We start from the raw sequence: 71,683 nt of genomic DNA on the forward strand, positions 1-71,683 counted from the left end.
TAAAATCATTGAAGACAGAATGCTTCCTTCCTTCTGCTCTACCATTCTCAGTAGGTTGGGTTTTGCCCTTGGCTTATCCTCTCATAAACATCCCAAACAGTAAACTCATTTGTCTTTTCTTTGAAAAAAAAAAAAAAAATTAAAAAGCCACAAACCATTCTGTTAAATTTTTCTTCAAAATAAATTTAAAAGTACCTTATATTATTTGTGTTCCCAAGTGTGAGTCTTTGGCTTTTCATATGTTTCTTTCGCCTTCAACTCCAATTACCAAGTAGCTGTTTTTTTTTTAAATACCTTCACTTCTGTTTCACTTGATTTCACTGAGATTCATGTGTAGTCATAGTAATAGTTCATTTATGGTTTAACTGAAAACAGACAGTTGTTACATGGCTTAGCTACACAGTTGCTTCTGACTAATCATGGCCCACATGACTTAGGTCCCATTTCATTGATTTTTCATATTCTGCTAGAATGAATACTTAAATTAACAAACTGAGTTTTCCACCATCAGTTTTCTTTTCCAGGTAAGTGGAAACCCCAACAGAAGAGTGATGATAAAAGTCTACGTTCTGAAGTATTTCGTGTCTCCTGTTTTTAGACCATTCCTTCCTAAGAAATATTTGAAGGGCGAATATTTCCCTTTGGGGTGAGTAGAGAAGTAGCTCTACCACCTATGTCCCTTCCATTCAAGTCTCTGCTTCCAATTGTTCCTTCTCCCTTGAGTCTGTAAGATCTTAGCAGAATTAAAAAAAAAAAAAAAAAAAAAAAGCTAAAGGAGGAAAACAATGCCACAATTTGAGAGTAGGATTAAAAACCTGTTTCTACTGTTAACACATGGCAATAGCTGCCAAGTAACTTGAAAGATGGAAAAATCCATCGGGTTAGCAATGGCTAAAGTAAAATAACCATAGAAAACCTTTGTTAAGGGTTTCTCATGTATTCAGAAACCCACTGAATGATTTACATGAATTTGGGCTCATTTTAGTACTACAAACAATTCTAGATGTTAGGATTAGACATGTTAGACATGTTAGTCTTACGTGTCAACCTAGCTAGTTGTAGTACCTAGTTATTTCTCAAACACTAATCTAGATGTTGTTGTGAAGGTACTTTGTACTAGTTATTTCTCAAACACTAATGTAGATGTTGTTGTGAAGGTACTTTGTGGATGTGATTAACATCTACGATCAACTGATTTTAAATAAAGAGTATCCTTGATAGTATCGGTGGGCCTCATCCAATCAGTTAAAGGTGTTAAGAACAAAAAAATGAACCTTCCTAGAGAAGAAATTCTGCTTTAAGACTACAGCTTCAAAGCCTGCCTGCTGGCCCATCCTATAGATTTCATAAACGACAACACCAATACCCGAGTTTCCAGCCTGCCTGCCCTATACATTTCAGGCTTGTCAGTCCCTTCAATGGCCTAAGCCACCTCCTCCTCCAAATATTATCATCATCCCATTATTAGGGTTCCAGTGATCCCTCATACAGGTGGGCACTGCCATGTTCCCCATCTTAAAAATGGGGAAGCTGTGGTTTGAGAATAATTTGCTGGGTTAAACAGGGTTAAGCAGAACCTGAACTTCAACACAGAAGTTGACTTCGGAAACTTTGAAAGTGACCATCATACTATTTGTGACTAAGGAAAACTTTGCTGTCTGGATATACACTGGAAGGTTGTGCCTAATTTTCACTAATGTTTATTTTTTAAAGACTTTTATCTCTTTATTTTAGAAAGAGAACAGGAGTGGGGAGGGGGTAGAGACAGAGGGACAGAGAATCTCCAGCAGACTCCCTGCTGAGTGTGGAACCCACACGGGACTCAATCCCAGGACCCTGAGATCACAACCTGAGCCAAAATCAAGAGTTGGGTGCTTAACTGACTGAGTCACCCAGGCGCCCCATAATTTTCACTCGTGTTTAAAGAGTCACTCAAAGAGAATGCATCTGCCCGGAGAATCAGAGAGCCCAGCAGTGTAAATGAATCTAGACAGATGTACAGAATATACAACTATTCTTCTCAGCTATGGTACAGCCCGTCTCTCTCCCATACAGCTCCTCACACCTACTCCGCTGCCCCGCTCTTTGGCATGTCCTCATCTTAGCAACCTCAGAGTCCCACTAGTAGAATCCAGTCTTTATTTTTTAAGAGACCTGCTTTGGAAGACACAACAGGGAAGCAGCCTAGAGGGGATGCATTCAAAATTCCCTTAGAGGAGTTTTAATCTATATCTAGCTGCTGTGGGCAAATAGCCGGAGCTACTCTATAGACTGCCTGCTGAAAACCAGATGATGTTCTCCCGATCCTGAAGCCAGATACACCCATCCCTGCAGAGCCCAGAGACTGTTGGCAGTCTTTTCCTGCAGAACTAAAATCATACATTCTTCAAATTATAGGTGATTCCTAGTCATAGAGCCCCTAACTCAGGATTGATGGGCAGTTTTTATTTTTTTAAGATTTTTTTTTTTTTTTATTTGACAGGTAGAGATCACAAGTAGGCAGAGAGAGAGAGAGAGAGGGAAGCAGGCTCCCCACTGAGCAGAGAGCCCGATGTGGGGCTCGATCCCAGGACCCCGAGATCATGACCTGAGCCGAAGGCAGTGGCTTAACTCACTGAGCCACCCAGGTGCCCCTGATGGGCAGTTTTTAAAAGCAATCTTTGAAAGAGACTTCTTCTACAAAAGAATATAGAACTTTTGAACACAAGTGTTCAGCTAAACAAAAAAGTTCAGAATGGTCCAGATTGTAGGAAACCAAGAAATTAGAGTCGGTCCGAGGGAAATGAGAGAGGCCTCAAGTAAATTTAACCCAACGTCAATTTAACTGCCTCCGTACCAGGAGCATAGGAACCTTTACTTTTAGGGCAAGTCTGGATTGCACTGTATGAAAAGGGCCATGAATTCTTGGAGCAGAATGGTACAAGAAACAGAAATGAGAGAAAGGCCTGGGTAAGTGTGGGCAGCACAATCACCACTTTGGGGTGGGGCCTGATTTTCTAAAATGACACCATTTGTAAAAAGGGTTTCAAATACTATTTTGACTGGTGATTGCATGTCCGTAAAGAGTATTAATTATTTTGGGACTACCTCCAATGTTTAGATGCTCCGTCTTTGGAACACACTGATTGATTAGTTAATCTACAGCTGCTCCTGGTGCTTGGCAATTGTCCCCGTCTTGTTGCTAGGAGATCAAGACAGCTCCAAACCGGCCTGTGTGACAGGCATCGTGAAGAGGTGGTGGGTTCTGCCGACGAGCCACAGTGCCATCAAGTGGTCACTCTGCAAAACGGTTCGACGGAGTGGGTTTGTGTCCCCTGTTCTCTAATTAGACCACTCAGGTTGTCTCTGTTCCAGACAAATTAGCCGGTTAGCTGAACCTCAGGGAATGGTGTATTCTCTCCATCCTCTTCTCATACAGTGAGGGGTTTTTTCCTTCCATAAATGAATGATGCCACAAGCAAGCAGGAGGGTGAAGTTAAAAGAATGTTGGATGGGTTGGTAGACAGCATTTTAGTTCATCCTTACTCTGACCTCTCTTGGTTGTAATTTCTTCCCCTAAACAAGGAAGGGCATAGACAAGGTCTCTCAATGTCCTTTCTATCCCCAAATCCCTAATTCTTTGCTGCTTTTACATGCAGTTGTTCCAGAGCTTATCCTTGTGGCTGATCCTGGTCAAGGAGCTCCCACAGACCTTGGTGCTGTGGCTTCACGGTGAGTTTGAGCAGGTGGCAGCAAGGGTGGCGGGGGTGGCGGGGGCGGGAAGGGAAGGATCGTGCCCACCACCAGAAGCCAAAACCACAAACTTCTCTGGCAAATGACTCTGCTTGCACATGTTTGATGGGAGTCCCCCTGGGTAAGCCTGTCCTTCCTAAGCAAGGAATTCTGGCCCAGGGAAGCTGCTCCAGGAGTCTTGGGTAAAATCCTGTGATATAAGGTCAATGGGAAAGCCGTTCTGAGCGGGATGTGCTCACAGACTCAGAGCAGCAGGCTGGCTGGACTCGGAGTCTGGCTCAGAGTCATTCCACCTCAAAGGATTCACCCCCGTCCCCTCCTCTGACAGTCTCTGGGAGCCAGATAGGAGGACTGGCTCTATTCTGCACCCGCCCCCCACTACCTTTCTACAGCTGTTTGGAGGCCCCACGAATCCAGATTCATCGAGCTGGGAGACTGGGTCCTTTATCATTCTCTCCAACAACCTGCCTCCTTGTGGCTTTAACTCTTTCTTGCCAGGCAGGTATGAGTTATTGTGAATGTTGTGCTGTCCTGCTGGGACTTCTGCAGATCTTCATCAATCTGTACACAATATTCAGGTTCCTCTGATTTCAGAATCAAGTGAGACAACAGGAATCCTGAATATTAAGCCAGCCTGAACCAAAATACAGCGAATTACCAACATGCTAAAAGAGTACAGCTGAATATGATTTGGTTGACACTTTTGTCATTATTTGGGGGATTCTATTTTAAAAAAACCCTACTTTCTATAATAAGAGGTCTTATGAGACTGTGTCACTGAATTTCCACCTACTGGGGTAAACTCACAGAACATTCAAGACAGAATGGACCATAGTACTCATCTTTTAGTTTAACTTGAGACCTAAAAATATATATCAAAATAAAATTGAGATGAATTATATTTAACTTTTTACAATCTAACTTCAAAAAATATGCCATCTAAAGGGACCAAAATAAAAGTATGCACCCCCAAATGGACAAAAATACAAGGGTCTTCTTTTTTAACAGGTCTGAACCTCAGAATCCAAGAGCCAATGAAATAACTGTCTAGCTCAGTCATTTTAGAGTGCCATCTGCTGATGTGGTAAGTGAGAAGATGAGGAGGAAAAAGAGAAGGAAGAAAAATTTGAGATGTTCTTTTTATCTCTTGAATCTGTTGACTGAAGGAAGCACCTCCACTTAAAAACATCGGCTCTGCAGATGTTTTGTACATGAGCTCTTTCATGGAGGTTGGTCCTGGCCCTGAATACCAAATCCAGTCTTGTCTCATTTCTCTGTGATTGTATCTCTGACACTCAACACCACAAGTCCAAGAACCTATCAACTTATCCATGGCCAAAGAAAAGGTGAGGACCAGCTTGTCAAATTTTGCCTAGACTCTCCTTTTAAACTGGCCAGATTTTCTTAGACCTTCTTTAGATTTCCACCAAGGTGGCACCCAGAAGGCCTGGTGAGGCCTGGCTGGGGTTGGTCATTCACATGCTCCTTAGAGAGACTTCTGTAATGTCATGGGAAGAGTGACATACTGGCAGTTAGAGGACCCGAGTGTGTGTGTGTGACAACCAGCCCTGTCACACTCTAATGCGGGCAACTCACACAACATGGCATCCCAGGTTCCTCATCTGTGAAGCAGAGATGCCAAGTGTGTCACAGAATTCTTCTGAGAGGATTAAATGAGATAGTGTTGGTAAAATCATTGAACAGCTGGAATTATTATTTGCAGCTCTTAACTGGGATGTGAAAATGCATACGAGTCTTGTCTATAAGCCTCCTATTGTTTAAATAAGAACGTTTTAATAATGTGCTAGCCCTACATTTGAAATAACCAAAACCCGACAAACAGAGAAGAAAACCTCGAGATAACCACAGGCAAAGAAAAGTCTGGGCTTGGCAAGGGTGTGATGATGTAACCTGGAGAGAGATGTGGGGAAAGAGGTGATGGCTGGGGAAATGGCCTCATGTCTGAGTCTCTAGGACAGTGAATAAAGTGCTCCTTGTTCTTGCTGTCTTTAGTGTAGGGTAGAGCTGGGCACTCAAAGACCTCTGCCTGAACTGCAGAGCCCAGAGAAATACCACCTGTTGTTTCTCCTGTTGGCATTTTCTGGCTTGTCTAGCAAGGACACCTACTCATTGGCTTGAGTTTAACTCAAAGAAGAGAAGTAAACATCCCAGACACAGCCTAGATGGGATACAGATGTGAGAAAAATACATTATGACTTCAGAATTTTCAGGGCATCATTAGTTGCTTAGGTTAAGGGGGAATGGAAAAAAGAGAGAGAGAGAGAGAGAAAGAAAGAGAGAAATTAGGCAACTTGATTATCAATTTTCTTTCCCTAAGAATCCTGACTGAAATTCAATCACAAACTTCCCAGCAAGTTCCAACCTATTTCATCCTATGGAGTGCATTCTATAGGAGATCTGGACAGTGGTTTCTCGGAAGAAGGTAATGTAAAAACATATATAATATTAACACTACCTCAGTGTTACTTAGAGTAATGCAAGTCTCTGAAATGTGAGACACAGAAAATTGCATTCGGAACCAGAAGCCCACAGTTAAAAAATTTCAGAAGGGAGGAGAAAAAGCAGACAGAATAAAACTAAGTTGAGTCATGAATCAAAGACTGTGTGTATGGTTTATGCTTTTGGGACCTAATAAGGGTAAGTAAAAAGTAGGAAAGCATTACCTTTTTTTTTAATGAATGTAACTAATACAGTAAAGGGACTACTGACCATAGCTCAAGGTGAAAGCTTTCCCTAAAACAAAAAGCAGCCAAAATAAAACCACAGTTTACAAAATAAAACATTTCCCTCAGAAAGCTGATTGGGGGAAAAAAAAAACATATAAAAAGCTCCTGTTTTTAGAGTTAAAGCTTTTTAATCTCTGGCACATAACAATAATTGAAAGAATTCTGCGAAATTACACAAAAGTATTTGGCGGATTTGAATTAATGGGCCAAGCGAGCTTTTTTTCCTTGGCTTCTCTGTCAAATGAATCATATATCGAGTCTTTGGTTATAGTTTTGGCCGTGGGAGGAATTTCTGAAATGCCAACGTAGTTTTTTTTGGCCATCCTTGAACTGGTTGTGATAGTATAGGCATTGCTTCGGTAACATTTCATCGAAGACATGCAAAAAGTCTCTTTCATTCCTCTCCTAAAGTTGGCATTATAGATGGAATACAGCGTAGGTTTAGAGGCTGAAGAACTAAAGGATATCCACGTGATAGCTGTGAAAACAAGGGAACTTTTCTTCAAGTCTCGTTCGTGGGGGTGCCACAGCTGAGCCACATGGAAAGGCAACCAGGAGAGCAAAAACAACAGATTTAAAATGAGGAACATCTTGATCGTTTTCACTTTGGTCCTTGGGACAATGTTCATGGTCCTCCTCACTGTTCGGCCATCAGTGCCTATTCTCCAAATGTACTTCACAACTTTCTGGTAAAACAAGATGATGAGGACAGACGGGATCACAAAGCTCACCAAGAAATGGATGACGCTATAGGCAGTTCCTTCCCAGGAGGAAGGGAAGAAATAGTTGCAGTGATTGTCCCAGCTCGAGCCAAAGAAAAAGAACACGGGGGTCACAAAGGCAGCATCGAAGACCCACGAGGCCACGATCATTTTCTTGGCCTTCTCTCTGGACACCTTGAAGCTCAGGGGGTAGACAATGGTATAGAACCGGTCTATGCAGATGGAGAGGAGAACATAGATCTGGACGCCCGGGGTGAGGTACTGGAAATACCGCACGACCTTGCACATGACGCTGCCGAGCGTCCACCTGCCGGTGGCAAACTGCAGCAAGACGAAAGGCGTGCTGGCCACGCTGACGAGGAGGTCTGCGCATGCCATGGAGACCACAAAGTAGTTGGTGGTGGACTGAGTCCTCCTGCTCCGGTGGATGACCAGACAAACCAGGGAATTGCCGAAGACAGAAAACAACCACAGGGCCCCAAAGAAAATGCTGGCCGTGGCCACCTCGCCAGGTTTCAGCCCCGGCTCCACGTCTGTTCTGTTGCTCATCCAGCCACGCACCTCATGGAATTCCGTCAGGTCAGGGCGTGGCAGGGAGGAGGCGACCTCTGTGCAGCTGTGGTTTTGCAGGGGCACCAGCAGTGTGGGAATAACCAAGGGTGGCTTGCTGTTGTTCTCCATTCTGGGAGCAAAAACCATACTCACTTGCTTCCTCTCAGTTCTGGGTAAGAAAAGAAGAAGGAGGCCTCTTGTTAAAATGGTGTCATGCAGAGCAACCCCCAAGCCTACCGATCTTACTGACACTGGGTTGTCATTCGCCAGGGAGGAGGACTTGTGCCTTGGCAGGAAAAAGGGACTACTATCCAGAAACAGCTTGGGCTCCGTCTCTCTTTCGTTTCAGGAGCTGTTTTAGCAGATCCCAGCTCAGGCTCTCTCTGGACTCCCCCTCTTTTGACCCTTCGTCAAATGGGGTAGAACTCGTGCCAAGCCCCACCCCTGAACATACTCATGTCGCCCTCACTCACCAGGGACCACGAAGGGTGAAGGTGCTTGGATCTGGCTCATGGCGAGGGCACCACCCCCCAAAGGAAGAGCTGCTGGAATGGGGGGTCAGTAGATGAGAAGTTTTTAAAGGTTGTGACACTGAAGCAATGTGGCTGTGAGCAGAAAACATGAGGAGATGGAAACACACAGATGTCAGCTCTGGAAATGGCTTCCGGCAATCTGTGCATACAGACTGGCTGGCTCCTGGAAGGGGCCCCATTCTTCCTTCTGCAGAGCTTCTAGTACAGAAGCACGAGGCAAGTACATAGAGCCACCGTATGTAACCCTTACAGGAGCCAGAATAGCGCCTAATTTAATGACCTCTGAAAATGGCTCACTTTTTTCCCAAAGAGGATGTGCGTCATGTTCTAATAGCCTTGCCACTTATCCATGACATACCTTGAGGCCTGTCTGCTTGTTACTGTTTCATAAGAGGACATATTGACAGGAGAACATACAAGGTGTCCTCTAAAGAATGTAACCAGGTTACTGGGAAGCTTATGGTCTCTAGATGACTAAAAGCAACCAACTATTAACCGTTAGCTTTTCAAAAGCTTATGATCCTTAGATATAGAAGAATATTATAAAGCCTAGCCTTTATTTTAATTTTGGGGGGAGCTACTTGGTGAGGGAAAAAATTATCCTTTTACATAGGTAAAATGATTATATACTTGTGAGCTTTTCAGTTAAAATTGGGGTGACTTGGGTCACAGTTGGATTATTAAGGTCTAACGTGGTCTGAATCTCTTAAGCAGAAAAGAGAAAGCACAGCCCCTAAATCCAAAATAACCAGAGCAATTCCATGGGGGCTGTAGATAAGAGGACAGCATCCAGCATCAGGGCCCAGGGTCCCCCGCAGTGGGTTCCCGTGACTAGCCTCACAAAGAAACATTTCTGAAGTTTTAGAGGTGGGATTAAGGCACACGTTTTGGGTTTTTTTTTTTTTTTTTTAAGATTTCTTTTTTTTTTTAAGTAATCTCTACACCCAATGTGGGGCTCAAACTCACAACGCCAAGATCAAGAGTTGCATGCTCCACCCACTGACCAGCCAGGTACCCTGAGGACAGTTCTTCGGATCCATAGTCAGATGCGTTATCCATTGCGCCAATGGCCCTCCTTCTGAGGACAGTTCTTAATGAATGAACAGTTCTTACTGGCCTGCTTTTCCTCGAAGGACTTTTGCGCTTATTTGTAGCAGGGAGAGGAGTGTTAATATATACTGTCCTCACCAAGAAACCACATTCAACAAAAATCTGGAGCTCAGGGCAGTCCCATATTATCTTCAGGGTTTTGTTTGTTTGTATTGTCCATGAGGCAGCCCCACTTGATTTCTCAAAAGAAATGTAAGATAATTAGACATTTGACTATTAGAAGTCCTTTAAGCATGGCTGGCTGGTTGAGAGTCAGTTGTAAGAATAGCAACCATAGGGGCGCCTGGGTGGCTCAGTGGGTTAAGCCGCTGCCTTCGGCTCAGGTCATGATCTCAGAGTCCTGGGATCGAGTCCCACATCGGGCTCTCTGCTCAGCAGAGAGCCTGCTTCTCTCTCTCTCTGCCTGACTCTCCATCTACTTGTGATTTCTCTCTGTCAAATAAATAAATAAAATATTTAAAAGAATAGCAACCATACTTCCCTTATTAAAAAAATCAGGATATGCAGTCTGAACACAGAACATGAGATCTAAAATTAGCACTGTCCTAGAAAATCTGGAATGCATGACCCTTGTACTTATAAAATTGAAGTAATCTCTTCACCTTCATTTGTGTAAAGCCTACAAAATTTCCCCCAATTTTTTTTAAAGATTTAAAATTTAGGGGTACATGGCTGGCTCGATGCAACCTGATCTCAGGGTTATGAGTTCAAGCCCCACATTGGGTGTAGAGATTACTTACAAATTAAATCTTAAAATAAAATAAAGATTTAAAGTTTAAAGGAGACAAACAAGTCTCCCAGGCAAAAAGGGCTGTTGTAAGTATTTTGGATATCTGCGGCCTAAATAAAACAGGAGTTGGTGCCACAGGCACTCCTCTGTATTCAATACCCATTATTTTGAAACCTGTGAACTGACTTGTTTCTCTCTTCCTCCCATAGCAAAACCTTGAAGATGAAACTCCAGTTTACCACCACAACTTGGGCACCGTGAGGCCTCCCATCTGCCATCACTTCCTCCAGCTGCATGTCACCAGTGAGTGTGTCTGCCCACTCTTCTAGCCCCACCACTGGGAGCAGAGGGTCCCGCTCCTCAGAAACTGGACAAGGGAGCCTTGAGGAGCTCCTGAGTCCACATCTCCCCCTGATGATGGCACAGCTGTTCTGACTCTACGCAGAATCACTGCAGCTCTGTTTATTCATTCCAGAAATCAAGACACAATGCTAGGTACTAGGGAGACAAAGGGAAGTAAGGCCAAGAAGAAGGCAAATGTATACACAAGCTGTGTGATCATATTATAACTACATCCTAAAATAATTAAGACTGACACAACCAGACAAGGAGCTAAGTGGCAGAGGAAAACAAGGGCCCGATTTTGCACGGGATAGGAGAAGGAAAGATTTCACAAAGGAGGTGAGGTCCGAGTTGGGGACAAGGAGACCAGGTCTTCTTCAGGAAGACAAGGGAATGAAAAAAACATTCCACGGGAGAGAGAACGAACATGGAATGGTCTGGGTGTTGGAGGGGGTCATCTTTCTGGGTTGATCTTTTTGGGGCCCTTTTCCCTTTAGAGACCTCATTTTTCTGCCAATCATACCTTCCAGAGTTTATCGTTTTTAAATGCCTGATAATCAGACTGGCCTAACTTTCCCCCAAGGTTACAATGAGAGGTTATATTTTCTGTATTCATGGGCTGCGATGTGATCAGACAGTGGATGAGAATATTAACATATCCAGAACAGTTGTGGTATCCTTGTTCACACAGCACTTCAGTATTTTCCAAGTGTGTTTTGCTTTACAACAATGGTTCTCTAGCTCAGCAATGCAGTTGACCCTTTATCTTTTTTTTTTTTAAGATTTTATTTATTTATTTGACAGAGATCACAAGTAGGCAGAGAGGCAGGCAGAGAGAGAGAGAGAGGGAAGCAGGCTCCCTGATGAGCAGAGAGTCCAATGCAGGGCTCGATCCCAGGACCCTGGGATCATGACCTGAGCTAAATGAAGACAGAGGCTTAACCCACTGAGCCACCCAGATGCCCTGAGAGAGCTTTAAAAAAATACCCCTGCTCTAGTCCTACCCCCAGAGAGTGAACTGAACTGGTCCAGAGAGCAGCCTGGGCAGCAAGAAATTTTAGGGTTCCCCAGGTGACCGTCACGTGCAGCCAAGATAAGGAATTCCTGCTTTAGAACCATTCCCATGTTTCTGTCATTCCCCCACCAAGCTGGGGGCTCCCAGAGGAAGAATGTTATTCTTTTTCTTTACATTAATAATTTTTTATTAAGTATTTACTGAAAAAAATCCATGACATGTGTGACTCCTGCTCTACGGGGCTCTGCTAGGAGAATTAAACCAGAGATAGAGTGACTGCGTCTTCTCTGGAGCTGAAACACTGATGACCATGGAGACAGGGAAAACGAATCCTGAGCAGAGCAGGGCAGGCGAAACTGAAGTCCCCTTGGACAACTGTTACCTGCAGAAGAATTCCCATTGAAGGAGAGTGAAGGTAGCTGAGGGGGTCCTCAGACAGGTTTCTGCAATCCCCACTCCAGAAAAAAACAGTATGCCATATTATAAGTAAGTTCTAGGGTCCCAAAGTAAAATTTCAGAAAGGTTTCCCTGCTTCATTGACTTGGAAATAAATCCCTCTTCAGAGCAGTGTTTCTGAAATACAAGGGCTGCGTAACTGATTTTTATGTCTGAGTCGTCCATATGCAGGAATTTTAACAGCAACAGGCAAGACTTGTTTCCTGCTCAACCTATGTTTTCCTATCCAGTTCTGTGACTGCCACATGACACACCCCACTGACTGAAGGCCTTTATTAAAATATATCTCTATACAGGGGCACCTGGGTGGCTCAATTGGTTAAGTGTCCAACTCTTGGTTTTGGCTCAGGTCGTGATCTTAGTATCATGAGATTGAACCCCACAGCAGGCTCTGCACAGGCGTGGAACCTGCCTAAGATTCTCTCTCTCCCTTCCCCCAACCCCTTCCCCAACTTTTTCTCTTTCAAAAAAAATTTTTTTAAGTATCTAATACTTGAAAATAAGGCAAAGAGAGTATAGCAGATCTTCCTAATGTCATGCTAAGAGATTGTTAAATTGGCTTCCCCCAAGAATTATTTAATTCTCTGGGAGAAAGCATCCATGCTTGACTTTGCTATTTACTATATGACGAGAGCCCAGACATGTGAAGGTATGTGTTAACGTGCAGATTTCTGTCCAGCAGAAAAAATAACCCCCAAATTTATGAACTTATTGCTCTGTAGGACATTAACTGGCTCTGTGTCTTCCTAGCAATCTTATGTCCACCTTCTTTAATAATAATAATAAAAAAAAGACAATAACAAAACCCTATAAATACCTATTTATTTGAATGCTCTCAGAACCAGCCAATTGATGTCACCGATTCCTTCAGGAGTAAGTTGACAAATCTCTGGCATGCATTCATCCTCTATTTGTATAAGACCCATTATTTTATTATTCATTCATTCATTCATTTATTCATTCATTCACTCATTCCCTTATGGGGGGACAGGAGAGAGAGTGAATCTTAAGCAGACTCCATGCCCACTGCAGAGTTGATTCTATGACCCTGAAATTGTGAATGGAGCTGAAATCAAGAGTCAGATACTTAATCAGCTCAGCCATGCAAGCACCCCAGCAGTATGACCCTAGCTTTCGGAAAATCACCCTGAGAGGTGGATGAATGTATGAATGATGAGACACACATGAAAGGACCACAAGGAGGTACAGAGGGGCTCGGCTGACAGACTCCGTGTACATCACAGTTCTGCCTGAGGTGATTCTTGGCAAAGCATATCAACTGGTATTTAGGCTTATTCTTTTTTTTTTTTTTTTAATTTTATTTATTTATTTGTCAGAGAGAGAGAGTGAGCACAGGCAGGCAGAGTGATAGAGAGAGAAGCAGGCTCCCTGCGGAGCAAGGAGCCCGATGCGGGACTCGATCCCAGGATGCTGGGATCATGACCTGAGCCGAAGGTAGCTGCTTAACCAACTGAGCCACTTAGGCCTGTTCTTGAGTCCAAGAATCCTAACAACGAATGTGTTTTCCCTCATGAAATTATAAAGATTCACAGACATTCTCACAACATAGGAAGACCATTTTTATTTCTGACATTTGTTCAAAAATTTAATGTCAAACTAGAATTTTTATAATGTTGAATTTTTATATGATTTGGTTGGAAAAAAGAAAACCTGCAGCATTTTCTGTAGAATAGTAAGCATCTGCTGGACCAAAGCCAACACCTACTATAAGGCTGTTTACTAATGACCAATAAGATTAATTACAAGGACAGCAGTTTAACATTAATACTATGGAGAGTTGATAGATATTTTGTGCTTATCTTATGTCAGGTATCTTTAAGGTAGGTAATATTATTAGCTCTGTTTCACAGATGGAATAAACTAAGTTCCTCCCCAAGATCATGCAGTTATAAAGGAGTCACCCCAGACTGCCTCACTCCAAAGTCCATGCACTTAACCACCCCTGGGGCTTCATGCATGAGGAGGCCACAAAAGGCAGGATCTGAATTCAGAGGGTCAAACGGCTGTATGGGGATAGGTCTTTCTTGACTCCTCAATCAAACAGAGGAATGTAAAATTATTCTGCCACAGCCTTTTGCCTACCCACAGATACATCTGTTCAATATGCTAGCTCAGAAATATGTGACATAGTGAACATTTGGGGAAAAAAATCACTCCCACCACATACTGCACAGAGGCTTGGCATCAAAAGTGCAGTAGACATGTTGGTCTGGAAATACAGCCTTTCTTCAGAATAGCCCCTGAGACTACAGGAAATTCATTATGACAGATGAACTCTTGTAGCCTTTAAACGCAGGATGAAAGCCGAACTCTAAACCAGTGTGAACTGGAGGTAGGAGAAGTTTGATCAGTGGTACTGGCCCAGGTCAGAAACTGCCTCCTTTGAATTTTAATTGTTATAACTTAGAGAATACCACAGTGGTAGAGATTTACTCTTAAACATTTCATGATGATGGAGGCTCTCCCAGGTCAGAAACTGCCTCCTTTAAATTTTAATTGTTATAACTTAGAGAATACCACAGTGGTAGAGATTTACTCTTAAACATTTCATGACGATGGAGGCTCTGCGTATATGTGAAAAGAAGAAATGCCCAGAACAGGGGTGGGTGACTGGCTTGCCTGAGCTCCCCAGAACCAGCTGTGTGCATTTCTTCCCAACTCCAATGACATGATGTTGGCATAAATCAGCCACGGTTGGAACAGTCACACCATGGAAATGGACAAATACCACCAATGGGGTTTTTTGCCCCCTGTGCACCCAGCTATCCCACATTTACCAACCTACCACTTCCAGTAGGATACGATTTACAGGGCGACATCTCCCAGAGCCCTGAATTTACAAACATCAAAGGAGGCCACAGAAGGCATCAGAAGCTTCCCGAGTGGCTCTCTTGCTTTCTGGCCCTGAGCTGCGGCTCTAGGGTGCACATTGAGCCAAGTGCTTCATGACTTTGGTGGTGGCACAGGAAAACCAGGGAGGATAAGACACATTCTCACAATAGGCCGCCCAGGTACAGCTGCCAGATGAAATACAGGATGCCCGGTTCAAGGCAAATGCCAGATCAATGACATTTTCTTGGCATAGATATGGACCGCACAATATTCAACTGGTGTCTTTTATTTTTATTAGCTAAATCTAGCAAACTTATACCCAGAACGTAATCCTGTGCTAAAAAAAAACATCTATTCTTCATCTTACAACACAGGGATATTGTGAAGTGGATATGTACACAGGCTTTGAAGTCAGACAGCTGAAGTGTGACACACTAGGGTCACACACTAACTATTTGTGTCACCCAGGACACATTTTCTAACCCTCTTGAGCTACAGTTTTCTTATCTGTCAAACGAGGATGATTAGTCCCTATCTCACTTGATTTTTGTGAAGTTTACATGAGATAATATATGCACAGGAGTTAAATGAGTTAACACAAGTCAGTCTGTCTGGTACAAGGAAATACTCAAGAAGTGTTATCCCTGTACAGTTCTATAAATTACCTAACACAGTGTTAGATAAATTATAGATAATTATATCCCTGTATAGGGATAACACTTATTGTGTTAGATAACACAGTGTTAGATAATTTATAAGCACATAGCACGTGCTTAAACAATTAGCACTCTTGGGGCACCTGGGTGGCTTAGTTAGACAAGTCTGACTTTGGTTCAGGTCATGATCTTAGGGTCCTGGGATCCAGTCCCACATAGGTGTCCCTGCTCAGCAAGGAGTCTGCTTCTCCCTCTCCTCCCACCCCTGGCCCCGCTCGTGCTCGCGCATGCACACACGCACTCTCTAGCTTGCAAAATCTTTTTTAAAAAAAAATTAGCACTCTTATGGAGGGTCCTCAGAAAGTTAAAAATAGAACTACCTCATGATCCAGCAATTGCACTTCTAGGTATTTACCCAAAGAATAAAAAAATACTGAAAAAAATAAAAAATAAAAAAATACTGATTCAAAGGGAAACATGCATCCCAATATTTACAGCAGCATTATCAACAATGGCCAAATTATGGAAACAGCCCAAGTCGATCGACTGATGAATGGATAAAAAAGATGGGGGGGCGCCTGGGTGGCTCAGTGGGTTAAGCCACTGCCTTCGGCTCAGGTCATGATCTCAGAGTCCTGGGATCGAGTCCCGCATCGGGCTCTCTGCTCAGCAGAGAGCCTGCTTCCCTCTCTCTCTCTCTGGCTGCCTCTCCGTCTACTTGTGATTTCTCTCTGTCAAATTAATAAATAAAATCTTAAAAAAAAAAAAAAAGAAAAAGATGGGTGTGTGTGTGCATGTGTGTGTAATGGAACAGCAGCCATAAAAAAGAAGGGAATATTGCCATTTACAATGACATGGATGGAGCTAGAGAGTGTTATGTTAAGCAAAATAAGTCAGTCAGAGAAAGACAAATACCATATGATTTTACATATATGTAAAATTTAAGAAACATATAAGCACAGGAAAAAAAGAGAGAGACAAACCAAGAAAGAGACCCTTAACTATAGAGAACAAACTAATGGCTACCAGAGGGGAGGGGAGTAGGGGATGGGTGAAATGTGTGGTGGGGATTAGGGCATGCACTTGTGAGGAGCACGGGGTGATATATGGAAGTGCTGAATCACTGCACTGTACCTCTGAAACTAACATTATACTCTATGTTAACTAACTGGAATTTAAATTAAAACTTATTAAAAATATTTTAAACTTAGCCCTCTTACTATTGTTAGCCCATAAAAGTCTTAAAAGCCCTATGACAAGCAAATTTTAGTAACCACATCACACATCACGTACTATAGTGATAATACTAACACGAGTCACATAATTTAACTATATTAAGAGCCAGTGGCTTTGGGGGAGGAGCCTAGTACTTAATCATCATTCATATTGTTGGTTTTAAGGGGAAAATCACTAAGGTCCAAATAAATCAACACAACCTTTCCCCAAGTTGGACATGATTTCTTTTAGTGACATATTAGCCCATAAAACTTTTTTCTATACCCTAAACCAAAACATGTAATACAATGAGTTGAATATTTCTCAAAAGCATCTAAAATCTACTCTGCTAAATTACTTCCATTAGGTAATTTTGAATACTTGCCAAAAACCTCGTATTTCCAATGAAAAGAACTTCCCCTCCACCATTTGAGACTCTTAGTATCACAGGCTAATAAGCCTAGAATTTTCTTGAATGCCCTTTTCCCCTTTCCTATTATAGATTATGAAATATATACAAATATTCCTCCATAGTATTTCCAGCTCTGTGCCTTTCAATCTGTTTCCCAACTGGGATTAAGCTCAGTTTCCTGAGATCAGACTGGGTACACCATCTTTGTGTTTGGAGACTGGTTGTCTAAGGAACTACATTTACTCTTCTACCACATTTACCTTTCTTTGTCCTTCACGTGAATTTTAAAGTATCAGAAATAAAAAGTCAGCATCACAGGAGTGATTTCTGGAAACAAGGAAGGCTTCTATCCCAACTCCTCTTACCATTAGAATATCACTCTTTTAAGGTCAAGATCCCAATTAAAATGTAATATGTACATAATTCCTATGTAAAATGTAATGCTTGGGAGTCCAAGCTTTACTCCACAAGGTTTCTGCTGGCTGCCAGCTGCAGGCCTCTCCAAATTCTTTACAAACAGTGTTGCAGGAGAAAATGTTAGGTCCTACTGGCACCCAACATAGGTATGTATAAAGGACAGTGGCCAGTATTTCTTACCCTATTGCCACTTAGTAGAGTCGTGCATAGGAGGGATGCAGCTCCAGACCTAAAAATACTAAACTTGTCCCTCTCTCTACTGTTCCCACAAAATCTGTAAAGTCAAATAAGGTGGGGAAAAAAGAAATAAACATTAAGAAACTTCACCCTAAGAAATGACTATGTTGTTACGATGGTATATGTAAAATCATCTTCTATTTCACATTTACCCAATATTCTTTTTTTTTTTTTAAGATTTTATTTATTTATTTGACAGAGATCACAAGTAGGCAGAGAGGCAGGCAGAGAGAGAGGGAGAAGCAGGGTCCCCACCGAGCAGAGAGCCTGCTGTGGGGCTCGATCCCAGGACCCTGAGGATCATGACCCGAGATGAAGGCAGAGGCTTTAACCCACTGAGCCACCCAGGTGCCCCCCAATATTCTTTTCATACATAGTATGAACAGGATTATGCTAACTACTGGAAGTACAGAAGTTAACGAGATAGACAAGGTTCCTGCTTTTATGGAGCTTATCTCTGGGGAAGCGGGGGGGGGGGGGTGGTGAATAACAGCAAAACAAACAAATAAATGCATAGTAAAGAAATAGTTGGTGCTATGGAGGAAAATAAAGCAGGATGAGGTACCAGGGGTCCATGGGAAATGGAATGATAGGTGACTGGTTGGTCACCTAATGGCCATTCCCAACTTCTTCCTTACCTTCCTCTGTCAAGTGGCTGAAAAGGCAACATAACCACTTTCCACCATCCCTTGCAGCTAGGGATGGTCACGTCAACATCCTCTGCTTCTGGCAAGACAAGAGGAAATCTCTAGGAGGGTGTTGGGAAGCTCTTGGAAAAATGTCTCTTTCTTTGTAAGAGGAAAGAGGCATGCAGAGTGTTCTCTCTTGTGGGCCTGGCTGCCCCTTGCTTCTCACCTATGTAATCTTGCCATGTGATGATGTCAGGGCACTGGGTCATATCTTAGAAGGTCAAGGAAGTCCTGGGACTCACAAAGATACTACCCAGTGTCTTGACACTGTGGTGCATCCATCACTAGACTCATTAAATAAGCAATATGTTATGGTTTTAAGCCGCTCTGAGTTTTCTGTTATTTGCCTCTAAAATCATCCAGACTGATGCAGGGTCTTATTTCAGATGGAGTGGCCAGAGAAAGGTTCTCTGAAGAAGTGATACTAGAGCTGAAACCCCAGTGATGAGAAGTCAGCCATGTGAAAATTGGAAGAGCATTCTGTGCAGAGCAATGTGTGCGAAAACCCTGGGGCAGGAATAAGCTATAAGCTGGAGCAGATGAATATGGAAGGAAATGGTTCCTGATAATCATCAGCAAGGCGGGAAGGGAATCAGATCACACAGCATTGTCGGGCACAGGTATTCCTACTGCAGTGAAATCCATTGCAGGTTTTATGCAAAGGCGTGATAGGAGTATGACCTGATTTATGTTTTAAAAATACAACTTTAATTGCTGTGTAGGTGGCTAAGAGAAGTGGGGGGCATCAGTTAAGAGGCTATTACAATAACCTAAGTAAGTGATAATGATGGCTTAGACCTAGTAGTGATGTAGGTGGAGAAAAGTAGATCAATACTGAAAATATTTTGGGGACAGCCAACAAGATTTGCTGATGTGTGACAGGGTTTGGGGGCAGGGATGACTCCCTGGGCTTGAGGTTCTGAGATGGGGGGAAAGTTTGGGGAGCTGGAAATCAATAATTCTATTTTGGGTGAGTTGCATTCTTATTAGATACCCAAGTAGAGCTATCCAGTTGGCAGATGAATACCAAAGTTTGGAAAAATGTCTATTCAGATTATTTGCTCATTTTCATTAATTCATTCATCATTCCATAAAAACATTTTAAGATCCTACCCTGTGCCAGAATGTACTGTGCTAAGAACCATGTATACAAAGGCCAATAAAACTGTGCCCCTCCCTTCATGAAGATCACAGTCTAATTATTACTATTGTGGAGGGATGTGGAGAAGATTAATAAATAAGTATAAATAAAGACAGTAAGTTGTAATGAGCAGAAAAGAGCTAAAGAGCAGAGCATGGCAGGAGGGCCTGCTTTGGGGCTGGATGGTCAAGGAAGCAATGGAAGCAGTAGGAGCCAAAACAGAGAAGAACAGGGCCATCTATGGTAGACTCTCTAAGACTCCTCCTGCAGACAGATGACAGGACATGGAAACCAAGTCACCAAGCTGCCTTGGATCCCCAGCCAGTTTTCAGATCCTGAGCAAAGTTTCAGACTCCTTGAGGCCTGGCCTTAGGGCTTGTTATAGGCTGCTTCCCTTGAGGCAACTCAGACTTCTCTGCAGTCCAAAGAACCTTTCACATGGTGGGGGATGGGGTGGGGAAGAGAAAAAAAGGGGCAAGTGAGCCTTGGAGGGACAAAGCGCCTCTGGAAACTTCCTTGCACTCTTGTACAAGATGTGTTCCTCTATTCTCCCATCCCACTCCACACTGCATCATCATTGGGTCATTTAAGCAGGAAGCAAAGAATGCCTTGGTTTCTGCTTAGAGGAGGAAGGAAGTGGGCGGAGGGGGGGAAGGAGGAGGTCTGACTCACTCCCCTGCAGGTCACTGCTCCACGGAGTCAGGGCTGTCCAATAATAACTGCAACTGGATGACTCCCGCACATCGTACAGAGGCAAGATAAGTCACTGGGGGTATTGATCTGTGCTGTGCTTCTTGTTGAGATTCTTTCCTATTCCCTTCTGAGAATGAACCCAGACCCTAAATGCTGCCTTGTCTTGGAGGAGAGTCGTATCACTGGGCCCAAGACAACCGTGTCCTTGGCTTTCATTTTCTGGAGGCTGAGTTCTCTGAGAGGGATTTCTACAGAGTGTAGGAGGAAGAAACAAGGATGTAGGAACCAGGATGTGGCTGTGGCCCCTGGAGTCATGCAAAAGGCAGGCCTGGATGGTCACAAGAGATCTTTTTGGGGATGATGAAAAGGTTCTGAAATTCGATTATGGTTGTGCAACTCTGTAAATATAACAAAAATCACTGCCTTGCACTCTATTATGAGTGGGTGTTATGCTATACAAATAGAGTAGGCCTGGGACCCTTGCCTCACTTCCCCACTGCACTCCAGGTAAGTGACAAGTGGTAATGGAGGAGTGCAGCAGAGGGGCTGGATCCAAAGACTTCCTGGCAGAAAGTAGAGTCCACTGCCTCAAGGCGGGTACCAAAGCCGAGATCTCCCAGCTTTCAAGCATACACACCACCTCAGACCATAATTATACCTCTGCCATGATCAGAGGGGATCCAAGGTTAGAGGGACCACCCATATATTTTGCTGGGTTTGCAAGCCCCAGGACCTAGGAAGAGGAAGAGAATCCCAGAAATGCTTGTCACTGACTTTCCCATTAGCCTGAAAGGATAGAACCCTGCTGTTATTTAAAGGAAGTAATGTATGTAGTAGGCAGACTGGCCTCCTCAAGATGTCCATGCCACACAGCAAAAGGGACTCTGCATATATAATTAAGGTTATGAAACTTAAAATGGGAAGATTATCCTGGACTATCCAGGTAGCCACAAACTAACGAGCCCTTAAAAAAGAGGATCCTCTCTGGTTAGAAGCAGAGAGAGGAGGCAAAAGAAGTCAGAGAATGATTTCAAGCATGAGAAGGAGCAGACATGCTGGCTCTGAGATCCAGGAGCTCCAATGCGATAACCAGGGAGAGGCCACTAGTTGTTACAGAAAATGCGACCTTAGTCCTACAACCACAAGGCACTGGATTTTGCCAACCACTGCAAAGAGCCTACAGGAGTCATCATCCTCTAAGAAGGAACACAGTCCTGCGAACACCTTGATTTCAGCCTATGAGACTCAAAGCAGAGAAACCAGCCAACCCACCCAGACTTCTGACCTGCAGAACTGCAATATAAGAAATAACTGTTATTTTAAGCCATTAAATTTGTGCTACTTTGTTCTGAAGTAATAAAAACTAATTCAATATAGCCATTTCTTTGATAATTCAGTGTGAACATTAAAATTCATACCAGCCATCCTACCACTACCTTCCACTACCCCCCAGCATCTCGAATATCAGAAACCTTGAGAAGCTCAAACAGTATAGTGCTTTCTGGTTTACCTTAAACATGGGACTGGGGGCTAAGAAACCTGGGCTCTAATTCTGAATATAAGTACTGAACAGCAAGACAAGAGACACAGGTCTTACTTCTATATCACGGTAAGGACCTTAAGTAAATCAACCTCTCAGAATCTCCATGGCTATAACATATGTGAGTTGGTCGAGATGATTTCTGAAGTCCTTTTAGCGTTATGAACTAAAACTGATAGGTAGACATTGTGATGAGCAACACACATTTGTTTAATTTATAACTCACTACTTTCACCTGGCAGAGAGCTCACCCCAAGAGTGCATTTCGGTGGGAGGAGAGGGAAGTTAGTTAGGGCTGCTGGGGCTTCTGTGAGCTTCTGATATCCAAGATCTGATATCCTTTGGGTCTCCAAAGGAGGGATGAATTTTCCCTAGAGGCCAGCTAAGCAGCCCTCCCCAACAACTCCGGTAATTATTCTGGAAGTGCTAACAATCTCTGACTGAAGATTCCCTGCAAGAAGTGGTCTGGTCAAAGAGGACTTGCCAGCTGTGTCTGTCTGCCTTTCTATCTACTACCAAGCTTCTCAGAGGGGAGAGACACTTACTAGAACCCCTGGCTATCCTCTACCAATTTCCCACACCTCTCTTTCCAATATGGAGTCTTTCGAATTCAGAAGTAGACAGTTTGGCCAAGGCATATGCACCTCCCCAAATTCAATTTAATTCATTACCACAGACATTTTTTTTTAAATAGTAGCTGTGTGCTCACTGAGTCTAAAGTAGAGGAAAACAGCTGTTTTGGAGGTAAGCATTTAGTTTCATTTTTCAAGCTCAGATTTCAGTATCAACATCTCTAGTTGCGCAACTTAAATAAGAAAGAAGCAAGGAGGCAAAGACCAGACACATCACACTCAAAGCAAAGAACTACAGAGATGCAATTTACAGGAATTTGAAAAGAAGGTGAAGTTGTTGTTAAGCACGGAGTACAAACTCTACACAGAGAGTTACTAAGAATCCTGATTTTCAGAAGTATATTCTGTCTCACAGCAAATTCACAGCAACACACAGGGTAAATTTTGATCCACACCACTATCGTCAGTCAGGGTGTCCTGAGAAAGCAAACCTTTACGTTCATAGAGCAGAAGTTAGATTTGAATTTGCTTTCATGTGCATTTTTCATGGACAAATTATGCAACTGTATGTAGTCAGTTGTCACTGAAAATATGTTGAATGTGGGGTGCCTGGGTGGCTCAGTTGGTTAAGCCATTGCCTTAGGCTCAGGTCATGATTCCAGGGTTCCGGGATCAAGTCCTGCATCAGGCTCCCGGCTCTGCCGCAAGTCTGCTTCTCCCTTCTCATGCTCTCTCTCACTCTTTTTTTCTCTCTCAAATAAATAAATAAGAATCTTTTTAAAAAAATGTTGAATGTGTATTTGCATGTTTCACATGGTTAATATATATTTTAGTACTGTATATTTTTAGACATCTGTTCAGTTAAAATGATATTGCTCTCTTCTCTCAGTGCTTCTTACTTTAATCCCCTCTGCGCATCAGTCATGGTTGACCCAAATCATCAACACCAGGCATTTTTAGCCTTTCTTCCTCAGAGACAGATGTGACAAATGTGTTCATACATGCAACATACTCCTACAGAAATACCCAGGAATTATGTGCAACTCTAGGAGCTTGACCTGTACCTCTAACACCAGATCCTCAACCTAAGAAAGCATGTGGAAAAGAATATTACTATGTAAATATCCTTAATTTTGTCCTAATTAATTTAAAAAAATCACTAGCAAATCTTGGATTTGATTTATTAGCAAGCAATTATTTGCAACAGACATCCTTTGTTTGGGACATATTTTGACACCATGGTTGATAAGCACAGTCCACTATACCATAAGTGTACATTGTACATGTGAAGTCTGAATTCTTTTTTTTTAAAGATTTATTTATTTATTTGAGAGAAAGAACTTGAGAGAGAGCACAAGCTAGGGGAGGGGCAACGGAGAGGGAGAATCTTAAGCAGACTCCCCACTGTGTATGGAGGCTGAAGCAGGGCTCAATCTCAGAACCCTGAGATCATGACTTGAGCCGAAATAAAGAGTCAGACACTAAACTGACTGAACCACCCTAGGGTCCCTGAAATCTGAATTCTTGAAGGCTAAGGGTGCCTATCACAGAGAATGGAGGAAAAAGACTGTAAGAGACAGAAATATGGTTATTTTTCAAACTGGGCAATGATGGGATACTATGAACCTATTATAAAAGTCTATTAAGGAGCATTTTTCTGGAAGTAACTAATCTCCTACCTATGATCTATAAAGCCACTGATATTCCAGAAGGTTTCATAGGCTGCACCCAAACTTGGAAGGCATGCTTCCTTCTTTAGATGTGGAAGAAAATAACTTTTTGCAGATTTTTTTTTAAAGATTTTATTTATTTGACAGAGAGAGATCACAAGTAGGCAGAGAGGCAAGCAGAGAAAGAGAGAGGCTCCCCACCTAGCAGAGAGCCCGATGTGGGACTCGATTCCAGGACCCTGAGATCATGACCTGAGCTGAAGGCAGAGGTTGAACCCACTGAGCCACCCAGGCAGCCCAATTTTTGCAGATCTTAAATATGAAGAGGTTATATAATGCAGTGATTAGGAGTATGGGCTCTTAGAGCTGTGGTTCACAGGTCGTTCTGCCTCCCAGGGGACATCTGGCAATGTCTGAAGACATTCTCGATGTCACACCTGGGGAAGGAGGGTGTTACTGACATCCAGTAGGTAGAGGGCAGGGACGCTGCTAACCATTCTAGAGTGAAGTCAGATAGCCTCCCGTAACACAGATGTAAGCTGGCCCCAATACTAACAGTGCTGATGTTGAGAAACCCTCCTGTAAAGCAGCCTGCCTGGGTTTCAGGTCACTTAATACTTTGTAACCTCTACCAAGTTACTTAACATCTTTGTCCTTATTGTCTTTACCAATGAAATTAGGATAATAATGGTACCCACCTCATTGATTTGTTGTGAGAATAAAATAAATGATGCAAGAAAGAAGCTAAGAACAATGTCTGAAATAAAAGGAGTGCTCAACAAATGTTTACTTTCCTTATCACTGAATGCACTGAGAAAGACTGAGAAAGAAATATACAAAAATTTTAACAGTGGTGGTTTCTAGGTGGCAAGATCATGACTGATTTTTATTTCACTTCTTGTTTTTGTTTTGTTTTTTTTTAATATTTTATTTGTTTGTTTGACACAAAGAGAGAGAGAGAGAGACTGAGCACAAGCAGGGGGAGCAGCAGGCAGGGGAGAAGCAAACTCCCCACTGAGTAAGGAGCCTAACATGGGGCTCGATCCCAGGACCCTGGGATCATGACCTGAGCCGAAGCAGTCGCACAACTGACTGGGTCCTTGTGTGTGTGTGTGTTTAGGATTTTCATTTATTTGAGAGCGAGACAGAACTCGAATGGGGAAGGGCAGAAGAGGAAGGAAGAAAGAATCTGAAACAGATTCCACACTGAGCACAGAACCCGTGCAGCTCAATCCCACAACCATGACATCATGACCCGAGCTGAAAGCAGGCGCCTGACACTTAACTGACTGAGCCACCCAGGTGCCCCTATTTTCATTACACCTCTCCATTTCTCTTCATTTCCCAAATTTTCTACAACTATATTTATATTAACCTAATATCCAAAAACGTATATATTTTTAAAGAATGCAGAGGAAAGAACTTTACTTGTCACAGAGCGGAAAGAGCACAGAATTCAGATCCTGGCTCTATGTTGTGTGGGACTTCAGGCAGGTTGGTTAAATGTCTCTGAGCTTCAGTTTTCTGATCAGAAATTGGGGCTAATAACCTATATCGCAGAATCTCTACCAGGATTTCACATGCAGACATCCAGTGCCTAGGAAAGTATGCCAAATGAGAGGCTCCATGAGATGATGGCTTCAAAAGTTTAGCTGAGGGAATATGCCCCCATAAACAGGAAAATATATTTATCATGGTACCCCTATTTTACTTTTGAAACTGTCCTCTTGGAGAGACCACCTCTCAGCTCGTGCCATTTTTTTGCCTTGGTTCATAAAGGAGAAGTTGTATCCATACTCTGGTTCTTCTGTCTATCCCCTCCTCCTTCCCTATGTACACATATGCTAGGAAATGATCCAGTCAGTGGCTGGCAAGGCCTGACTCGGGTGGCAGGGTTTACTGGCAGTGGGCAAGAGACTGTGCCTGAAAGGCAGGACCCAGGCCTCACTTTCTCATATCTACTTCCCATGCTCACTGCCGCACCCTTTCTATCTCGTCTTTCATTCCAAGTCTCCAAGTGGAAAGCACATTTGGCAAGGCCTCTCCATAAAGGGACACCTCTCTACTTTCTCTCTCTGTTGGATCTTCTCCTGTTCGGCTGGTTGAGCAGAGCTGGGAGATTTGAGAGAGAAGAGTAGGAAACCCAGCAAGGCTTCCAGACCTCAGCCTGTAGAGGACACCGGGCCGGCTTCTTTGGGCAGCCCTGCAGGAGCGTGGTAGTCATGCAGCTTGTGCTCCTACTGGGTTGCCTGCAGAGCTGTTTCTTCTGCATAACTCACTCAGCAGGTAACACTGGAGGTAAGGAGGATGAGTGGATAGAATTTAAGGACCCATACCTTATCTACAAACCCTATTCTTCCTCTCCTTAGTGACTTAATTAGACAGGAATAATATAACAGGTATATTTGTGATTATCAAGAGAAGTGACTTTTTTTTTTTTTTCAAATATTTTTTAACATAATCTCTACACCCAGTGTGGGGCTCAGATTCATGAGCCCAAGATCAAGAGTTACACAGGAGCTCCAAGAGAGAGGACTATTCTAACCCCAGTTAGCCTGCTAACTTGAATTCAAATCCTAAGCAACATTTCCAGATACCTTGAGACAATCTTTAACACTTAAGTCCTAGCTGCCATGGTTTGGGAAAGGCAGCCTGGCTCCAATCTACTCTAATACTAAGGATCCTAGGATTCTCTGGGGAGGAGTCTAAAGTCCTGTGAGCTCTTGGTTCAGCATTCTGAGGACTGGGAGCCACAGCTGATTAGGAGAGGCCTGCCGGGGACAAGAATTGACTTCAACATGTTCAATCTCAACCCAAGGTGAACTATTTCAAGTGTTGGGAGATGGTGCCAGGCAAACGCCACAAGAAAATGAGATTGTTAGGGTGCCTCTATATCCAGATATAAATACAAATACCAGGAGAACTTCATTCTAAAGATAAATAAAATGTCAGGGGGATTCATAATCCCCAGGAAAGAATTTATGGATACTTCTTGAACTCTAGTGTGCTACTGCTTCAGAGTCAGTCAGACTAGCATATATAAATTTCAGACATAATTCTGGTTGTTGCCCCGGTCTCTCCTACTCCACTGTCCTCCCTATGAGCACATGCAGAACAAAACAGGCATGGGCACCTATACAGGCCGAATGCTTTACAGAACTTCCACAAATGGGTATTGAGAGCTTACCATAAACCAGGCCTAGTGCTAAGCGCTAGAAACCTGACGAGAGAAGCTATGGTCCCTTTGCTCAAGAAGCTCACTTCAGGAGACTATAATAGTGTAAATGTGGTACTTGTCCCAGGGAAACAGATTTCAGCAGGGATGCAGGGTTTAATATAAAGGACCAAAGTTCAGTATTGTAGGGGACCTAACCGCTCTTCAAAGTATTCTTCAATGAAACCCTGAGGGGAAATACCTCATTTAGTAAAGAATTTCACAAATTTTATATTTCTATCCCTTTTTTTTTCTCCTTATACCTTTAACCTAGTAACTTCCCTTAGTTTTCCTATAGCATATAAGAATGAGATCAGTCATCATTTATTGTCAAGAAGGGAAACTATACAGACCATGGAAGAAATATCTATATTTCAGAAATTTCTAGAAGTTAAGAAAAAAAAAACTTCCTTTTTCCCTTAAAACCTAAAATAATTTGCAAAGAGAGTAAATCTATTCCCTTGAAAAATGGTAATATTATTTTAAAGTAACAAATCCAGTCCATTCAATACCACAGTTTGTATTCATAATTTTTAGAAGTTGTTAATCTTTTTTATTTTATTGTGAAAACCAAGTAAGTGCTTTTTAAAGATAGTATGTTTAGGCTGGTATTGTTACTAGGTTCAGCGGATAAAAGAATGTTAAGTTCAATTAAAAAAAAAATCAACCATGATGTAATTCTAGATTTCTTTTTTGCCTTTGGACATCATCTGGTCACCATAGTAACACAGTATTTTACTACCAGATATCTATACAGCTCAAAGGGAAGAGAAGAACAGGCAATTACTTACTGGGGTATTTGGGGGTACAGAAGATGACTATTGGGATAATTTAATATATAAATATAGATTCCACTGGAGATCTGTCTCAGCCAGGCAAGCTGATTTGATCTTCTAGTAGCGTCAGCTGAACAAAATTTGTAGCCAAATCAACTGTTGACATCACTTGAAATAACACAAACAGGGAAGAAGCATAGGTTAGGTTAGGAGTTAAACTCATGAACTCTGAGGTCAAGTTTCTTGGGTCCAAATACTGTTTCTAGTATTTGCTAGCTGTGTGATCTTGGGAATATTCCCTAACTTCTCTGCGCCTTAGTTTTTTCATTACCAAAATGTGAGTACTAATACCTCCCCCAGAGGGTTACTATAAGGATTAAATGACAGATTATTTGTGCTTATAATGACGTCTCACACACAGCAAGAACTTTGTTAAGTATTTGTCAAAGATGAAATAAAATTTAAATTTGCTAGCTTCCCTCATTGTGCTAGGTAGAAATGGTCAAAGATACCAAGATTTGAGTACATGACAGATTATTTTAACCTGTAACTTTGGAAGATTCCTTTGAGAACTTCCTGGGAGCCTTCTTGAGAGCTACTCTGTAAGATTTGAAAGTTAGTGGTACTCTACTATCCCAAACCAGAGACGGAAAAAATCATAAGCTCTTCTGGTATCAGGAACATCAGAAAGCAGACAATTGCACAGCACAAAGAAACAGCATGCCTGCCCACTCAGGCTCCCTAAGCCACTGCCAATCACCTCTGGGAACACGGGCACAGAATAAGCAACTAAAAATGGAGAAAACAAGATTTTATGGCAGGGACAAAGAAATTTAGTTGATTTCAGTAATATTATTTGTTTCCTCTTCCCAGGACTCAAAGAAAAAAATCATTTTCATCAATTAGTGCTTTGTTTTATTAATTATCACTATACATAATTTCCATCAATTTTTCTTCAGGGGCACTTACTCTGGTGAATCAATTCATTTTACAGAACTACCTAAGCATCTTTTCTAGACCTGTAACAAATCTAAAGCCCCCTAACCAAATCTAAGCCAGGAAAAAAATCTCCGAATTGCCTGGAAAAAAGAAGGTATCATGTCCTGTAAGCCAAATTTCAGCCGCGATACCACGGGATCCCTGGCACATACCTTCATCTGGACTTGATTTCAGAGACGGTCTCCTTGGGTCTTCTCGGTCAGGAACAGCCCTCGCATAGGAGTTTGGAGAATGCCATACACCACCGGGAAAGCTTGGGAGCACATTCATTTCTGTCCTCTGCCTTCCCCTTGGCTCATAGCCTGCTTCCTGGTAGGAAGACAAGATGACGCTGTGCTGGGTTGACTGTTAAACCATCTTCCCGCCCCCAGCCCCACTCTCTTGGTGCCCCTCCCTTCTCCTTTCCAAGGCTCAGGAATGTGTCACATGGGAAATGGATCATGTGGCTCAAGGGGAGAATGTGGCCATCTTCTATCTCCCTTCCCCCACTTTTCCTTTCAGGAGCAAAAGCAGCAGAAATCTCTGACCTGATTGGCTCTGACCAAAAATCTCCATATGAAAAGGAGAAAATTCAACCAAACCTCAAGGCTTCTCCACTTTCTTTTTTGTTTTATTTTTCATCTGAACATTTTATTCTGGACATTCAGGGATGCTTGGTAGGGAGTGAAATGTTACTTTCCTCCCAGCCTCTTTCTTTCTTTCTTATCATCAACACCCTAACACGACAAGGTGTTCCCTCACTCCCTTCTGGAGCCCCCTTAGCACGTCTGAGACAACTGAGTGTTCAGCACCAAGGACAGCATTACACTCCTTTCAGCATTCATTAAAACCATTTGTCTATTTCATCCTCAGGTAAATAAAGATATTTTAAAAATATTTCTCTGAGGTCTTGTGTCCAACTATAAATCAGGCTGTATAATTAGGGCTCTGACTGCCCCTACTATCAACTTATTGCTACCTTATAAATACAATTTTTACATATCATTAAACCCCAAATCCCATGCCTATCTACCTCCCAGTCCCCCTTCTACCACCCATCCCCACCCCTTAGATACACTCCATGTTTTGGGGGAAGGAGAAATTCTCATAACACAGTTTACTATATGCCCATATATCTATGCTTACGTACAAAACAAAACACAGAAACACATAGGATTTTTTTTAAGTATATATGTCAAGACGTCCTTAGCCCCATTCCTAGGCCTCAGGCAGAGCTGAATTAGAGAGGCTGGGAGGGAGTCTGGTGGAAGCTGTTTTGTGCAGGGTCTATCCTGCTTTGCTGACGTCCCTGTTGCCATGGTGCTAGGTAACTGCTGAAGGGGATGATTTCTTTCAGAACCGGTCACCATGGGACCCTGCTGACTAAAGAAAGGGAGTGAGAAAAAGACTGAATTGCTGAGGAGGGCTTTCAATTAGCATTTTTCAGAGCCAAATTTACCTAAAATTCAGTAAGTCCTTTCCTTACTGAATTGCTGCTGACCCTAAATCTCAAAAGCATTCTGGAAATTAGTATGGACACTGTGATGGTCACTCCCCCATATTCCACTGCTTCTTTCCCCTAAAGGTCTATTTAGGTGCAACTGAATGAAAATGCCAGCTTCACAGAACGACTGTGGAGTGCCATCCCAGAGTAGGAGGAAAGGACATAGGAACCAATTTCCCCTCACGTTGGGGCTTCTGACTTTTATGACACCATTTACCGGAGTCCCAACAGCCTTAATTGGGAGATGCTTTAGAACCACACCTGACTGCTGACACAAGGAACAATTTGCGAATGCTTTACAATGTTATGGGAGAAACGACAAATATTTTTTAATGTGAGCTGCTGAATTATTTTGAATAAAAATAAACTTGATTAGTTCAAGGTCAATCCTTTGGATAGATTTTGGACTACCCCCAAATCAGGAATTTAAGCTAGCTTTACGTTTGTCTCATTAGGCTGGCATAAAACCGATTGTTTCTAACTCAGAGTCCTTAGCATGGCAATTCTAAATATTATTTTTGGCGGGCAAAAATACTTTCAATATGCAGGAATGAAAATTCTGTTAAAAAAAAAAAAAAGAAAGAGAGAGATTTCACAGGGAGCTGGAGTATAATTTCAAGATCGAAGTTCCTTCCTTGCTCAACATTCACATCTTAAGACATATTTATTTATTTTATTTTAGAAGAAAAGTCAGGTTAATTCCAGTTTTTCTATATAAGACTCATAGAAGATTTCACAACTCTGCTAATTCTGATGCTTGATGCTTTCAGAAAATTCATTTATCAGGAAAGATGGAGAGGTGTCTGAAGAAATTCTTAGAGAGCCAGCAGGATGGTGACTTCAATATCATCTCCCTTTTCTTTGCCAGTAGTAATGACAAGAACAACACAAACAGCTAATATGTAACATGTCCCAGGTGTTTAGCACATGTCAGTCAGTCCTCCTACCAAACTGTGAGACAGATACTATAAGGAGCTCTCCTGTTTTATAAATGAGACTGAAGCTTTCAGAGGATAAGGAATATACTCTGAACTGCACAGCTAGTTAGTGTGGAACAAGACTTTGGAACTATTTAACCTGACTGCAGAGCAGGCACACTATACAATACTATTCTGCATCGTTAATAATGGACTAGACTAATAATGGACTAGACTAGACTAAATGGACTAGACTAAAATAACCTGTCAGTGTAATGTGATGTGGTTCACTACTAAGGGCTTCTGATAGGAGAAATCAAAAAGATGGTTTCAAATTACTTGAGACCAAAAAAAAAAAAGACCAAATTATTCATTCCTTTTAGGATGACTGAATGTGTACATCACAGCTTAATGATAAATAATAATAATTTTTCAAAGAATCATAATCTAGAATATTATTAAGGATTTTTATAAAACATGTGGTATAATATACTAACTCTGCTTTAAAAATCTTAAATTTGTAATCACCAATCTTATTCCTGGCCATTTGGAAGAAAATAAAAAGACAGTGTCCTCCATCCAAACTCCTAAAACTCCACAATACCTGTAATTGGGGTAATATTTTGAAAATGATTTATGTGATTTTTTTTTTCTCCTTTGCCTGGGAATCAATTTGCCTTGGAAATAGGGAGTGTGGCACTATTTCAAGTTGCAAAAAGAATGGAAAGAAAGAAGGAATTAATATATTCAGCTTCTGAAATTCAAAACAGGAGTGTGCAGAAAAACAAAAGCCTTGAAATCCAGGCCGTTCTTTTGAAAGTCATTCTTGAAATTCCTTTATTTATGCCTTTACTTGTCATCAACCAAACATGAGAGAATTTGCTTAGAGTGTTCGGCACTCTAGAGAGGTCTTCAGACTGGGGCAGACAAAAACTTTCCAAGAGGTCCCAAAGCACACAGTTTAATGGGAACTAATTTCTAGATCCTCAACTTCCACAAGTATTATTATTTTTTTTAAGATCATTTTAAATTTAATTTGACAGAGAGAGAGAGGGATCACAAGTAGGGAGAGAGACAGGCAGAGAGTGAGGGGGAAGCAGGCTTCCTGCTGAGCAGAGACTGATGTGGGCTCAATCCCAGGGCCCGAGACCATGATCTGAGCTGAAGGCAGAGGCTTAACGCACCGAACCACCCAGGCACCCCACAAGTACGTTTTCTAAAGCTGATTTTCCTGAAAACCTGTGCAGTCAGGATGCCATACTGATTCTTGGTTCCCACCTACTAGTTTTCCTTCTGTTCTACCATAGAAGGTGAACTCTCACTCACCTTTATCCTACAGTGGTACACAGCCTGAATTTAAAAAGCTCCTGGAATCAAAGGAACACCTGGAAATACTGGGGATGCTCTTGAGATACCAGTGACCAGCCCCAATAACTGTGTGACAAACCCTATTAAAAATCGTGAGTTTTCTAATGGCTTTCAGCAAAACTGAAAACAAACCACTATCCAACCGGCCACCAAGAGATTCATTAAAATAGTTTTCTTAAAAGAAAGTTCTTTTCACAGAAGAATGCCAGCTAATGAATGTAGAGTATAATAGCTAGGGCAGCATTTTTGCAGCTCCCAGTGAAATAACTTATTCAGGCAAGGACTAAAATGGGTATTGAAACCATCAGATGAAAAGTTTTTGAGAACAGGTTGTAGATTATTTGCAAACTGCAAAGGGAAATGTATCTTTTTCCATGCTGAGACTGGAAGGTCACCATTTTAACCAGATGACCAAATTTTTAGTATCACTAATAGTGAGGCAACATGAAATTATGTGCCTAACAATGAAGCAATATGACCTACCCAACATTACTAATCAAGTATTCTTTCTAAAAAATGTTTAACCTGAGTCTAATCAAACCTCTGTTCACAATGTCTAGTTTTTTTTAAAGGCCAGGATTGAGAGAACAAGTTATAAAACATTATGAGGAGGGGCACCTGGGTGGCTCAGTGGGTTAAGCCGCTACCTTCGGCTCGGGTCATGATCTCAGGGTCCTGGGATCGAGCCCCACGTCGGGCTCTCTGCTCTGCGGGGAGCCTGCTTCCTCCTCTCTGCCTACTTGTAATCTCTGTCTGTCAAATAAATAAATAAATAATCTTAAAAAAAAAAAAAAGGAAGAAGAAAAAACATTATGAGGAAATAATTAGCCAAACAGAATAAAGAATATTCTACAAGGGGACTCGACTGGACTTATCAAAAAGTCAATGTCATGGGGCACCTGGGTGGCTCAGTTAGTTATGTGTCTGACTCTTGACTTTAGCTCAGGTCATGATCTCAGCGTTGTGAGATTGAGCCCTGTGTCAACATGGAGCCTGCTTAAGATTCTCTTTCCTTCTCCCTCTGTCCCCCTACCCCACCGCTCATATGCCCTCTTTAAAAAAAATAAAATAGGGGCACCTGGGTGGCTCAGTGGGTTAAGCCACCTTAGCCTTGGGCTCAGGTCATGATTTCAGGGTCCTGGGATTGAGTCCTCCTTCCCCCTCTCTCTCTGCCTGCCTCTCTGCCTACTTGTGATCTCTGTCTTTCAAATAAAGAAATAAAATATTTAAAATAAAATAAAATAAAAAATAATATTAAGTCAATGTCATGAAATAAGAATTAAAAAGTTGTGCTGTTAGAGATTCAGAGACTAAAGACCACAACAAAGGATTTGCTGAAATGCAGACTGGGAATGGAGAGAGAGTGGTTATAAAGTAGCTATAAAATATTTTGGGGATAATCTGGGAAATTTGCATTGTGAAATGAACATTAGGTGATATCATGGAATTGTTTTCTATATTAGGTGGGAGAAAGAAATTGTAGTTTATGAGAGAATTTTCTGATTCTTAGGAAATGCTGACATATTCAGAATAAAGTATCAAGACAAATACAAGTTACCCTCAAATCATTCAAAAATAAAATATATGTATATACATAAACAAAAGGGGCAAGTAAATATAGCAAAACATTAACAATTGGTGAATCTAGGTGAAGAGCATATGGGTGTTTACTCTACTTATCTTTAAACTTTGGCAGCTGAATGAAAAAATAAACACTGCCCTATGGTAGAACAAGTATGTGCCACATAGAGTCTGGCCCTTTCCAGCTCAGGTTTAGTGAGAAAGAAAGAGAGATCAAGGAAAATAAAGCTGTCAGGAAACCAGGCCTGAGTTCTTTCTAGGCCAAAGTTGGATTTGAGTGTATTCATTTTCTACTGCAGCTATAACAAATTACCACAAACTTAGTGGCTTAAAACAATACAAATGTATCATCTTACAGTTCTGTAGGTTAGAAATCCAACATGGGTTTTACTGGACTAAAATCATGGTTATGGCAGGGCTGCATTCCTTTCTGGAAGATACAGAGAGAATCTATTTCCTTGCTTTTCCAGCCACCCACATTCCTTGGCTCAAAGCCCTCTTGCTCTGTCTTTAAAACCAACAACTTTGTACCTTTCTAACCATTACACCATAGTCACATCTGCCTTTGACTCTGGTCTCAGACTGGAAAGTTTCTTTCAAGGACCCATGTCATTAGATTGGACCCACCCAGATAATCCAGTATAATTTTCCCTCTCAAGGCCCTTAATTTAATCATATCTACAAAGTCCCTCTTATCTTGTAAGGTAATATATTCATGTGTTCCAGGGATTGGGACATGCACATCACTACGAAGCCCTTATTCTGCATACCAGTGAGTTACCTCTGTGTTGAGAGGATCTCTGCCTCCAGGAGAGAGAGAGAGGAGTCAACTATCCTAAGCTGTCCTGTTCCACTGAAGCATGGAGTCTGAACTAACAGCCAGAGTGTCTGCCATGACTAGGTGAGGTGACTCCACAGCAGGGGCCAAGAGGAAGCTGAGTCCACAAGGGGAAGTAGCCAGTATTCCCTAAAGCCAAAGCCAGGTCATGAATTCACCAACTGCAGGCTTCATTCAGCATCACAGACCAGCAAGTTCCCCAGCAATCGGGCCAACACGGGGTATCTTGTCAAAAACTGCCAGTACATACTCTAGGTCCAAAATGAAGCCAGCGAGTACCATCACTCTCACCAATTCCACAAGGATGTGATGTTACTGCTCTCCACCCTACCACCCTGTATAAATGGATGTTACCATTAGAGAAGATGTAGGACATCCTTGGGAGGCATTATGAAACATGAAACATTTTTATCCAAAGGAGACTTAAACTACTTAAAGGAATTATTTAAATAATGAAATTGAACTATATTCGAAACTAATTAGATACTTAGGATTTTTTCCTCCTGTAACCTAATCATTGTGTGTGTGGGGGTGGGGGGGTATGTGTGTGTGGTTTTAAAACATCTCCACAAATTCTTTGATATTTCGCCCTTCAAACAGTGGTATCTAATACCACTCTCCTCAAATGTGGGCCTTCCTTAGTAGCCTATTTCCAGTGGAAAAAATGTGGCAGAAGGGGTTCTATGTAACTTCTGAAGCCAGACTGTAATAAGGATAGTTTCTGTCTGGCTCTCTAACAGCTCAGATTACTCATTCTGGGGGAAGTCAGCCACCATGTCAGGACATTCGAACATCTTGTGAAGGGGCCCACATATGGAAAACAGGCCTCTCACCGACCAGCACCAACAAGCAACCAGCTGAGTGAGTCGCCATGGCAGCAGATCCTTGTCAACATCAGGACTGCAGCTATGTTGCCAGACCCCAAGCCAGAACTGCCCAGCTAAGCTGCTCCCAAATTCCTGACCCACAAAATTAGGAGATAATGTTTATTATTGTTTTAATCTAGTAAGATTTAGGGTATTTAGGGGGTTTTTAAAATAGATTTTATTTATTTATCTGAGAGAGAGCAAGAGCAGGGGTGGGGCAAAGGGAAAGGAAGAAGCAGGCTCCCTGCTGAGCAGAGAGCGCACCGTGGTGCCCGATTCCAAGACCCCGGGATCGTGACCCAAGCCGATGGCAGACACTCAACAGACTGAGCCACCCAGGCACCCCAGAGCCACCCAGGCACCCCAGTTTGAGGTTATTTTGTTTAACAGTAATAAATAATACACAGGTGAAAACTCTGGAATAAAAAATAAGATACCCACTCTTTCTAGACATAGCTGAGCAGTAATAAGTGAAATAAGTATCCCTGCTACATATATGTGTTCCTTAAATGGAAGGTATGTGGTTTCATGATGCCAAGACATTAGGAAGAGGAGAACACAATTAGCTACTTACAGTGTTATTTGGGAGGAAAAAAGAAGATTATAAAGATTCAGAAGAGCTGTACAGAACTCTAGAACAGGAAGATGGACCTTCGATGGGACTGAAATAAGGGACCAGAAAGCTGTCAGAGCCAAGACAGCCACTGACTCTCCGTCTTTCTCTATGAGGCTACAATGCCTATTGTCTCCTATTACCTTTTCATTGGCTACATTCACCTGTTTCTCTTTTGATATCAGCTCACCCTGCATTACTGGCCCTCAAAGGCTGGTCCCAACAGGCCAAGATGTCTCTGAAACATGCATGACCTTACAAGCTCAATGCTCCTATCAAAGTAACCCAATCTCAATTAAAAACTGAACTACCATATGATCCAGCAATCCCATTTCTGGGAATATCTCAAAAGGAAATAAGATCAGTATTTTTTTTAATTTTTTTTTTTAAATAAACATGTATTTTTATCCCCAGGGGTACAGGTCTGTGAATCGCCAGGTTTACACACTTCACAGCACTCACCAAAGCACATACCCTCCCCAATGTCCATAACCCCACCCCCCATAAGATCAGTATCTTAAAGAGATATCTGCATCCCATATTCATCAAAGCATCATTTATAATAGCCAAGATACAGAAACAGTCTAAGTGTCTGTCAAAAGAGGAATGGATAAAGGAAATACAATACACAGAGAAGTATTTTTCAGCCTTTAAAAAGAAGGAACTCCTGGGGCACCTGGGTGGCTCAGTGGGTTGGGCCGTTGCCTTCGGCTCAGGTCATGATATCAGGGTCCTGGGATCGACCCCCCGCATCAGGCTCTCTGCTCAGCAGGGAGTCTACTTCTCTCTCTCTCTCTCTCTGTCTGCCTCTCTGCCTACTTGTGATCTCTCTCTGTCAAATAAATAAATTGAATCTTAAAAAAAAAAAAAAAAAAAAAAAAGAAGGAACTCCTGTCATTTGTGACAACATGGATGAACCTGGAGGACATCATACTAAGTGAAGTAAGCCAGACAGAAAGACAAATACTGCATGATCTCACTTATATGTCAAATCCAAAGAAGTCAAATTCCTAGTAACAGTGAATAAAACAGTGGTTACTGGGACTGGGAGCTGGGGAATATAGGGAGATTCTGGTCAAAGGGTACAAACTTTCAGTTATAAGATAAACTGCTATAAGTTATAAGATAAACTGGAGACCTAATATACAGCAGGGTGACTAGAGTTAACAATAATGTATCATATATTTGAAATTTGCTAAGATAGACTTCACATTTCCTTACCACACACATACAAATAGTAACTATGTGATACAGATAAACTAATTAGCTTGACTGGTAATAATCTCACAACATATATGCATATCAAAACATCACACTGTACATCTTAAATATATACAATTTTTGTCAGTAAATTTCAGTAATTTCAGTAAAGCTGGGATAAATACATGACCCAGTCTCTCAATGTTCTGATCTATATTCTTAGGAGGCAGAGTCTGTTGGACTCAGCCTAAGTCAGATACACAGCTAGATCCCATCAGTTGTAGGCAGCAGGATGGAGAGGAGTTCTCATACTACCGTCTCAGTACTCCATAATTGGCAAATTTTATAAAAGTGCAGGGCAAGGACAGGGAGGAAATGAATGACAGAGGAAATGACTGGCATCTCAGTATGCATGTATGTGTTTTTACAATCCCATTAACTCTCCATGGGTGAACCTGCCAACAGCCCAACTCTGAACTCACACCACCTGTGGCCTCCAGCTCCCCTCTATTGTAATCACCCACCTGGCTATGCACACCCTTCACTCTGCTTGTAGCTCTCCCACATACACACACTATGCTCTTTCCACAGCTGAGACTTGACACATGGTGTCCTCTGCCCTGTCCACCTTGGGAACATGTAGTCCTCTCTCAAATCCTGCTGGGTTTCATCCTGGGTGTGGTTTACCCCCACTCCCTCCAAAATAAGTTACTCGTATCTTCCTTTTTACTATAGTACTTCTTTAATCCTCACACATATTACTTCTGTCGTCATATATATTATATTGCACTGTGTTCATAAATTCTTATAGGGAGGAATGTCATCCGGTTCATCCTAATACCTCCAGAATTAAAAAAACAAAGAAGGTACTCAACAATAATGTTCCAGCGCATTGAACAAACTTAATTTGGGGGACTAACTGAAAGCAACTTAATTCTTATTTTCCACTGACCCTGTGAAAATACTCTGTAAGGGTTGTTTTTTTCTCCCATCCCTGAATAAAAACTTAGGCAGTCCCATTCCTTTTTCTGGTAACTTTTAGTTAAGAAAAGTTAGTAACTAAAATATCCAGTCCTGGGGGCGCCTGGGTGGCTCAGTGGGTTAAGCCGCTGCTTTCGGCTCAGGTCATGATCTCAGGGTCCTGGGATCGAGCCTCACGTGGGGCTCTCTGCTCAGCAGGGAGCCTGCTTCCCTCTCTCTCTCTCTCTGCCTGCCTCTCCGACTACTTGTGATTTCTCTCTGTCAAATAAATAAATAAAATCTTAAAAAAAAAAAAAATTAAAAAAAAAATATCCAGTCCTGGGCGCCTGGGTGGCTTAGTTGGTTAAGCATCTGCCTTCCGCTCAGGTTATGATTCCAGGATCCTGGGATCAGCCTACATCCGGCTCCCTGCTCAGCGGGGAGTCTGCTTCTCCCTCTCCCTGTGCCTGCCACTCCCCCTGATTATGTTCTCTCTCTGTCAAATGAACAAACAAAATCTTTAAAAGAGTTATATATATCCAGTCCTGTGTAATAATCAAACTTTGCCACCTGACTTCAAGGTTTTCTCCCTCCTCCCAGTTTGTGCCTGCTACAGAGGGAAGCTTACATTTAGGAAAAGAGTGTGGCCACTTCTCTCTCCCTGACTTGTCTAACAACACTCCAGTAACTCCATTCAAATATTCTCTTCGAAACCCCTTTATCAGTCTTCATCTTGACTTTTTATGCCCTTGATAGGGGTGAGAGTTCAAGAATAGCCTCGTCAGTTCCCACCCTCCTATAAATTACAAAAGACCTATAGAGCAGTCTGTGGTATTTCTTGTCAAAGAGCCTCGGCAGCACTCCTATTTTAACATATTTTTACAAAAGCTGGTCTAAACTGTCACTGCTTGAGATTTTCCTATTTTCCTATTTCTAACTTTCCCTCTTTACGCCAAGTCTCCTATCCTCCTACTCCATTCCACTCCTCACTTCGGCATCTTCTGCTATTCTGCCACTTTATAAGCTTTCACTACTGACCCCTGCAGTCTGAATCCCTTGTCTCCTTATCTAGACAATAATGTTTACTCATTTCCCCAGTGCTCTCACTAGGGTCTAGACAAACTAATGCACTTCTCAAAAAAAGGGACCCAATTAAAGACAGGCTACCCTGTGTGGCAGAAGAAATTCCTGGCCAGTACTGCTACAGTTGGGTCTAGGCACCCAAAGACTGAAGGAATATGTTGGTTTCAACTGCTGAACCACTTATATCCCTAGAAACTAAAGTCGTCCTACTAGAAAGTCACCTATCTCTTAGAAGCTCAAATCCCTGAACCAGACATGCCATTCCTTCTGTTTCAATAAATTCTTTATTCACTAAAAAGGCTACAAAAACTGGCTTGCATTTCCCCTTTCTTATTTGTTAGTACGAACAAAACTGTGTCGTGAGAACAGCCACAACAACCCTGATAGGTCTCATTGTCAATGGCCGGCTGCACATGCTTTCCGACAAGCACCTTTCCACCAGAGAACACCCACATATACACACTGCAGTGATGTCATGATGCCCCTGCAACAGGGTAGATCCAGCTATAAGAGGTCGCCTCACCCACTGTGGACATCAGTCCAACATTTACCACATGGTAAAGCAATAAAGACATCATCATCTGTGTTGCCTGTGCTAGCTCAAAGGATCAACTTGGGAAACTCAAAGTCCTCCATCTCTACAGCAAGGCCCATGTACTCCTGAGGTCTGTATTAATGACATCATCACCTGCCTTTCCCAAATCCAGATGTTTACCACATTCTTGTCATTCCCAAATCCAGATGTTTACCACATTCTTGTCATAGTGGCCTCTTTTCCTGAATATAGCCCACTATGCCCTAGTCATCTGCCCATCTTAAGCACTAGCCTTTATTCCTCTACAAATTTTTCAAATATATAGCCATACAGATAGATGGTCCTAAACCACAGGTCTAATTTTCTTCGCCTTCTTCTAGATGGAACTCCTCTTTTTTTTTTTTTTTTTTAAAGATTTTAGTTATTTATTTAAGAGAGAGAAAGATAGCTAGAGCAAGCATAAGCTGGGGTGGAGGGTGGGGAGAGGGAGAGGGAGAAACAAGCTCCCCACTGAGCAGGGAGCCCCATGCAGAGGTTGCTGCCAGGACCCCAGGAACATGACTTGAACAGAAGGCAGATACTTAATCGACTGAGCCATCCAGGCGCCCTAGAGGGAGCTCTTAAAGCAGTGGCTCTAACTTTAGTAGCAAATGAGCTTTAAAAAATTACTCATGTCCAAACTCCAGAGATTCTATTTAATTGATTGAGGGGGCAGCTTGGGCATTTTTTAAAACCTCCCCAGGTAATTCTAAGGTGAAGGCAAGGTAGAGAACCTGTCTTAAATACAGATGGCTTTATGCTACACAGAGCTTCCATATTTGAGGGGCAGATAGCATGCATAAATGTGGGAGGCTCAGGGGAAGACACTTTCATTTGTTGATCATAAATTATATATCAAGTTCTATGTAGTAACTCAGGCAGCCTTCTAAATAGTACCTCATTTCATCTTTACAATCATCCTATGAGGTAGGCACTGTTATCCTTATTTTACAAAGAAGAAAACTGAGGCACAGGCAAGTCACACAGAGTAACTGGCATAATCAACCAAGGCAACCCCCAGATCTGATTTCCAATTTTACACACTTTCTGTGACACCATACTGAAATGTCATGCCTCCTACAGCTAGATGATCCCGCTTCCTAAAACAAGACACCTAACCTTTATCCCAGAAATCCTATTCCACTGCATCCATGATTTTTTTCCTGGAACATTTCCCCACGAATGGCACACATAGAGCCCTGCTACCAGGCTGTACTTTAGGCTGCTAAAATGGAATGAAGTGCTCCAAGGGAAAACTTTTTAGGAAACTACCATGTAGCGTAGTTACTGAGTCTTTATTGAAGTACTTCCATTTTAAAATTCATACCTGGATCCTTTGTCCATCATTGCTGACTTAAATCCTGAAGCTTTCTCTATTACAGATGAAGTTATACTACCTACCTACACACCACTGCTTTGGTGGGCTAGTAAAATTAGGTACTCTGTCCCTCCTCTGCCCTGTACACCATACAGGACACAAAAAATCAACATAGAGTGGCTAAACTGCCTAACATTGCTGCCAGTATCAAAATGGACTCCAATACCTAGCGAATTGGAAAGCTGGAACTAGAAGTATGTATTTTTGTAATGCACCAGTGGTATGTCTAAGGGACGAAATTCCACCATTTCACAAAATTCACGTTTCATTCTGGCTGAGGTATAGGGGGGGTGGGAGGTGGTAGGAACCAGGGGAGTTACTGGGAGAGAGTACTTCAGGTATCTGGGTGGTACCTTTCCGACGATGCAGGACAAAATCCAACGTTTGTGTGCAGGTGTCCCGTGTATCCTGCAAAAGAGGTAACATTAGTCAGGCAGATAACTCAAGGCAGTTCCCAAATTCCCCGGTCCTGTGACCTTAAACTGTTCTTTCTAACCCTAACCTCAGCCCTTGTTCAGGACTATGGCTTTTAAGATCCCCTTGTTGTACTCACTCAGGGACTTCCTAATTTTCACCTTAAAAATCATGCCTAATCCTTTCTTCCTTTCTGTTTACGAACATGCATAGGGTCACACTACTTTAAGGAACGCTCTCTACTGACAACAGTGGTCTTTCCAGTCTCACCTCTCCCTTGTGCTGTATAGCTACTGCCTCCATTTATCATCTCCTTCCCACTGCATTACCTTAGTTCAGCCCAGTCTCCCTGAGTCTCCAGTAAGGGGGAACAAAAAAATCTTGGCACCCTCAGATTTATTCCTTTAAGTGGCTCCCCGAGTTATCTTTCCAAACACATCAAAGTCATCACCCTCATTTTAAGACTGGGATCCGCTCCTCGACCCCGACTCCTTTACTGCTGGCTTGGCTGAAACTGGCTCTGACACAGAATTCACGGCCAATATATAATAACGAAAAGAAGGGACGACCATGCAGTCGTGCAGAGTTGTGACGGCAAAGTCTCAAAAGAACGTAGTGTCGTGCGCCTGAACACCGCCTCCTCCCACCCCCGCCACACCTTTCTGGAGGGCCAGATTTAGTTTACTATTGACGTCGCGGAAAGTTTCAAAACTTTTTCGCGCTCCCAAGGATTACTCAGGGGGCATGCGCACACGTACCCGCGGACGTGCCTCTCTGCGCTCGGGCAGGTCTCGCGCGGTTTGAGGAAGCCCCGAGACTAGGAAGTGTTGTGTGGCGCGGTGCGCCCTTTCCCCATCTTCCCCCCATCCCCCACCCCCAAACTGGGTGGATTTGTGCCGTAAACAAATAAAGGAGAATGAGACTCGGCGGCAGGAGCAAGCGAGGCTGGTACAACCAGCCACCAGGCTAGCGGCAAGTGTTCGGGGACGAGGAATTCTGCAGACTTCTCTGCAAGGCCCCGAAAACCGCGCCTGTTCCTCGGTGGGTGGGGGTGGGGGGGCAGAAATTAGTAAAAATAGAAAAAGCCAAGCACTTTGTCACCCTAAGCGGGGTTTTGTTTTGCTTTTTCACGTTAAACTTGACGAAAAATGCTCCAGGGGTTGCCAAGCCGGCGGTTGACCCTCCTGCTGCCACTGCGCCTGCGCGGCGTTTGTTTACCAGCTCGGGCGCCCGCTGGTCCTGCTGCTCGGGCGCCGGCGCTTACTCGAGCGTCTTGCTGTGTATGTTAATTCACAGAGAAAGTCGTGCTTTTCTGGAAGTTGAGAACGGGACGTGTGAAGTCTTAAGTCCGAAGCTAGTGAAAATACGAACGGGAATGAAAACCCTGAATACTCAGAAATCCTTGCCTTGTCAGACCTGCCATGGGAGGGCTTTATAATGTACGTGACGAAGGAGGGGGCACCACTGTAACCATTAGTAAGAAGTGGCAAGCAGCGACGGTAAACCTAAGAGCGCAGGTAGTACTTAGGTACCTGTTATGGAAAAGATGCAAAAAAGCCTAGCCGGAAAGCCATCTGGGTCGAGCAAATCCCTAGCAGTACCTGCATGATTAAGACTGACTCTTGAAACAAACTCAAAAAGGCAGCCATGCAAATTTTGAAACTAAAAAGGGAGGTAACTCTAGAAGCAATCGCCATTAAAAGCACAAGCAAATTTTAAGAGATGGTTTTAAGATGCCTTCCGAATCCGTTTCTGATGGTTTAGAAGTCCATGATACTTGGAAAAAGAGAATATCTGGTAGAACTTAGTGGTGTAGATTTATGAATCTGAAAACACAAAGGAAGGTTGATTTTTAAGTGTCTTTATGGAGGCATTTCTATTGATGTACTTTAATGTGCTCAGAAATAAACACGAAACTGGTAAATTCAGCCAAACCTGAATCTTTATCTTAAAATTGGATAAAAGCATAGAGGTTAGCAATTTGGCAATTTTATTGCACTCTATTTGTTAAATTTTAAGCGAAGACTTGGACTTGGGATAGAAGAAAATTTCTACAGAAGAAGGTGAGATTTTTTTTTTTAGGTAGCATGAAATTCGGTAGAAAAAAATGTATGGACGTATGCAGGTGGGGCCAAATTTTGAAGGCTTTGGACATCTGCAGTATGGTTCACATGGAGCCTTCACCTTAAAAAATTAGCCCCAGGGACACCTGGATGCTTCAGTTGGCTGAGCCTGACTGGGGTGGTGATCTTGGGATCATGGGGTCTGGCAGGGTAGGTCTGCGCACTGGGCACTGGAGTCTGCTTGGGATTCTCTCTCTCCTTCTCCTTCTGCCCCCCCCCCCCCAATAGGCCCTGCTCACATAGGTGCATGTGATCTCAGACTCTCTCTCAAATAAATAAATTAGGTGCTGGAATGTTTTTTATTGTGTTCAATATGATAGTAAAATTTAGTAAATCTGATAGTTTGGATACTTACTTACCTTTTAAGACATAGTTGTGCCAAAGTCAGAATTAACTTTAAAATCCTGCTCTGCTATCTAGAAGTACAGTCATTTGGTTGAGGAAGGTGATAACTAGTTTTCTAAGCCAGGATTGCATTGACATTTTCTTCATGAAGGAAAAGAAATGTAGATAAGGTGAATTGATTCTTTGTTCACCTTAATGATTAAGACTGACTCATAAAGACGGCTGGCTTACTTTGTCAACACAATCAACAACTGTAAAACAAACTGAATACTTTTATTGCATTGGAAGAGATGACTCTAATGAAAATTAAGTATGGGAATCGGATGAAGAGTTGATAAAGAACTGTGAATCCTTTGAGACGCCTAGTTTGTTTACATGTGATAAAAATGTTAGTGTAAGACTGGTAAGTGGTCAAATAAAACTTCATCTTTGTTCACTGAAAAGAAATCCTTTGATGAATAAAAGAAATTCCTAAATGGATTGGTTACCCATTTAGTCTGTCATATGACTCAGCAGGAAATATACTTACCAAAATTTCCACAATCAGTAGCTGAAAATGTGACCCATACCATTTTTTTTAGCAGCATTCTGGGCACACTGTCCTGTTATTACCCTGACACTAAAAAGAAGTAAAAAAAAAAAAAAAAAAAAAAAAAGCAAAAACTGCTGCCATTGTTATCCACATATTTATGTGAATCTGGGTTCTTGAATTACTGTGACCTCTAGACAAGAAATTGCTGAACAATGAATCTAATATGCATTACCAATTATTCAAAATTGGTTGAATCAACACAATATAATCTTATTAACTGAGTCGTGGAAATATTTTTCAGGATAGATAACTTTAAACATTTTTTCAAGTATTAAATACATATATAACAGCCAATGTGCATGTTTGTGCATGGAACCTTAATGATAAGGGACTTCAAGGAAATTTTGCTGCTGCTTCTAATTCTGCAGTCTTTTAAGTGTTGGGAGTAATTCCAGCACTCCTGTCATACTTAAAGAATGTTGTCATCGGTTAGCAAGGGGGAGGAGGAGGGGAGAGAAAAGGGTGAACCTCATTTGTGAATATTATGCAAAGCCCATTGAGGACATCTTCTCTGCTGAAGCACCCTTCCTTGTGCTAGAGAACTCTGCCTCAGCCTCCCTCCCACCACCATATTTGCATGGCTAGCTGCCTCATTGCATTTTCATCTCTGATCAGCAAAGATGCCTTTCTATTCTGCCATCCTCAACATATTAATGAATCTTCTATCCTAGTCACAAGATGGCTGCCATAACTTCAAACAGTATGTTCTCTTTTTTTCATGTTTTAATTATTCATTTGAGAGAATGAGAGAGAGAACGAGCATGAGTGGGGACAGGGAGGAGCACAGGGAGAGGGAAAAGCAGACTCCTCACCGAGCAGGGAGCCTGATGTGGGACTTGATCCCAGGACCCTGAGATCACGACCTGAGCTGAAGACAGATGCTTAACTGACTGCGTCACCCGCACACCCCTAAACATCATGTTCTCATATCAAATGTTTCAAACAGAAAGAAAGAGATGTGGTAGGGGGAGGGTAGTGGCTCAGCTCTCTCTTTGTGGCCTTTCTCTTCTTATCAGGGTGAAAAATTTTCCCATATGACTTCACAGACTTCCTTTACATTGCTCATAACCATATCATATGACTACCCATGGCTGAGAGGAAGGCCAGGAATGCATGTACAGGAAAAAACAAGTATTCTTTAAAATTGTGCACTATAAATAACAGGACTTACAGAAAACGTATAGGCTTAGGAGCAGACACTCAAAACCTATGCAACATTGTTACTTGAGGACAATAAAAATTACTATGCTAATAAAAAATAATACCAATTAAATCTCCACTGGCATTTGTGTTCAACTTCTCGGTTATCCTTTAGATCTATGCCGCTCAATATGGTATCCATTAGCCATGTGTGCCTCTTGGGCATTTAAATATGCTAATCCAAATTGATTGAGATGTGCTATAAATGTAAAATATACAACAGATTTCTAAGATTTAGTAAGAAAAAAAGAATGTAAAATAGCTCATTAATAGTTTTTATATTGGTTACATGTTGAAATATTTCACTTGTTTCTTTTTACTCTTTAAAAATGTGGCTACTAGGGGCACCTGGATACTTCAGTCCTTAACCGGTTGCCTTTGGCTCAGGTCGTGATCCCAGAGTCCTGAGATGGAGCCCTGTATAAGGCTCCCTGCTCCTCCAGAAGCCTACTTATCCCTCCCCCTCTTCCCCTGCTTGTGTTCCTGCTCTCACTCTCTCCCTCAAATAAATAAATAAAATCTTTTTTTTTTAATGTGACTACTCAAAAACTTAAAATTGTATTACATGTCTCATATTTCTATTGAATAGCACTGCTTTAGAACATTTAACCCTGGAACACAGGCTTCCTTCTTACACACATAGGTCCTGGAGGGCATTTGCTTCCAATTAGAAGCTGTTTCATCAAAATTAAAAATATGATCCAAAATTTAGCCTTCTCTATCTGTGGCCACCCCCCCCCACACACACACAGGAGAAACTCATTTACACTGTGCAGCTTCACCATATAAACTATTGTTGTGAAAATCTTAAAAGTTCTTAAAGATCCAAACAAGCCTCTACTTGCCCTGAAGAAAGGTGTTCCTGAGGAATTGTCTGCTTTTTTTCTTAAAGTTTTTATATTGCTAAGGTTTTTTACTTAATCGTGAAAAGGCTTGTTCCCTGATCACTTCAAAATGCAAGTATGCCAGGAAAAATAATGAACAAACAAATGTAATTTCTGCATTATGTTGACGTTATTTCCCCCATTTACCAATTGCATATGTGCTAATAATGACTATATCTGGCATAAAGCTTTTATGGTGGGAAATAGAACTGCCAGTAGGCAAAGGGAGAGAGAATTTCAATCCTGTATTTTTAAAGGATTGGTATATGATTATGGGCTATCTTTTTTTTTTTTAATTTTTTTTTTAAGATTTTATTTATTTATTTGACAGACAGATATCACATTAGGCAGAAAGGCAGTCAGAGAGAGGAGGAAGCAGGCTCCCTGCTGAGCAGAGAGCCCAATGTGGGGCTAGATCCCAGGACCCTGGGATCATGACCTGAGCCAAAGGCAGAGGCTTTAACCCACTGAGCCACCCAGGTGCCCTGATTATGGGCTATCTTGAACAGTGCCAGTGAACAATAATAACAGGGGAATAAATGACTTTTTTTTTAAAGTTTTTATTTATTTATCCAACAGACAGAGGAAGCACAAGCAGGGGGAATGACAGAGGGAGAAGCATACTCTCTGCTGATCAGGGAGCCCTACTCCTGGCTTAGTCCTGAGACCCAGAGATCAGATCATGACCTGAGACAAAGGCAGACGCCTAACCAACTAAGTCACCCATGTGCTCCCAAGATGACTCTTCTGGTTACAAAGTTAACATTTAGTTATTTGTCCCATTCGATTAACTCAATTACCACTTCCCCCAACCAGTAAAAATCCCTTGAGTATTTAAGGCCCATTTCATTTTGTTTAAGAGATTTTTATTTATTTATTTATTGGACAGACAGAGACCACAAGTAGACAGAGAGGCAGGCAGAGAAGGAGGAGGAAGCAGGCTCCCCACTGAGCAGAGAGCCCCACGTGAGGCTCGATCCCAGGACCCTGAGATCATGACCTGAGCTGAAGGCAGAGGCTTTAACCCACTGAGCCACCTAGGTACCCCAAGGCCCATTTTATTTTTTAAAAAGTTTTTATTTATTCATTTGACACACAGAGAGCACAAATAGGCAGAAGGAGAGGGAGAAGAAGTCTCCCTGCTGAGCAGTAAGCCTGATGATGAGCAAGGAGCCTGATGTGGGACTCCATCCCAGGACCCTGGGATCACAATCTGAGCCAAAAGCAGTGGCTTAACGCATGGAGTCACCCAGGCATCCCTTAAGACCCATTTCAAAAACAACCTCTGAAGCCCTCCCTGATCTCCCCTCTAAAAACTGCGTAACACTTTGTGCTATATTTTTAAAGCATACATATTTGGCCTTGCATTAATATTATTGTCTCTTTGTTGAATTTTTAGATATAGAATAAAACTCTCCCTTGAAGACAGTGATTGTATTTTATTCACTTTTTGAAATTCCTCTAGTGACTGGCCTTATGATTCATACAAATTGTGCACACTTAAGTATTTGTTGAATTTCATTATGTCGTATCCTCTGGTTATTTAAATAATAGAATATTTTAAAAACTTAAAGTATGAATTGGTATTTGACTCACATCTCTAGTGCTAAGAAAAAGTACAACAGAACCCTCTGTATAGAATGGTATATATTTTAGATAGGGATAATAGCATTTTTTTTTTTTTAGAAAATCCAACTAAACATGTTGAAGTATGTACTGATGGGTTTTTAAATTATTTTAAATAATTGTATGACTAAACCAAAGTAAATATAGACCTATGATAAATCTGGAAGCATCCATAGAGTGATGACTCATGTTTTAAAAGATTCTCCTTTTCTCATCTCCCTTCTTCTCTTTCCTCAGTGCCTTTCCCCCTTCCTCCTGTTTAAACTCCCTGTGTTTTCTTTACTTATCTAATTTGATAATCACTCAAAATAAGAAACCAGCAAGGGTTGTCTAACTCTTAAATCTAAAATACCATAACCACATTTAAAATTCTGAGAAGACAGCATTCATATTAAATAATAGTCCTGATGAAATGAGTAATTACTGGGGCACTGGGTGGCTCAGTAGGTTAAAGCCTCTGCCATCAGCTCAGGTCATGATCTTGGGGTCCTGGGATCGAGCCCCACATGGGGCTCTCTGCTCATTGGGGAGCCTGCTTCCTCCTCTTTCTCTGCCTGCCTCTCTGCCTACTTGTGATCTCTCTGTCAAATGAAATCTTAAAAAAAAAAAAAAAAAAGAAAGAAAGAAATTAGTAATTATTAACCCTGTCCATCTAATTACAGCATTCTACCTCCCAGTGATCAAGGCACTCAAGAATGATGATTTAATTTTGCTCTCATCTTTCCACTTTGGTTATATAGTATGTTGACACAAATCTCATGTTGACTAGAACTCTATCAGAATGACTTACAAGCAAAAGAGAATCTACCATTTGCCAACCAGTATACAGTTTTCCTAAATTTTGTACAATTTGTTTCTTGTATAATGTTCCTCATGCCTTTCCTGCTGAGCTGGGAGCCCCTCAAGTACAGAGAGCTTGTCTTATTCACCACTGTTGCTCATTTGTCTCTGTAACCCCAGCACCCATGTAATGCTTGACATATGATAAGTAATTAATAAATACTGAGTAAAAGAACTACAGCTTTGAACATAGAAGCATATGGTTCTGTGTGAGCTTGGTTGGGTTTAAATGTGTGTTTATACTGGTTTTGTGTGTTTATACTGGTGATGATTGCTAAGGAACAGTCTCATTTGTTACCTTGAGTAATGTGTGGGGTAGGTGTGCACATGTGTTCATGTGTATGATAGGAATCTTAGACATACTGCCAAATCCTTAGAAAATAGTAAGCCAATCGGGACGCCTGGGTGGCTCAGTTGGTTAAGCAGCTGCCTTCGGCTCGGGTCGTGATCCCAGCGTCCTGGGATCGAGTCCCACATCGGGTTCCTTGCTCTGCAGGGAGCCTGCTTCTCCCTCTGACTCTGCCTTCCACTCTGTCTGCCTGTGCTTGCTCTCACTCTCTCTCTCTCTTACAAATAAATAAATAAAATCTTAAAAAAAAAAAAAAAGAAAAAAAAAAAAGAAAATAGTAAGCCAAGCCATGGGGCCTTGAAAGGGTCCCAGGTAAGCAGGAATCAAAAGTTCATAATAGAGTTCTAGATGCTTTGCCATGGAAATCCATGGCTTCTCATTCCAACACATAGTGACTACAGGGTCCCTGCGTGTCTTCTCTCTGTATCTGTCTCTTTTTACCACGACCTTCTGATTCTTACTATGCTTCCCAGTTCTAAATCTTTAGTCAGAGGGTAAGATTGAATTGCTAATTATCATCACATATCAGGCCCCATCATAAACCACAGCTCCTGGTCAGGAGCCCATGCCATAGACTGTAGGTCGGGCACTTTCTCTGGAGAGGAGCCATAGACTTGATGAGTTCTATGACTGCCATTTCTAAGACCCCCTAATAGAATACAGTGGGAGAGAGATGCCTGGGTGGCTCAGTTGGTTAAGTGGTTAAGCATCTGCCTTTGTCTCAGGTCATGGTCCTGGGATCTAGACCCATGTCAGGCTCCTTGCTGGGTAGGGGGTAGGGAGTCTGCTTCTCCCTCTGCCCCTCCCCCTGATCATGCTTTCTCTTACTATTTCTCTCTCAAATAAATAAATGAATAAATAAAATCTTAAAAAAAAAAGACTGCAATGGGAGTTATCTCTTTGAGCTATAAAGAACGTGTGTTATTGGCCACTATTAGGTGCTACATACTTTGCATTTATTACGTTTAGAGGATTGGAAGTGGCCTCGTTGGAGATACAAAAAAGATTAAATTTTGTAGATTTATATCTGAAGTCAAGGCAAATATGTCACGGAGGGTATATGTGTTTGTGTATGTTAAGGGGCTGCCTTTCTGAAAAAGCTACGTTTAGTAGAGAAGGATCAGGTTTAAGTTGTTACCTCGACCTTACACCTAATTGTGTGTGACCATAGACAAGTGACCTTTTATCTTTATTTCTACTTCCTCGTTTGTTAAGGGTTATAATACTTACCTTGACTGACTACACAGTTACTAAAACACTACGCTATGATCAAATAAATGTTAAATTCAGATCAGTAGATGAGTAAGGTACGTATCATTAATGTATAAGACAATCTGAAAATGTTTAACAGGAGGAATCTATGCAAATTCAGCGTTCAGTTAAATTTGGTGGGGATTAAAATTGTGCATGCTTTTTAAAAAGTAGATTACAAATACGGTTGTCGTTTGCCATAGCCGCGGGATTAGGGCTGATGGCTCTGGCCTTGTGCTGCCCTCCTGTGCTTGTTAAACAGTGCAGCAGGTCAGCAGCATTCCTGCCTGATGAATACTCTTGGGGGGGGGAGTTCTATCTTATTACTTACCCTCTTCTGTCCTCCTGTGGCCACCGAGGGCCTAACTGTTCTGGATGTTCCTGTTTTCTTCAGTAAAGGGAGAGATGGAAAACTACTCTGAAACATTCTACGCCAGAAAATCTAATCCCGGGTTAAGGAAAAAGGCAATAGATTGCATTTGACAATGGAGATCTAATTGGTCCACTGATATAGGAAAATACTAAGCAGATTTTTGAGATTTATAGAAGAATACCATTATGACAGAGTAAGGAAGGGCTTTTTGTCAAGAATAAATAAAAATGCAACTCATTGTCCTTTTAATACGCTAAGACCCTTACACTGTTTCTTTGGTAAATAAGACAGTGTATTATAGTGGGAACAGAAGATGCTGTTCTACAATGAATTTCTAAGCAGAACATTAGCCAGTTGAAATATGAGACTCACAAGCAAGGCTAATTCCGTGCTAATTCTCTTAGCACATTCTCCCAAAGTGATTCCTTTCAAAGAGGTTTAAGGAAGTTTGTCAACATGACAACTTTTTGGAAGGTTCAGAAAAGATATTGAAAGAAGCATCATGAAACCATACAAAGAAGCAAGTAGAGAGGATAATCAATGGGAGACACCTTTATAATATGTTTACTCCCCATCTGCCAATGCTCAGACCTCACCCCTGGCCTGCTTCCAGACTAGTTAACTAATATTAGAACCTAGCTACCCTCTGCCTACATGAGGTATACATGTGTGCATATTTTATTCTTGTGGGTATATAGCAGTCAAGATTTCACATCTTCCAGTCTACCAAAACTACTCTTATCAAGATCACCAGTGACAGGGCACCTGGGTAGCTCAGTGGGTTAAAGCCTCTGCCTTAGGCTCAGGTCCTGGGATCAAGAATTGGGCTCTCTGCTCAGCAGGGAGCCTGCTTCTCCCCCCGCCCACCCCTCTGCCTACTTGTGATCCCTGTCTGTCAAATAAATAAATAAAATCTTGCGGGGGGGAGATCAGCAGTGACCTCCATGGCAGAATCCAATGGTGGGTCTTCAGTCTTCGTATTTCTTATCAGCAGCACATGAACCATTTGATTTTTCTCTCCCTGAAACACATTCTTTAATTTGGTCTCTGGGTCACCTCACTCTAGGCGCTCTTCCACTCCAGTCTGTGGCTCCTTTCCAGTCTTCTTTGCCTAGATCCTTCTCACCTTCTTGATCTCAAAAGGTTGTAATACAGTGAGGCATACTGCTCAGGCCTCTTTTCTTCTCAATCTAAATTTACCTCCTTGGTGACCTCATCTGGTCCCATGGCTTTTTAGTCCCATCACCTAAATGCTGAAAATTTCCAAATCTGTATCTCCAACACAAACTTCTCTCCCCTGAATTGCAGACTCACATATACATCTGCTTTTACTCACCATCTCAATTTGGATGTTTATGGAGATCTCAAGCTTAACGCATTCACAGTGAAATTTGTCCCTCTCTCAGCCAACCTCATTTCAGCAAATGACCAAACTTTCCTTCAGCTGCTTAGGCCAAAAAGCTTTGGAGTCATTGTGGACTCCTCTCCCTGATACACACATTTCCAAACCTTCAGGTAATCCATAAGCTATGGCTTTAGAAACACTTCTATCAATTCTATCCTTTTTCAACTTACACTGCTACCATCCTGGTCTGAGGCCACATGACCTCCTTTTGGATTATTGCAGTGGTCTGCTACCTGGTCTTTCTGCTTCTCTCTTGCTTCTTTGAAGTATTTCCCACTCAGCAAAGTGATCAAAGTTAGCCAAAGTCCCATCAAAACTCTCTGCTCAAAGACGGCTTATCTTAAATGGAATAAAACCCAAAGTCTTTAGCATGGCTTATAAAGTATACCTCATCTGGGCCCCTACCCACTGTCTGATTTCATTTCCTACCTCCCCATCCCTACTTTATTTCTGGCTTACTAGTTCCCTTACTGTTCTTCAGCCATTCAAGGCACATTCCTACCTCAGGGCGCTGGGATTTGCTATTTCCTCTGCCTAGAACATAGAAAATTACATAGTCAATGCCCTCATTTCATTGAGGTCTCTATTCAAATGTCACTTTATCAATGAATTCTTTCCTTTTAATATAGCATCTGCCGTCATTACTCTTTTACCCTGGAGTAGTTTATTTTTCTTTCTAGCACTTGTAACAACATGACACACTATGCTTGTTTGTTTGTATATTGTCTGCCTTCCACACTTGAGTATAAGCTCCATTGCATGAAAGCAGGACTTTGGCTATCTTTGTTTTCTACTGTGTCCCCAGAAAGCCTGGCATCTGGTAAGGGCTCATTAAAAATTTAATGAATGAAGGAATGAACAAATATTCATGTGAACAGTTATTCAGAGAGTGGTCAGGAGTAGAAAATGAGCACTTTCTCTTCTCTCTCTCTCTCTTTTTGAGTGTAACTGCATAAACTGAAGACTGAGATCATAATCAATGGAGGTTTTCTCCTTCATGTTTTCTCAGTTTAAAGAACAGAATGTGGCTGAAAACAGTGAATTGGTAGTGAACATGTTTATTATCTCAAATTCCATGTTCTAGTCCAGAAGTTGTCCACTTACGTTTCAGTCTTGGAAACTGAATAAATTAGGTAAATAAATCACATAAATCAGGTATGCAGTCACAATTCCAGTTCTTTCTATTTATTTCCCATGCTTATGAAACAAGCAATACTAGCAAATCCGCATTTGCTTACTATATTTTACTTGGAAATGACAATTTGCCTCTAAGTTGAGATGCTTGAGTTATTTCTTTTCTTTAAAGCATGACCCCACTTATCAATTTGAATCCAGTTCCTTTCAAAGTTGCTACTTTTCTTTGCAGGAATTTAACTGTCATTTCCCCCAGAAACTTCTTTTTTTTTTTTTAAGATTTATTTATTTGAGAGAATGAGTGCATGCGTGTGGTGAGGGAGGGGCAAAAGGAGAGCATTTCAAGCAGACCGCCCCCCTCAATCCCTCGCTGAGTCCCTGAACACACAGGGACCAGCCTGGGGCTGGATTCCAAGACTCACATGATCATGACCTGAGCTGAAACTAAGTTGTGGACTTGGTTTGACTGAGCCACCCAGGTGCCCCCTTCACCTAAACTCTTTTTATGAATAGTGCATTGTAGGTCAGTTTAGGCAATGATTCCTCAGTCATAAAATTTACAAACCCACCATGTCATTGCATCTTCTACAAGTGTCATCACCTTGGACTCTGGACTGCTTCACAAAAGCAGGCATGCTAGTCTTTGTGCCTTTTTTGCTCTCTTGCGTGGCTTTGGAACACTCAGCCTTCTGTCTCAGGCCTTCATCTGTGAGGAGCATAATAGCATTTGTCTCATAACTGTGCTCTTATGAGGGCCAAATGTGATGACACCAGAAAAAACTGCTTTCACATATGTAAACTGTTGTGTTCATCAGGAACAGCTTAGGTTCTGCTAATAGAAACCCATTAACAAACTAGCTTGGAAAAAAAGGGGGGTGGGGACTGTTTTATAAATACAGGGCTGTCCACAAAACTTAAGTCCAGGGAGTGGGGCCTCATGAGCTTCAGGATCCAGAAACTGGGGAGTCTTTGGTGGCTAGGGGTTGTCTTTCTAAAACCCATGGTCTCTCTTCTCTACCCCTCTTTACATGTCTCTTTCTTCTGACACTCTACAGGTGATCTTCATCTGCATATCCATCATATATGGGTCAAAGATACCTTTCTTAAAACAGCTCTTTCATTTTTAAAACAAAATTTTAAAGATTTTATTTATTTATTTGACACAGAGAGAGAGCACAAGCAGGAGGAGGCAGAGGGAGAGGGAGAAGCAGGTTCTCCGCTGAGCAGGGTCTCAATCCCAGGATCCTGGGATCATTACCTGAGCCGAAGGCAGACGCTTAACGGTCTGAGCCACCCAGGTGCCCTTAAAACAGCTCTTGCAATTCCAAATCTTCATTACTTTAATAATCCCTAACTTACAATTTATTAACTGAAATTTCTGAGACTTTTCAGGAGAGCGAATTTGGTTGGCCACGTTTAGGTCAGATAAGATGCCTCCTTTTTCCTCATCTGGTCAGGTTCAGGAACGTAATGGGAACAGTGTCTTGTAATCAGCTGGCCCTCAGCAGAAGAGGCTAAGGGAACAGACTCTCTGAGAAAAGAGCATGGGACAGTAAAGAAACAATGAATGTTGCATACCTCCAGTGTGCTACAAACATAAACAGATAGAGAACACCTAGTACATCCTCATTCCCATGCTTCTGTAACTTTTAATCTACTAAGTATCTGATGTAGCCATATGACTAATGGCACATTTGTAAATATGGACAGGTCTCACAGAGCCCCACCAACCAAGACAACCTTTCACATTATGTTTCAGATTCATGTTTCTAATATTATCTCTGTAGCCCTCTTAACAAACATAGCCTCTCTTTTTTTTTTTCCCTGAGGATCGAGTTTCAATGTATATGCTGACTGTATCAAATTCTTAATCTTCCCTATTCCTTATCTCCCCAACTTCCCTCTCTATACTAATTAGAATTGACTGCAGGATGCTAGAGCAAATAGACCCCAAATGTAATGGTTCAGTGAAATAGAAGTTTTTATGTTTTCTTTCAAGTCAGGGACCCAGGTTGATCACCTTCAACATGTGGCTTCAAGGACACCTGTCTGGCTCCATCAGTAGAGCATGCGACTCTTGGTCTTGGGGTTGTGAGTTCAAGCCCCATGTTGGGTGTAAAGCTTACTTAAAACAAAAGCAAAATGAAAAACATGTGGCTTCCAAAGTTGCAGGAGTATTCACCCTTATAGCCCATGGGAAGGGGGAAAGAGAGAGGCAGAAGCAGGAAGCTGATGTGACAGGTTTTATGCGCTGGACTTGGGAGACCACATACCACTTTTCCTTACATTCTGTGGAAAATACCCGATCATAAGTCCATATCTATCTGCGCACTGGGAAATTTAGTGTGGCTGGGCAACTGTAAGCCCAGGTATAATTCTGAGACAAAGGGACAAAGCAAGAATGGATCTGGGGGGACAGCTAGCAATCTGCTAACTCCTCCCTCCGTGTGACTGCTCTTCGTTAATGCATGACTCTGAAATACCTAAGTGTGAGGCCTTCAAGTCAGCCTTCATATCTCTGTCTTTCCCCAATCCCCTTTGCTCTTCAAATTACCTAAGCAATCCTACGTTTGTTCTGAGCTTTTCATTCCCTCCTCCCCAGCACTGCTTCATGCTCTTGTAGCCCTTGCTTGAGCCTCTGAAGTTACCTGAATGGCCTCCCTGAGTCAGCCTCTTCAGGCTCATACCCATCTATTGTCAGATGCCACTTCCTACCACAAAGATCTGGTTGTCCAAGACAGTTTGGGCTGCTTAGCAGTTAGCCTCTCCTACGGTGAGGCCATAATCACCACATACAAAGCATCTGAGCTATGCCTTTGTCGCTCAGGTGATCGTGCCAGATGGCCTCCAAACCTCTGTTCCCAATCCTCTCATCCTGGTCTCGTGACCCATGCTTCTACCCTCTTGCCTCGTAACCCTCAGCTTCCTTTGGATTAACACCGTGATGGGACTGTCTACCTAGCTTTCCACTTAGCTCTGTCCCTGGACACTGTCTCTCAAAGCCCAGGCTTCCCCTTGTTCAAGAGGCAAACCTGGACAGCGATCATGTTATTCACGTCACCAAAAGCTCCATGAGTTCCCATTGCTTACTGAGTAAAGATGGGGTTTTTGTTTGTTCGTTCGTTTTTTAGTATACAATCCATGGACTGCCAACTGTCTGATCCCATCCCCCAATGACCACTCCTACCAATACATCCTGAGAATCTTGATATTTTTCTCCTTCTTCAAGATCGAAGACATACTCATATATCACTTCCTTGAAGGCTTCTTCCTCCTCCCTCCTTTGGAGTTCATCTTTGTAACCTGTTCTTGCAGGTGCCGCTTTCGACCTCTGCAATTTTTTGTGCACATGGTGGCCTCCCACACACCCGATGTATACTTCCTAAAGGCAGGGATCGTGACTTAAGTCATCCTTTTAAGCCCCATGCTGCTGAAAACAGCTCTGTGGGGGAATACCTCACATATGGTAAGAGCACATCATTCAGCTGCTTAAAACCTCCTAATGTCCCAGTGGCTTCTCATATCACTCAGTCTGCGATAAAAACTCCAGAGAGGCAGGGCACCTGGGTGGCTCCGTTGGTTAAGCCTCTGTCTTCCGCTCAGGTCATGGTCCCAGAGTCCTGGGATAGAGCCCCACCTCCCGCTCTCTGCTCAGCAGGAAGCCTGCTTCTCCCTCATCTTGCTGTTCCCCCAGCTTTTACCCGTACCCCCCCACCCGTGTCAAAAAAATAAAAAACAGGGACACCTGGGTGGCTCCATTGTTAAGTGGATGCCTTTGGCTCAGGTCATGATCCCAGGGTTATGGGATCCAGCCCCACATTAGGCTCCCTGCTCAGAGGGAAGCCTGCTTCTCCCTCTCACACTCACCCTGTTTGTGCTCCCTCTCTCGCTGTGTCTCTCTCTGTAAATTAAACAAATAAAATCTTTAAAAAAATAAAAAAAAATTAAAAAACAAAAACCATACAAAAACAAACAACAACAACAACAACAAAAACCACACACACACACACACACACACACACAAAACTCCACAGAGGCCTAGATGGTCTTGTGTGGTCTGAGTTCCTGCTACCACTCCTCTGGCTATTCCTGGAACACATCATACAAGATCTCACTTCAGAGGGTTTGCATTTGCTGTTCCCTTTATTGGGACCCCTTTCCCCAGCTATCCACACAGCTTGATTTCTCAAGTCCTCAGGGTTTCTCCCCAGGGCCACTTCCTCAGTGAGGCCTTTCCCGGCCACTCTGGTCCCTTTAGGACCTCACGGCCCTCTCTTCCTTGCCCCTGCTCATTCTTTCTCTAGAGCACGTATCACTTCCTTACATAGTCTATCCTTCCCTCCTGTATTTTTGTGTTTATTTGGTCTCCCCTCCTCCTAGAACGTAAGTTTCATCCTCCTCTAAATCTGTTTACTGCTCTATCCGCAGCGCCTAAGATAATGCCTGATATATCCAAGGCGGGCAGTAAATATTTGTCGAAAGAGAAAAAGGATAAGCAAATTAGTAGAAGGTGCCTAATAAATATTTGTTCCACTGAATGAAAATGTCAGAAACAGTGGACTGTGAAATTTTCTCAAACTCTGAAAGTATGTGGGTTTCGGAGAACAGCGAAATTGAGCAAAAGCTGCCTCATTATAAACATCCTCGAGGAAGGATTAAAATTGGGTTACTTGTGGTGGGAGGGGCTGCTGGGCCAGGAAACTAGTACCTTCTCAGAAACACCGGGGATGGGGAGGGGGGGCGGGCTGCAGGCCTTCCCCTCACTGAGAGTACCGCATCTGGGAGGCGGGCTCGCCCTACCACCGCATTTGGACACTTGACCACCACACAGGTGTCAGAAGTTATTTTGGGGTCTGCCTCTCTCGGTGTGTGAAGGACACGGAAATCTGGGCTGGCTTACACGACACTGCTCCGTTCTAAGGAGAAAACTATCCGGAGTGAAAACGACTTGCAAAAACACCGCTCAGGACGAGATTCTAGGTCCTGGGGAAGCAGAGCCCATTTTAGAGCAGTGCGAGTGGAACTTTTTGCATTCTACCCAAGCTCCGCCTTCGTGCTGTTTTTCTGAGCGTTTCGCGGTGGCTTACTCATTCGCAGCCGAACGCTTTCCGCAAGAGGATGGCGCTCGGATGTGCACATTCCCTCTTCCCCTGCGGACTCTGTAGTATTTTTTTTTTTTTTCCACGCTTCGTCGCTACTACAGCAGACGCCTGCCTTCTCATTATTTACCCGCACCGATCTCCGGTGCCTGGACTGTAAACAAAACACTTTAGATCATAGCCCGGTCTGTGTAAGCACAGGCTTTCTGCAGGCGGCCCGTTGTCTTAAGGTGGCGTGACTGTGACTCGTTTACTTTTCAGGATTAACAAAGCAACAAAATGGTGCTTCTACATATTACTGGAAGAAAGATTCAGGGGGCGTAGGGGGTGGAAAGACTGATTTTTTACTCTTATGGAAGATACTAATTCCATTAATAAAATCCAACTCTTGCCGTATGTTGGAATGGAATGGAATACCTCCTTTTACATATATGTGGTACTTTATTCCTACATGTGAATTTATGTTATATAAATTATAGAATTCCTGTGTAGGCTAGCAATTAGGTAAAAATGTCAACAATGACCTACTTTCAGCAATAGGGTATAAATTATGGTATGGAGGCCTATCCTAATTTTCTCATCCTTTTCCCCCCTTTTCCAGCCGAGTAAATTAAGTAGTGCATTCGACGTGGAAAAATAGAGGCAAGACCTCTCACTCAGGCTCTCACAGGATCAGACAAATATTTTGTTAAGCAGGTAGGAAGTCCTGACTTTGAAACAAGTTTGGGACACTGCCTCTCTTCTCTCACTGCTTTCTGGGTATCACCCTTGTCCTTTTGGAATCTGCATTTTAGTTGAACTAGTGCATAGTGATGGGAAAAGCCAGTGACAGCTGCATATAAATATCAGTGACCACAGGCCACATCAAGGAAACATCTGCAGGCAGCCCAGGGAATGAGCGAGAGCCATTTTGAATCACTTGTAAGAGAGGAGGACCTGCAGGCTACATACAGCCCAGGCGAATGCAGACAAAACCTGAACCTTTAGGGAGGAAAGAAAGAGAAAATGAACCAGCCTGAGAGGAGACCTGCCTCTAGCCCCCGGTCTGCTATCAACTGGCTAGGCATCCCTGGACAGGAAACCTCTCCTGCTGTCAGTTTCCTCAGTGGTATAAAAGAGAGGGTTGAGCCCCAGTGCTGCCTGCTCTGACATTCTGGAGTGCTGAGATGAGCGAGGCAGGGCCCCACACAAGTGGAACACACAAACAATATGTGGTTAAGAAAACAAGTTAAAAATCAAACTCACCTGTGGCATAGATGCATTAAGAAAACATTGGTGCTGTGTACGATTACAACTGAGGGAGATTAGTTTCCAGTAAAATGTACTATGTCCCAAACCAAGATTGTATGTATGGGGATGCCGTGGGGTGGAGGGAGACAGCAGAAGAGCCTTTGAGCTCGGCCTCGGATAGGACAGCCCCTCCGCCTACCGTTTTAAGTCCCACCACCCTGCGCAGGATCATCCTGGTAGGTAATTTCTAGCTGCAAAGGGGAGCCGAGAAACGCCCAAGTAATAATATCAGACGTGAGGATATGGTTGTGGTGGGTTTTATGAATCATTTCATAATCTGGACTTTCAGATTACTTTCACCCTTCAACGATTTGTAGCCGTAGGTCTAAAGGCATTCCCTTGCATCTAAATTCTGTTCTGGGAGGGCAAGAGCAGTCAATCTAGTGGGAGAAAAAGGTGGAGGAAGGAAGGGGCTGTTGTATTTGGCGTCGGACTCAGGTAGTGGAAACTGCTACAGCCCCAGGAAAGAATCGAAAAATGAAGAGGAGACGGAGTTCCCACACGCAGCTCCTGTCAATGGCTTTAACTGTGCTCGGGAAGCCAGAACCTGTGTCAGGGGTGTAACCTCGCTTTTGAAACCCAAGTGTATCTGAGACCGCTACCAAGTTCATTAGGGACTTGGGAGACCAGCGGACTTCTTGATCTTGAAACGCTTACTTTTACTGAGGGAGACCTAGGGTTCAGAATACATTGAAAGTGCTGCGTCCAGGTTCGCCTCGGCTTCTTCCCAAAACCCCCCGTTTCCCTAGAAGAGCAGAGACTTCTAGATTCAGAGTGAGCTAACCGGGGCTCACCCCCAGCTGAGGCACCCAGGCGGGGGGGGCTTCTAGCCCCTCGGAGCAGGCTCCCCTGCCTCCTTGCAGTGCCAGAAGTTAGGGCCCAGGGGCGAGAGCCCAGCTGGGGGGGGGGGGGCAGAGCTTCCACAGCCTGCCTCGGCCGTCAGCGGCCCGCACCCCCCAGGCTCGGCGACCGCGGGGAAAACAGGATCGCCACCAAGGCGTAAACCGACCGCCAACCACCTTGGAGATCACGGGATCCTGCCCCTCCGTCCCCCACACCCCCCGGCGAGCAGCGGGCGCGCCAGGCAGCGCCGCGCGGGGACCTGAACCCGAGGCCCCGCCGCCCCCGCCCCTCCTGCCCCTCCCCGGCTTCCCGGCCGTTTGGCGAGTTTGTTTGTCTCGTTTGTAATTTCTCCGAGGCCAGCCGGAGCAGGTTTGCTGGCAGCGGCACACCTCCGGCAGTCACGCGACCAGCCAATCTCCGGGCGGCGCTGTCGGCGGCTGCGCGCGCGGGCGGGCGGGGAGGCGGCGCGGCCGCGCGGGGCCACCTTAAGGCCTCGCTCGCCAGCCTCGGCGGGGCGGCTCCCGGCGCCGCAACCAATGGATCTCCTCCTCTGTTTAAATAGACTTGCGGTGTCAATCATTTTCTTCTTCGTCAGCCTCCCTTCCACCGCCATATTGGGCAACTAAAAAAAGGGGGCTCGTCTTTTCGGGGTGTTTTTCTCCCCCTCCCCTGTCCCCACTGCCTCGCCGCTCCGCGACTCCGACGCCGGCAAGGTTTGGAGAGCCGCTCGGTTGGCGGGACCCGCGGGCTCGCCGCCGCCCGGGCTTGGACGGGCTTTGCCACCCCCTCCTCTCTCCACTCCCCTCCCCTCCCCGCCCTCGAGCTCGCCGGTACACTTGATCGGCGGCGGCTCTCGGCTGCCTGGCCGGGGCTTCCCCTCCCCCTCCCGCAGAGCCAGCGCGCCCCTGACGCTCGGGCAGTTACTTGTCCGTGTTTGTTTCTCTTGGCTCCGAGCGCGGTCGCAAGGCTTATAAGAGGGGTGCGGGCTGGGTCGGGGCGTTTTGTTTTGTTCAGTTTTGTTCTGCGAGCGCGCGCGCGAGGCGGTCGTGAAGACCCGGGAGGAAGATGTCAAACGTGCGGGTGTCTAACGGGAGCCCGAGCCTGGAGCGGATGGACGCCAGACAGGCGGAGTACCCCAAGCCCTCCGCCTGCAGAAACCTCTTCGGCCCGGTCAACCACGAAGAGCTGACCCGGGACTTGGAGAAGCACCGCAGAGACATGGAAGAGGCAAGCCAGCGCAAGTGGAATTTTGATTTCCAGAATCACAAGCCCCTGGAGGGCAAATACGAGTGGCAGGAGGTGGAGAAGGGCAGCTTGCCCGAGTTCTACTACAGACCCCCGCGGCCACCCAAAGGCGCCTGCAAGGTGCCGGCGCCGCAGGAGAGCCAGGACGTCAGCGGGACCCGCCAGGCGGTACCTTTAATGGGGTCTCAGGCAAACTCAGAGGACACACACTTGGTAGACCAAAAGACTGACACGGCGGACAACCAGGCCGGCTTAGCTGAGCAGTGCACTGGGATAAGGAAGCGACCGGCCACAGACGGTAATGACCCTTCCCCAAACCGAACATGTCCGTCTGTCTGTCCGGCCGGGGCATCAGTTTGACCTGCTTGAGGGTCTTCACCTCCGCTTTTTTTCCCCCAGAGCATTCCGATTTAGCTTTCGGGGAGCGAACTGCCCTAATCTTAGGTTTTTATTAAATGCTGTCCGGCTGACCGCTTGTCTGGTGATGGTTTTTAAGTCAGGAGCCCCGGGGGGTAGTATCTGACCATTTCTCCAACCGAAAACATCGCAGTGCCTCCCCGCTAGCCAGCGGTAGGTCTGTGACTACGCAGGGATGTTTATCAGCGGCCTCCCTCTTGGCAATGGAGAGAGAGCTTTGGGGCGTAGAATACACTTTCTGTTATGTGAAAACAACCTCATTTTGTGCCCTTAAAGGCCACTGGGCATGACGGATCCAGGATTGTGGGTGGAGGTGTGGGTTTTTCATCCTCTAACTATTGTGCCAACTTCTGTCAGCCATTGTTTTCCTAATAAAGGTTGTGTGTGTTCTTTTTTAAAACTCCCTCTTGCCCTTAGATTCCTCTCCTCAAAACAAAAGAGCCAACAGAACAGAAGAAAATGTCTCAGACGGTTCCCCGAACGGGGGTTCAGTGGAGCAGACGCCCAAGAAGCCGGGCCTCAGAAGACGTCAAACGTAAACTGTTCGGTGGGTTGTTTGCTAGGAGCTTGTAACTGACACCCCGAATTGGGTTTTCATACCCTGACATACCCGATCTTAGTGGTTGCTGGCACACTAGAGCTTGTGGGTTTTTGTATTGTTTATATTTTGGGAAGTCAAAAAGTAGGAATGGGGAAGGTTGGGAATCACTGGTGGGGATACTGTTAATTTTTGCAGTTTCTACATCCCGAGATCATTTTTCCTTGAAACACTGAATAACCAGAGCAGGTGTCCTAGCCAATTACTTGTGACCAAAGACCGATGAGTAGGAAGGTCCAGTCCCTCTGAATCCCACCAAAACTTGTTGGGAACAATAGGTTCTTTCCCCCATCTGAACAAGAACTGGGATATGCCTCAGTCCCACTTCATGAGAATTCATTTCCCAAAGGTTCAAGTTGACTCAGTAACAGATTTTGAGGTATATGTGGGAAAATGGCAAGTGATTAAATTTTAAAATTTGAGGGAAAAGTTAGGTACAAATGGCTCATACCTGGTGAATTCCGTTAACAGTGTGAATAGAGAGGTATATTACATTCTTTTATCATTTTTACAAACTGCTACTTTCTGTTTGCTTACAAATTTGGAGAACAGGAAATGAGCCCTGTGTATTAAAAAAAAAAAAAAAGGGGGGGGGGGAGGGGCGGCGGGGGGGAACAAAATAAAATGGAAAAATGCTTAGGTCCCTATAGAATTTTCTGATAACATTGAAGTTGCAAAGCAGAAGTTAACTTTGTTGGATTAAGCAGTCCAGGCACAAGTCAGAATATGTATACTAATTGTCTCATTGTGCTAAAACAGGATGATTGGGATATTTGTAGGGAAAACGGGTAATAGATAACAAGGGCCGCAAGGGTAGATCTACCTTAGGCAAGAGAAGTGGAGATTTTTTTCCAATCTACTAAAGTCTGATCAATATGAATAGTTAATTTGAATATTTGAGCCCTCAACTTTCCACAGATTGGTTATCCATAATGATCAAAGTGTATATGTTAATAGTTTGAAAACTTCATACCTTTGAGGACCATGACCTCTTCCCCAACCCCAAACACAGTCATAGCTTCGCACATAAAGAAATTTCAGTAGATGTTACTAATTTTTAAAATTCTCATTTATAAAAAGGTAAGAATAAAGAACATAGAGATTAAGGTGAGATTCTAGTTTGTTGTGTTTTTAGCTCATAATATAATATATATGATTTCTTCACACCTATCTGACATTTTTCAAAGCTTATACAAAACATCCCTGTAGAATCTCTATTTTATAGCTATATATGAAGTGGGAAAATTGGATTAAAAAATTTCCTGAAGCAGCCTTCAGCTTGGGACTTGTGGTTTGTGACCTGTAGCCTAGCTCATCAGATGAGCCACAGTGAATCACACCTACTGAATTTTGATCTGACCCCCCTCTGACATACAGAGAGGCATTTGTTAGTAAATACTGCCAGTTCAGAGAATACTAGAAATAGTAATAAGAACTTGTTCAAAAGCATTCATGTGTGTATTTTGCATATGACCAAGAAACTAGAATGTTTAGAATTTTTCTTTGGCAAGCATTTATAAGTTATAGGCCCAGGTGTTTTTTAAATTTAGAAGATCTGATACTGTTAAGTATTACAGTTTCTTAGTTTTCCTCTCCTTACCGTCTTTGACCCCAATTCTCTAGACCAGGGTTTCTCAACCTCTGCACTGTTGGCATTTTGGGCTGAATAATTCTTTGTTGTGGGACGCTGTCCTGTGCATTAGTAGAATGTTTGGCAGCAACCCTGGCCTTTCCCAACGGATGCCAGTAGCACCCTCCCCACCCCCAGTGTTAACAACCAAAAATGCCTCCAAACATTGCCAAATGTCTCTTGGGGGGCAAAAATGCCCACTAGTGAGACCCACCGCTCTATAAACAAGAATACATGACACAGAGGAGAGTAAAAAGCTAATGAAAGAAACATTGGATGGAGAGGACTATAGTCATGAACATTTAGTACACACTTTTCTGTTCTGTCACTTAGGTATTTCACAATTAAGACAGTGACAAAATGATTCATGTACTTCATTGGTAATGCTGTTCTAGTGCTGTTCTCCTAATTCTTTTTTTTTCTTTTGCAGAATTAAGAGCACGTTTCCTTGTTTATCAGATACATCACTGCTTGATGAAGCAAGGAAGATATATAAATTAAAATTTTTTAATACATATCGCTGACTCCATGGAATGGACATCCTGTATAAGCACTGAAAAGCAACAACACAATAACACTAAAATTTTTAGGCACTCTTAAATGATCTGCCTCTAAAAGCATTGGATGTAGCATTGTGCAATTAGGTTTTTCCTTATTTGCTTCATTGTACTACCTGTGTATATAGTTTTTACCTTTTATGTAGCACATAAACTTTGGGGGAAGGGAGGGTGGGGTGGGGCTGCGGAATTGGCATGGGGGGACCTTATGAAGAGCTTGCTTCCATTTAGAGCAAGGAGTAAAATATTTGACTTGCATGGAGAGAAGCAGTTTTGGGAAGGGTTTGAATTGTTTAAAGATGTAATGTCTCTTTCAGTGAAAATTGATACTTCATTTAAAAAAAGCATCTGAATTTGAGCACCGGTTGCAAATAATGGCCAATTATTTTTACATGAAGCTTTTTCTCATTTGGGAGCTCTGATGATTCCATATATACTGGCAAATGGCTTTTTTTTTTTTTTTTTTTTTAACAACAGAAAAAAAAAAAAACCAAAATGAAACCTATTCTCAGTCATCCCTGCCCTTCCCCCCAGTTCCTCTTAAAATTGGAATTTACCAGTTAATTATTCAGCAGTTAGGTAATCATTCCAGGTAATTCTGGGCAAAAATCTGGGGTATATGAGGGAGTTCTGAATGCTCAGAATTGACCGTCTAATTTTTATCAGGTTTGTTGAGAAATTTTCTTAATTTTTTTGGACTTTGGGCTATGTAGACATGGTCAAAATAATTCCAAATCCTTGGATATTTTTTAAAGATCTGCAACTTCACATAAGAAAAATAATGAAATAATTTTTAATTTAAAGCTTCTCATTCTATTTGTTAAAATGTCCAAAGGAAATGGTATTTTTAAAGAAAAGTGTGTAGAGAGAAAAGCACACGTGGAATTACTGAAATGGATACTACATCTTTAAACAGTATTTTTACATTGCCTGTGTAGGTATATGAAACAAACCATCTGAAGTGTACCTGTGTACATAACTCTGTAAAGACACTGAAAAATTATACTAACTTATTTATGTTAAAAAGAGATTTTTTTTTTTAATCTAGACCATATACAAGCCAAAGTGGCATGTTTTGTGCATTTGTAAATGCTGTATTGAGTAGAATAGGTTTTTTCCCTTCTTATGTTAAATAATATGGCTATGCTTAAAAGGTTGCATACTGAGCCAAGTATAATTTTTTGTAATGTGTGAAAAAGATGCCAATTATTGTTAAACATGAAGCAATCAATAAATAAACCTTCCATAGCTATTCATTGAGTTTAACTGTAATGTGCTTTATTAAGCTTGAGGTATTTGACCTGGCATTCTAGTCTTACACAAATATAATGTGAAGTGGCAAATATCTTGATAATTTAGGCCCATGTCTGTGATGATGTTTATGTGGCTCTGAATGTGGTAGTCACTATTTTCCACTACGTTCTGTACGAGTGAGCAAAGCTTTAGACATGTGAAGTGGAAAAGCCACATTTTCATATAAGTAAGATTGTCAAATCTCTCATTAGTTCAAATATTTAGGTCTTAGAGGATATGTATCAGAACCAAAAATTTTTACGTAAGTGTAGGCTGGCTGATCACACATTTGCAGGACTGAAAATGAAAGTAACATGGTGACTTCTCTAAATTGTGTATTTACACATGGAATGTTGTGAGAAATAAGAGCAGTTGCTTAGACCATGTAGTACACACCTCTTGTCCAAAGTATTAAGATACATATAGGTCTTCTAGAAATCGGCATGCATTCCACACTAATTTAAAACAGTTATTCTTCAAATTAAACTGGTCATGAAAAACTCCTCAAAGTTGAACTTTCCTGGTGATAATCCACACAACCTAAAACTGGTTCATCTGAATACCACATCTGAAGGTTTGGGGCCCATATCCACATGGCAGAGATAGATATTTTTTTAAAATTTAAACAAGGCCTTTTAAAGTCAAATTTACTAAAAACTGATTTCCTGTTATTTCACATTCTCTTAAAAATGGAGCTAAGGTGTAAAAGTAAGTTATTTTTTCTAGGCATCTGCAGATGGTTAAATTGCAAAAATCTGAATTTGGGTTAAACTGTTACCCTCAAATACTTGCGTTTACATTTTCGCACCCCAAAAGGGACTCTAAACAAGATAGTTTGAGCTTATTTTGACCTGAAGTTGCTTAAAAAAAAAAAAAAAAAAGGCGTGTGTGGGGGGGTAGGTCGTCTCTCTGCTGCTGCCGGGAAGGGGAAAGAAGGTCCTTTGGTGGCTGGGCTACATCTTCCAAGTAGGTATTATTTTAATTATAGGCTAAAGGTGTTTTTATGATTCAATTCAAAACACGCAGATGGGGTGTTTTTTCAGGAAGACACTGAGAAAGCAAGAAAACAATTCAAAATGGGGAGGAAGGAATGGAGAGTCAGGAAATAATGAAATAAAATTACTTTCTGAGCCAAAAAGCGTACTTCAAAAAGTCTCTGACAAAAGACTCTTAATTGCTGCCTGTACCCCATTTTCCTTTCCTCAAAAGGCATCTTTAATGTGGATTTTTAGAGACTGCGTTTTAGGAGTTCTGGGCCAGGAAGAAGTGGATGCTTGCCGCGCCAGGCACGTTCACAGGAACGCAGCCCCCGAGTCACCGGGTCAGTCTTTTCCACGTCTGTGTCAACTCTCCAAGTGCGTCCCCGATATTCGAAGCGTCCTCTCCCCGGCCCCTGACGGCGGGGCTCGCCGCGGGCGTCCCTATGAGGGGATGCGGCCGCGGGCGCCAGCCACCCACCACCCTGCTGCCCAGGCCCGTGCGTCGTCCTCTCTCCAAACTGCCCCGAAGCCCCGCACCCTCCCGTCCCGGCAGCGGCGGGGTCCGGCGGCTGGAGCCTCGGGACGAAAAGCCCATCGAGTCTCACCGCTCGTCTGCCACTTGCAGCGCCCGCGCCGCCGGGGTCACTGCGCGCAGTTCCCGCGCCCCGGGCGCCCGCAGGCCATGCAAGGCTGCTGCGCCCGGGCCCACTCAGTGGCGCGGGGCGGTTTCTCACCAACTTTCCTCCCTCATCATCTCTCCTCCGGGCTAATAAAGAAGCGGAATCCCCCCACTTCTTCCCACAGTCATACCCTCCACACCAGCACCTGGCCAATTCTAGAGCGGTGGGGGGATCTGAGCGACGGGGAGAACCTTTCCGAGTCAGTGGAGCATTCGGGGCAGCAGCCTGCTCCCACTCCCACCCTGGGCTCCAATGATCCGCAGCCCCGCGCATTTCGAAAGGCTTCCCGGCTCGCGGGGGGCCAAGGAGGACCGCAGCGGCGCGCAGGAGGGGCCGAGCGCCACAGCCGCTTGCGGGGTCGCTTCCAACTTTGCAGCCGCTTTGCAAAGTCCACCCCCGCCAACCTCTCAACACGCATCCCCAGCTGTCCCGCGCGGAGGACTGGGGCAGGGAAGAAATGGGGAAATGTGGGGCCAGGGGCATGACTGCGGGATGTAGGGGACCGTGGAAATCCGCAGGATTGGAGCGGGGCGCGCGGTCTTTCAGGCCACGGAGCGCCCACCGCCCCGGCCGCGCCTAACGACTTTTCCTGGCGGCCGGGAAACGCTGCCTTCGCCATTTCATCTTCATCATTGTGAGCGTAGACACTTGCTCTTCATAAGGGTTTTTTTTTTTTTGATTGAAAAGGTGTTTTAAATGCACGTCTAGGATCTCCAATCTGCTTTTCAGAGTGTGGATTTCTTTTTATTAATTTGCTCTCTTTCACCTGAGCCACACCCAAAGCCCGCTCCCCTCCCTCCCCGCCAACATTAAGGTAAAAATCCTGCAGACGAACTTGGAGAGGGGGGGCAGGGAAGGAGGGCGCACTATCCTGCCAGATTCCCTCCGCCCACCCGGGGTCGGGGTCGGGGGGAACCTCCCGGATCTCGGCTCGCGTGGGGGTGGGGTGGGGTGGGGTCAGCCTCAGTCGGACCCTGCAGAAGCGAAAGTGTAGTATTTGCACGGAGGCAAAGTCCCCCGTGCGGCCGCCCGCGTCCCAGGTCTGTCTCGCGTGGGGACATACAGTAGGCAATTATTAGAAAGCGAAAATACAAAAAGAAATCGGTGCGTTTTGGGCGCGAAACGTCGACGCGCCTCACAGGAACGCGAAGAAAAGGCAAGGAGAAGGGCGCGCGGCCGGGACGCGGGGCCGGGGGATTGCATCATTGCTGCTCCCCCTCCAGAAAATGGGCTCCGAACCGCGGCGACCATCATGGCGCTCGGGTCGGGCCGCGCTTCCCGCGCGCCTTCCCGGAGCGCTCGGGCCGCGGGCACTGAGCCCCAAACGAGCGTTTTGCAAACATCCCCCCCACACACACACACTAACTCGGGCGCCTATCCCCCCACCCCCTCCTCCCTTTTGTGTCATGTATGTGAGTGCGTGCGTCCGTCTGAGTGTGTGTAGGATTAGAGAACTCGAAGATTATTTTTTTTCCTTTTTTTTTTTCCCCCTCCCTTGCTGGTGGTTGTAAACTTGATTGGCATTGGCTGCGCCCACTGACCCCTGCGCGGAGTCCACTGCAGATTTAAGGTGGATCCGAAAGACTGCGGCTTCAGGCGGAGTCCCGAGCTTTAGCTGGTTTGGGAGGAAAAGGAGGAAAGGGGAAGGGGGGAAAAAAAAAAAGGTCCCAAACCGTGCGCCCGGCGCGTTTTCACGAATCCCCTGCGGTACCAGCCCCCGCGCCCCCCCTGCCCGGCGAGCTCTTCCTCCGCCCACCTCCCGCTCCTTCCCCATTGGCCGGCCGGTGCAGTTTGAATTTTTCTTTTCGTTCTTTCTTTTTTTTTTTTTCGGATGCTTGTTTTCTTGTAAAAAAATACAGTACCCCACCTCGTACTATGAAACCCACTACGGCGGCCCGAGGTGGGGTGTTTTAGCTGGTTTGGGGAAGGCCGGGGCGGAGGCGGAGCATCTGTGCCAACATTTTGCCCCGAAGTGCCGTTGACATTGTGCAGGCGGGTAGGGGAGCGTGGGGCCGCGGTAAACAAACTGAGTAGCTTCGGCGGGGACAGAGATGTAGTATAAAACGTTAATGGATGTCCAGGGCGCACCGTTTCGCCGGCTGCTGGCCAGAGGTGCTAGGGAGTTGCTGACAGGAGCCCGGGAGAGGATGCACCTTCCCCTGCCTTGGAAAGGTAGACTTGGGGAGGGCTGGGGTTGGGGGTGAAGTTGGCCCAGTAAAGAATATCTGCTCACAAACAAAGGGGTGGGGTGGGGGGAGAAGAAAGAAAACAGGGAAGGTGTAAATATAGCTCAGGTCTATTACCTCAAGCGCTGCTCAGCTAGCATGCATCATAATTCAGCCAGTTGCTGTCATTTTTATTGGATTTTAAAAAAAGTTTTCTCTCTGATTTCGAGAGTGCTTTTGAGTAAGGACAAGTGTTAAAATTGAGGATAAAAACGATAGAGGGAATATGACTTTTAAAGTGACTTTGGTTTCTGGGTCTGGAAATTAATTCTTTTGATAAAGTCCTTTAAGGTTTAGGGTAATGTTATTTGTACTGCAGGTCTAATAGAAATGATAGCCCTTACTAATTATAGTCCAATTATGTTTCACTTTGCTGTGAAAATTTCAGAAGTTTATAATAATTCAA

At 43.3% G+C, this 71,683-nt stretch overlaps 2 protein-coding genes and 1 long non-coding RNA gene across 8 annotated transcripts in view; 2 read left to right on the forward strand and 1 right to left on the reverse strand.

The window, feature by feature from the left end:
- Positions 1-6,576: 6,576 nt before the first annotated feature.
- Positions 6,577-43,009, reverse strand: GPR19 (G protein-coupled receptor 19). 5 transcript variants are annotated; one of them, XM_059404757.1, is made up of 6 exons: positions 42,750-42,948; positions 42,238-42,292; positions 29,176-29,332; positions 28,040-28,192; positions 8,227-8,358; positions 6,577-7,922 (listed from the first exon to the last, which is right to left on the reverse strand). In XM_059404757.1, the coding sequence occupies exon 6, from the start codon at positions 7,898-7,900 to the stop codon at positions 6,650-6,652; it is 1,251 nt and encodes a 416-aa protein (XP_059260740.1). In that variant the 5' UTR covers positions 7,901-7,922; positions 8,227-8,358; positions 28,040-28,192; positions 29,176-29,332; positions 42,238-42,292; positions 42,750-42,948; the 3' UTR covers positions 6,577-6,649. The 5 variants fall into 5 exon arrangements, with proteins under 5 accessions (XP_059260740.1, XP_059260741.1, XP_059260739.1 ...); XM_059404758.1 differs by lacking the exon at positions 8,227-8,358; XM_059404756.1 differs by lacking the exons at positions 8,227-8,358; positions 28,040-28,192; positions 42,750-42,948 and adding an exon at positions 42,957-43,009.
- A 19,163-nt stretch (positions 43,010-62,172) lies between these two features.
- On the forward strand, positions 62,173-67,355 carry CDKN1B (cyclin dependent kinase inhibitor 1B). Its single transcript, XM_059402635.1, has 3 exons — positions 62,173-63,195; positions 63,732-63,861; positions 65,973-67,355. Exons 1-2 carry the CDS (start codon positions 62,718-62,720, stop codon positions 63,851-63,853), a joined length of 600 nt encoding a protein of 199 aa, XP_059258618.1. The 5' UTR covers positions 62,173-62,717; the 3' UTR covers positions 63,854-63,861; positions 65,973-67,355.
- A 1,806-nt stretch (positions 67,356-69,161) lies between these two features.
- Positions 69,162-71,683, forward strand: part of LOC132019500 (uncharacterized) — a 39,088-nt gene continuing 36,566 nt past the window's right edge. The window contains exon 1 of one of the 2 annotated variants that reach the window (XR_009404792.1): positions 69,162-71,224. This is a non-coding gene — a long non-coding RNA (uncharacterized LOC132019500). The remainder of the gene's footprint in view (positions 71,225-71,683) is intronic. The other variant, XR_009404791.1, reaches the window with a different exon arrangement.

This window comes from Mustela nigripes, chromosome 6 (genome assembly GCF_022355385.1).
Source record: "Mustela nigripes isolate SB6536 chromosome 6, MUSNIG.SB6536, whole genome shotgun sequence".
Lineage (NCBI taxonomy): Eukaryota > Metazoa > Chordata > Mammalia > Carnivora > Mustelidae > Mustela > Mustela nigripes.

Excerpts from the sequence above, each read along its gene's own strand:
- GPR19 (XM_059404756.1), bottom strand. The coding sequence starts at position 7,900 with ATGGTTTTTGCTCCCAGAATGGAGAACAACAGCAAGCCACCCTTGGTT.
- CDKN1B (XM_059402635.1), top strand. The coding sequence starts at position 62,718 with ATGTCAAACGTGCGGGTGTCTAACGGGAGCCCGAGCCTGGAGCGGATG. Across the intron at positions 63,196-63,731 it reads GAAGCGACCGGCCACAGACG|ATTCCTCTCCTCAAAACAAA; the intron begins GTAATGACCCTT and ends TCTTGCCCTTAG.